At 40.4% G+C, this 50,717-nt stretch overlaps 1 protein-coding gene across 1 annotated transcript; it reads left to right on the top strand.

Annotated features, from left to right (window-relative positions):
* Positions 1-5,452: 5,452 nt before the first annotated feature.
* On the top strand, positions 5,453-39,712 carry ubl3a (ubiquitin-like 3a). The gene is made up of 5 exons (XM_023416592.2): positions 5,453-6,177; positions 31,989-32,097; positions 34,164-34,250; positions 35,883-35,960; positions 37,789-39,712. The coding sequence occupies exons 1-5, from the start codon at positions 6,151-6,153 to the stop codon at positions 37,839-37,841; spliced, it is 354 nt and encodes a 117-aa protein (XP_023272360.1). The 5' UTR covers positions 5,453-6,150; the 3' UTR covers positions 37,842-39,712.
* Positions 39,713-50,717: the final 11,005 nt, after the last annotated feature.

The raw sequence follows: 50,717 nt of genomic DNA, 5'->3' as shown, positions 1-50,717 counted from the left end.
CATCAAATAGTTACTGAGATAGACAGAGAGAGAGAGAGAGAGAGAGAGAGAGAGAAGGAGAGAGAGACCTGCTAAACGGCTTCACTCCTTGACTTACTTCAATCAGACAATACCTGATAAACATGTATATATACAGTACAGAGGCACAGCCACTGGTAGTGTTGTTTGAGTGTGAGTTTGTCAGTTGAACAGGTTGAACAGGTAAGAGGATGTAAGACGCTTGTTAATGTAGACTGAACACAACCTCTCTGGAACATATTGTACTCACACAAATTGAGGCAGGAGTAAAATGCTAAGTATCTCCCACTGACAGGTAAACAGATGAGCATCTACTCCCAGTGGCAGGTGCGCATAGATACAAAATACAAGCACAGAGCATGTACTTTATTCCTCTTTGGCAGACAGATGGCAGGAAGAGGGAGGGGGTATTTAACTATGACGAGCGTGAGTGCTGTCTTTTTCCTTGTGTACAGCCCAACAAACCACTGGTTTGAGACGCACACTCAAATACAGCAACTTGAAATCACAGATACAACTTGTATCTCAGATTTAGCCTTCAGCAAATGTTCTATCAGAGGACTCTCAGGACAAAATCCCTGTGTTTATTTACCACTGAGTATGTAAGACAGGTGGGCAGATTAGAGGAGCACCCACCTCCTCCTGATCCCCTCAACAACAGTTCGTTGTAGATAAGCTCAGGCTTAGGTTGTCTTCTGGTAAGTCTGAGCCAAATCCAACTTAGGTTTAGACTTTCGCCAATGAGAGGGACTTGATCCTGAGTAATAAAGGCAGCTCTGTGAGGATTGGTGACATTGTGCCAGAACTGTCAGTCACAGAAAATAATGGTTCATGAGAGCTGTTGGTAACAATGACAGGAGAGAGTATTTCAAATGCAGGTGACATACGGATGTGATAGATGATTCACCATTTCTGTGGTAAACTACGGAGGGTTGGAGTGATGACATTCGTCAATTGTCCCCTAACAGGTGAAGATAGATTAGGAATGTGAATAAGGATATTATTCAGTCAGTTTACTCATAACATAACAGACTCAAGACAAAAAAAAATTCTCCACAGGAGACATGGAAGTGCAATGTAGAAGTGCTAGCTACCTTAGTATTCATACCTAATTTGTTAGCATGTCAATGTAATGATAAAACATAAATAGTTTTGGCAATTTTACTACACAGCAAAGAAGTTAACCCATTTCCATACACTATAACATTATTAGATGTGTAGACAAGTGAGGTACCAACACAGTAATGATGGCTTGTTTACTTCCTGTTAGCTACAAGCCAGATTCATCTATAGGCGAAAAGTAGACTGAGATACTAGAACCATACTCTGTGTGTACTGAGCTAAATGCTAATGCTAGCGTGCTAGCATCCTAACGTGCACATCAACAAAGCTAACATGTTGATGTTTAGCATTTATAATGTTTGCCATCTTAGTTTAGCGTGGTAGCATGCTAACATTTTCTAATTAGCACTAAAAACAAAGTATAGCTGAGGCTCAAGGGGATATCATTAGTTTTGCAGGTATGTGGACATTAAAAGTATTTTTTTATAAACTAAAAATCTGACATAATGATGGCCAGATGAAACGTCAGGGGAGGCCCGAAGTTATTACAGTTCACCTCAATGAGGACATTTACATTTCACAATTTCATGACAATCAATGTCGAGACATTTCAATCAAAACATCAACCTCATGGTGATGCTGGAGGAAAAATCTGGAGATCACCAAAGTCATTAGCATTCATTATCTGGGCACCATAGAGAGAAAGACATATACACAGTCAAATGTACAGTACAATGAATCAACAATTTTCTAATAGAAAAACAACAGAATTTCACTGACTTCCAATTGAATTGGGTTGGTTACAGAAGTTTTTTATCAGATTATATCACACACATGAAACCATAACTATCTGGGTGTATGACACTAAATAAAAGTGAGATTTTGTTTAATATATGGGTGAGATAGCCAGACAACCAATGGTTCTGTCAATGATTGCTCTCAGTCAGGGACTGATGAGCATGAAGGAGCCTGTGGATGGACACTGTGATTATGTTTGGGAAATAATTGCTCACGCCTCCTTTGGGAGAGCCAAACTGGATTGTCCTCTCAGTCCGGGCTTGTGAAGCATCGGTGGCTCACAGCGTCAACCTTTGCACCACAGTCTGAGCTCAAAGTCTGCTTCAGGATCTCAGAATAGCTGATGACAAACGGTGCACGTTAACAATCTGTGAGAAGCATGGGTAGACAGCGGTAGCAAAGCAGTGGGATGTTCAAGTGTTATGCTGAGCGTCAGTGTTTATATATGGAGTAGTGGTAACCACCAAGTGCGTTGTGCATGCTGCCCTTCAAAACCAAAAAGCACCAACTGTTTTGTAGTGACACTGTCAACAGAAATAGATTGAAGTTTAGCTTCTACTCTGACAGTGTGCAAGAGGATACAGAACGCTGGTTAAACTCTAATCATGCCCTTTGACCTTTGAATCACACTGAAAATAATGTTACGTTAATGTGGTTTCCTTTTCACGATCAGTGAGCTATATGTGCTTCATGCGTATGATATCTCTGTGTGTGGTCTGAGCGAAACAGCAGGTGCTCAGATGAAAATCTAAATGAGAACATAGTCAAGAGGCTTAGAGGATTACTGAGTTGTATTGTCTTTACACAAAATGTAACATTTATATTTGATCAGCAGACCTTAAAGAGACGAGCTAAGGGACTGTAAAGGTGCCCTTTTGGTTCATATTACACAGACCTGCACTGTCGAGCAAATACAAGCAAGTGCTGAGGAGGGAAACAGGCTGTATACACACACACACACACACACACACACACACACACACACACACACTTGTACTTATTTGATCTAGGTACATTTACATTTTGGTTTTAGTTGGGAGATATGAGAAGGCCAGCAAATCAGATAATGATACACAAGCATTTTGGTTTAATGTGTCATCAGGACGGGCATTCAAACAGTCAAGGATCACTGAAAACAATCTGTTTTACATCTGGTCTCATGTAGTCATATCTATAATACATATGATAGAAGACATGCACTGTTATGTCCTGACACTCTAAGGATTTGAGTGAAATCTTAATATGATGCAAATAATCTCAACCCTTTACTGGAAAACCTTTTTTTAAATTTCAAATCACTTTTTCGTCCCACCACCATACACCGTTTATGGCATGTAAAATATTATGTCGTCATAACTCAAGAACAACACATGGTAGAAACTTTATGCTTAAACCCGGTACCCCATATGGAGTAGATGACCTGATTATATTTTGGAACATGTTTTGCATAAATGAGCATATCAACTGTCACTTTCAGTTGTATTTCATACTCGTTATAATGCTTTTTTGCACTATTCTTTGACTATATGTTTGGACCATATTCTGTATCCTGTAATCATCCTGAAAATATCCTAAATTATTATATTTATTTGTTTTCAATGGTCATTTCTTTGGCTGACCAGTGTATATCTGTTTTTGTTTAGTAATTTTTATTAAATGTTAGTGTTGTCTTTGTCATATATGTTATAACAAAAGGTTGTGTGTGATTGTTGTTGTTGTTTATATATTAAACAATAATCAATCAGTTATAAAATAATGAAGAGCTGAATTGAAAATGACAATCATTCATTCCTGCCCTACTTGGCCCACTAGCTGAAAATCATGCACTGACCTTAATTTTAAAAACAAAGCCAACAAAAACACATTCACACCTCACTGTGTTTGTGCAGACATGCTTACGCTTTTGTATGTGTGTGTGTGTGTGTGTGTGTGTGTGTCAGACTCTCTACCCCCTCTCCACTCTCCCTTTATGATGGGGAGATTAGGTAGTTAATCCTGTAGATCTCAGAGAAAAAGCCACTCCTGATGCCACAATGGATTTCACTCAGGCCACCAGAGAGAGGACAAACCTGCTGCTGATACGCATCTCGACCTCTGACGGAAACAAGGCCCACACACACACACACACACACACACACACAGAGACAGGCGCAAACACAAGGCAGAGCACTTCACCAAGGTCAGGATATTACATTACATATGTATTGGATGCATGCTATAAATAACCCCTCAACCATATTGAACTGATATTATAAAACTTTCATGTCTTTTTCAAGTCTTTATTAAAATACTTCCAATGTACTGCATGTAATATAAAAAGCCTAATACTGACTGTACATGTTTTATATATACAGGGAAACCAGCACTTTATCCCCAAAAATCTCTTGTTCTGCTTTATAAAGGCCATTATTTTATAGTTTCAGATCTGTAAGACTCTTCACTCTTGATGACAGGACACGCAATCCTGAATATTGATTGACTAATTTATTGATTAAGTCAATAGAGGATCAAGGATGAGCAGCCTTGTCTTACTGTCTTCTCTGATCACTGATTGTTTCTAATAGACCGATTGTCTCCATGACTGCAAATATATCTGTAAACAGACCCTAACCTTTGACCTTTCCAGAAGTGACAAGTAGAAAAAGGGTTTATTTTTATTGGTCAACATGGTATCAGGGTATTATTGTGTGCCAATACACAAAAAGTACAGAAAAGGCTTGATTAAATTTTCCATAGCAGCAAAACAAAGACTCAAAACATCTTGCCCTTGGCTGAGGTTTGGACAACATTAATAGCAGCAGGCTGTCAAAGATTAAATGACATATTTATGTTTTTTTTCTCCAATCACTTTTCATCTGTGTCTTTTCATGTGAAGGGTCTGATAACAAGTATTGTTTACTGTACTGCTTACATGTTACTGCATTGATAATAATGATCCAATACTGTAACAATGTAACAGTGACCGGGATCATTCTGCATAATGACTGATTTAAGTGTTTGAATCAAAAATAGTAGATTAGTAAATAAATCATGCAGAGTGGCCCTTTTCAGAAAGAAAAAAATATGTCATAATCGCTGGACAATAGTTATGTATTAATGTCTCAACATCACTAATGTAGCAGCTGGCAAAGCTGGAGCTAAGAGTAACTGTTTCATGTGCTGCCAGGTAGCTCAATCTGTAATCATATATCATCATATATTATTTGATTTGTATTTGTGAATCTGCAAAGTAACTAGTTACTAAAGCTGTCAAATAAATGTAGCAGAGTAGAAAGATTTTTTTTACCTCCACAATGTAGTAGGGTAGAACAATAAAAAAAGCATGAATACTTAAATAAAATAAGTCACAATATGTAATGGTCCTTAAATGTACTACACTCCACCACAATAAATGTAGCGTCTATTAGGAGAAAAACTTCTGACTTTACTGAGCCCCCGAATTGCTTGTAAATAAAATGTCAAAAGAAAAGAAAAATAAATTAACACTGCGCAATAAAGAATAAAGTTATTTTATTTTGAAAATGGTAACCGGAAGTCCGGTGTTGTTTTCAGTTAGCAGCTTGCCGTTAGTTTGGAGGCAGGATGACAGCTGAACGGGTCGTGAAGGTACAGCAGCGCAGTCCGGAACATTAACAACAATCATTACAAACTCCCGTCGTAAAGAGAAGCACCGACAGATTTCACCGCGTGACGCCTTTCTCCACCAACCGGCGGACGTGTTTTACTTTATCTGAGGACGGTAACCGTTAAACCTTGCGGATATTTTTTTTTTTGTTCTTTTTCAACCGAGAGAGAGAGAGAGAGAAAAATATCGGTGTCCGGATGTGCCAGTAGTGTTGGGTTTTTCGCATGGCGTAGGCACCTTTTCTAAAGCGGGATATTCTTGATGTTTGGTGGGTCGGAGGAGGCCCCCGGGTCGACAGTTTATCCCACTAACGCACACTACAGAAGTCCACATTTACCGTTTTTGTGGAGGAAAAAGATCAGCGACATGATTGTGCAATAGAGAGGAAGAAGCGCTGTACGTCTTGACTACCTCGGTGCTGACTGTGGAGAGAGAGAGAGAGAGAGAGAAGAGAGAGCAAGTCACCAGGGATAAATTGTGTATTTGTTTCCTCCTCTAAACCCCAGCAACGACGTGTTTTCAGAGCTTGTGAGAGCTGTTACAAAGGAGACGAAAAAAGGGAATATTTGTGTGTTTGCCTTGTGTGTGTGTGTGTGTGCGCGTGCTTGTGAGAGTGAACCCCTCCGAGGACCTGGTAAACCTTCGCGATGACGGGCAGCACCCCAGCGGACATGGTGAGAGGAATTACTGTTAGTTTTTCCACACTTGACCCTTTACATCCATTTATTCCCACAGGGTTTGTCCAAGATAAAACAAAGCTGATCAGAGCAGCACTTCAGAGAGTTCCTCATTCAAGGACCCTACTTCCTCTGAACTTTAAATCCTACTGGTTCCCAAAGTTGGGTTTGTGGACCTCTAGTGGTCCTTGGGAAAGAACTTATGGTTGTTTAATTTACCCGATGTGGTCCTTATGAGTGTGTTTGCAAGTTCTACCTCCACAACTATTGTACATACTAGTTTTCCCTCTGTTCCAGGCAGCCATTGCCTCCCATTGATTTCTCCACAGAATGAAACTCTAGAAAAGTCTGCGCTCATGTTTGATGTGAATCACTTCACCATTGTGCTAAGACATTTTACATCCTGAAAGATTTGGAAAGTGTGAATTGACAAAAAAGAATTTGGATTTATATTCAGTAAAGGTGAAATGATAATCAATCAGTCTAAAGAGACAAAAGAGTTGTTGTCTTCATTATTTATGAAGCCATATTGTCAGTGTGTAGCAGGTCTCAGCTTCTCAAATGTGAGGCTGTACATCATTGTAAATTGAATATTGGGATATTGCACTAATGTCAACTTCTGTGATTCTGTGATGGGCTTTTAGTATAATATCAAATATTATAAACAGTTAATCATTTTGTTGCAGCCCTAATACACACTGTGATGGATGACTCAACTCAAGCAAGTACACTAATTGATTTTCATATGTAAATCAGTGGAAGCCAGCAAACGTAATACATTCACATTGCAGAGGCAACATGGTTTATGTCATCAGCGGCGATGTTAGGTGGAAGTGATTTGTTGTGAGTAACAGCAGCGGTACAGTCTCATGGGAACATCTAAATTTAATTGTGTGTTATATTTGAATGATACCTGAATACCCAGTTTCAGGCTGTAAAGAAACTGGAGTTTAGGAGAAGATTAGCTGCTCCTTTGCTGGTGCACTAACTGGTAATTGCATTGCTGCTACAATCTCATTATGTCATGCTTACTGGTGTAGTGGTACCTTGAAAAGGAGGCTAAACCGCGACCTTCAAACTGGTCATCATCAGGTGATGTTTACCTCCCCCAAGACATTATCCCCGTATGACTTATTTAGTTGTTTTACACTTACTTCCTGACTGTTGTGTCATTATGAGCTCTCATCATAAAGGTTTGTGTCAGCCTCTCGTGGGTAAGCTATTCCACAAATTAAAAGGCGTGTAAAATGCGTTTAGTTGGGTTTACCCAGTCTTAGACATAATATTTCCCCTCTGTCTGGCAGTTATACGTCTGTCATCTTTGCCACCAGTGTGTGGTGGCTCTAAGAATACCTCCAGGTCTATGTATAGAAAGGATAAACCACGTAATATGCCCCTCCACGCGGAGATCAGCTATCCCAGCTGTGCCTCTGCTCCTGCCCGTCCGACTTCAGCTGATCCCCTGGACAGCAGGTCCATTATGTTGTCAGGATGCTGGGATAATGCTGTGAAGAAGTTAGAGGTGAGCCGGCCTCTATGTATATATGGTCCGGTCAAAGCTAAAGCATCTAAGTATAGCACATCGCAAGTTATGGATTATGGACATAATCATGAGCAGAATGGTTCATTTTCTGATCTGTTATGACTGATAGCTAAATCCTCATGAATCCTAAAGACCGTTCATAGAAGGTCTTGTGTTATGTCACCATCTGTATGGATGTGTGAGGCTTCATATGAAACGCAGGTACAGTGTTATGGCTCAGTGTACAGATGTGTTAACGACAGATTGGCTCCGATAGCTGGTTGGATTTTGGATGTGGAAGTCAATGAGACGAGTCAACTACAAAATGTAATATTTGTGAGAGAGTACTCGCGGGAAAGGGGGGAACAACAAGCCCTTTGTTTAAGTATATTCAGACCAAAATGTTAAAATAAGAACTTGTGGCATTTTTAATAACTTGACAAAGACGAGTGGAGAGCAGTGACAAAATATGTGGCGCAAGCCTAACAACCCCACAACACAGTAGAATGACCAAGGTTTAGGTTTGATAGTTAATTACCTTAATTTCTATTAGTGTCAGTGTCATTGTTATCTGCTAATTGGTCCCTGAATCACAATTATGTATACACAAGTTATATCTTTCAAAATTTCAACAAAACAATTGAAATTAATCTTTTCACTGCACTGTTTGACATTCGTCTTCATCCCCCACCAAACAAACAACTTAAAAAGCAGATTTTTTACTAGAACTAGATTCAGATTCAATAAAATGCTATTGAACCCCATCCATAATGTTGACTATAATAGTATTTTTTTGTGTATGAGAGCTGTAGCATAAGATGATCGCTCAGCCAGAGTAGTTTGGTTCAAACCTTTTTAAGTTTCTTTAAGCAACACGCTGAATCCCTGCCAGCTGGTTTATTCCTCTCCCTGATCTGTATTTCCCTGAGGGGGAAGTATCACATTATTATTGCATCACTTTATGCCTCTGGCATGAAGTTAATTTCTTCATCGGTGAAGTAATAATATTTTTTCAACTGCCAATTCTAAGATATTGTTTTGAATGGGCTTTATTCATGCCAGAGCTGCTGTCTTCAGGCTCATGTTATTACCATGCCTGCAGCAGAAACATAAAGGTCAAACTCTGCACATAAGTAAGACATTTCAGGATTTCTGCCAGGGTAAATCTTCGGAGCAATTGCCTCCCTTTGTGGCTTAGCTCTGTCTATACATCAATCTACCTCATTATGTTCCCCAAGGAAATCTGGAGAAATATAAGCTATCTGCATTTAACTCATCCTGTGTGGTTGAAATCAGCAGCAGATGCACACACACACACACACACACACACACACACACACACACACACACACACACACACACACACACACCCTTCCCAGAGTCTGTGGAAAGAGTAAGTGTATGCACACACACTTATAAAGGCTGTATAGAGTGGGAGTGAGGGTAGGAGGAGAGGAGATTGCTGGTGCCAAACATTGTGGCTGAATGAATTTGAGAGAAAGAAAAGGAGAAGGAATAGTCATGCCCCTTGAGAATGGAGGATGGGGGTTTTTTTTTTCGAAAGGAGAAAAAGAGGAGGGATAGGAAGAGTGAAGCATGGGGAGGGGGCAAATTACCTCGCCCCAGGCAGATCTCAGAAGTGCTGACAAGGTCGAAATGGTCCCTATGGCAACAGTGAGACGCTTGGATCTAAAGTCTGGATGCCTGTGTGAGTGTGTGGAGGGACTGAATCGAGGTGCACTGCAGGTATGTGTGTGAATGTGTGTGCAGTGTGTGCATGTGCGTGTGTGTGTGTGTGTGTTTGTATCAACGGACAGATGAGAGAGTGGTACAGGAGCAGGAGAAGAATAAAGCACCTCAGTTCAGATAAGCCCCGCTCAATGAATATACTCCAGACATGACTGAGAGTCGCACAGAGCAGAGAGTGAATTTCAAACATCACTGCTTTCGATATGTCCCAGCACAGCAGACAGGACAGGGAGATCCAGGTACACACACACACGCACGCACGCACGCACGCACGCACGCACGCACGCACGCACACACACACACACACACACACACACACACACACACACACATATATACATGCATACAGAGAGAAGTACTTGATGGTCCCACTTCCTAATAAGGGTTGCAGTTGTATTTAATGTGCAACATAATAGTACTAAATAAAAACATATAAATTAGAAAAATGTGACTTATAAAGTGATAAACAGCCACTGGTCTGGTTCCTATCAGTGACTGGAAAGGCAGACAGGAGTGACTGCTGCTGGGGTTTGAACTAATGTTACCACCAGAGGCTTGTTTGCGAGCTTGGCTGTTAGTGCTGGTGCTGTCAGTTTGGGAGGGCACACTTTGTCTTTCCATGCACTTGTGGGATTGTGGGCTACCATTTCAAAAGGTGGAGAGGGTTTGTTGTGTTTGCCGTCTTCTCCTGCACAGGTTGCAGGCGTGTCTTGCAACAGAAATTGCTTTGCTTTTTATCCAGCTTAAGAAATCCAAGCCATTTAATTTCATCATCACCATTGCTGCTTCGTCTGTTCACCACAATTTCCTTATCTTGTGCAGATGTCTGGCTCTTCTCACGTTTGCTCACAGTTGCGTTATTGTATTAGCAGCTATAAAATCAGAGTAGCTTTACAAGGTTGTTATAAGTTGAAGTATTTCTGATATTCCAGAAGTTAAGTGGTGATAAACCTGGGCACAACCTGGCATCCATAAGCCAATAGTTACATCTTGCCTTATTAGAAAGTAATAACAACATGACTGTGTGGCTTCTCCCTCTGGTCGGAAGTGTTTACTAATGGCCTACAGACACACATTTGATCTTGACATGATATGAAGAATTAAACACCGTTACCACATATACACACTCATACACACTCAGTGGGTTGTATTCAAACACCCCGTCATTTGTGCAGTGGTGAGTACGTGTTAATTTGCGTTGGAGGTGGCAATCACAGCCTTGACTCAACCACACCAGGAGGTACGATAGAATGTATTAACCCTTAAGGTGAAATTGTTCATCTGTAACGATCAGTAGTTTTGCATTGAGTGGAATTTGAAAGTTTGAAAAGAACCTTTGTAGAACAGATTCGACAAACTTCTTACTCAACATAAGTTTCTACTGACAGGTGTGTTGGATTATAAACTCTTGACTGAGGCAGACACCTGATCACTTGTGCTCACTTTATTTACAATATTTCAGTCTTTAGACCTTCATCATTCATTTAAACAGACAGCCCCTGCACCACATAAGCTCTTAAAGTCAGTGTGGCCTTCTCTTATTGCCTGGAAGTGCTGCTGTTGTCCTTTGATGGAAACATTGTTAAAGTTAGTGCAAGTGGCTGCCAGTGTGTCGGCGTCTTCCTTCACTTGTCACAATAAGTATTGTGGGTTTGTAGGTTTATGTAGAGCTGTGTCTAATAGATTATTTTAATTTTCCATTAATCTGCTGATCATTTTCTTTATTAATCATGTGGTCGTTAAATCATAAAAAAAATGTCTGTTGCTGAATTTTTGGCATTTTTGCTTAAAAAAATATGACTTAACAATCGACTATCAAAATTGTTGCTCATTAGTTTCCTGTAAATCAACTAATCGATTAATGAAGTAGTCGTTTCAGCTTTATGGTTACTATCTCTAAGTAAACTCTATTCAGAATAGTATTCTTTTGTTTTACTGTAACATTGTGTCGCTAAACGCTAGTTATCGCTGCTGTTCTGTGTGTGGCTAATTAATATTTTAGTGCTTTGAAAGCAGTTTATAGTTCACTCCCACATTGTTCAAGAGACCCCCTTTGGACACACAGAAACACAGACATACACACCCACAAAGACACACACAAAGGTGTCAAAGGTTAGGGTCAGAGGTCAGCGGTGTGTTGGTCACGGATGAAAGAACAATGGGTGGGGAATCCTTGCTGCTGAAAACAGCAGCTCCCTGCCCCTCTCTTCCCACTCGAGCTTAGCTCAGCATGTATGACACCGAGTAGCTGGAGGCCGAGAGAGGTCCGCGGGCGTTCTTCAGCCTCAGGCAGGAGGAAGCCGCTCACGGGGCTTTGATTGGCACGTTCACAGGGAGAGAGAGAGAGAGAGAGAGAGAGAGAACACTATTGAGTCCTGACAGTGCCAGTTGGATGAGGCATGTCAATGAATACGTGTGTGTGTTACCGATGCCATGTGTCGCAAGTCTGAGTCACAGATCAGGATTACATCATTCCGCCCGGGTGCAGGAGTTGATATATTGACTCTGACACTGTCACATGTAGGACTCGGAGCGCCACGGTTAGTTCTGACAGGAGTTCTGAAGGTGCTGGAGAGCTGTGCTCAGTTCGTGTTACTTTTTTCAAGCATTTCAGGAAACTGATGACTCAAAGTTGGAAACACTGATAGATCAATACAGCAGCTAAAATACCTGTTCTACTTAAGATGAATGATGTGGTTTTAATAATGCGTGTGGTTGTATTACTGTACACATGTTGGTTTTCTATTTATTGCTATGAATGTAAAATGAATTGTATACAGCTTTGCAGACAGTGTGGTGGTGTGTCTGTTCTCTGTGAGACTGTGTCATGTTTTCTGTAAGAAGGATTGAACTTTTTTTAATTTGTATTGACAGCTGCTGATATTAGCAATGCTTTTGTCAATGTGTATGTCCAGCTGTCCTCTGTGACTGTGTAGAGTTAATTCAATCCTATCGATGCATGTCTGCAACACCAACAGGAAGTCCTATTGTGAGCCCCTCATCCATTGATTGCTTATGTAACTGTTTGTTTGCTTATGTTTGGCTTTGTGTTCTTCAATGTGACATGTGTCTGTGCACGTGCATCCCTATGTCTGTGAATATCTGCTGTGCAGATCTAGTTGCACATACCTGTCAACATTCCTGCTTTCCCTTTTCCATCCTTGATGTCTGCTCCAGCTGACAAGTTATTCATAATATGCTCTATAGCTGCATGTTCCGTCTATGGGAGTCCTGCAGTATAATGAGCTTATTGAATATATATTGCTGTTGTTGATGGATAACATCTAAAAAAATGTTTTCATCTTTTACCTTTCTTAAAGTTTCTCAACCTACTTTTCCATGCAATGTATGCTCTGCTTGTGTCAGGGTTGTAATCACTGTAGAGTCAGGCTTCTTCTGCTGTGTTCGTACACAGTTTAACCTGGTTTCTTTCGCTGCTCTGTGCATGTGCCACAAAGGTAACACAGTAAAACGAAGGAAAATGGCGTGGGTGAAGAATGTGTGGCACCAGTAGCAGTTGCGAGGGCAAAAAAAAAACCCTTCATGTTACAGCTGGCATGTTATCCTGATGTTCAGATTAGATAGGAGTGCTGGTTGGTTTTAAGTTAGCTCAAAGCAATAACAATAATCCTTAACAAAGCCATGAAATCTTTAAGAAAAATCATGTTTTCCTGTATTCTGGAGGTCACCGCACATGCTTCCAGACACTGAATCCACTAAACAACTCATTTAAACTTTGGTTATTGGACGGATTTAGATGTCTCACTCAAACTGTTACCTTAACTTGGATGTTTGCTCGGGGTAATCAAGTTAAAACCAGAGCTAAGAGGTTTTTGTTGACGGTAGCACTCCTGACGATCCAGGCAAGAGACACATTTCACAAAGCAAACTTTAATAACCACCAAGATTAGATCTTCAGGATGAGGCAATGGCTATTAGATTTCCTCACGCATCAGGCTTCAAAGTAAGACCCTATCTCTTCTGTTGTCAGTTTGCATTTCTGATCAACCCAGCTAGAAGTCTGAACGGTTCTGTGAGTAATCCAGAGGGTTTCGAAGAAAAAGTGTCTGTGTGTGTATGTTGGGATAAGCGCTTATTCTGGGGGAAATTCCCCCTCCTTTCAGCAGTCAGTTCAGCAGTCATTGTTGGCAGGTATGGCTTTGCTCAGGCTGAGGAATGTGTTGAACTACTTCACCGTTATGGGGGCTCCCATGGTCCCAGTTCAAGGGGAAACTTCTGGTCTACACTATTGATACTGGTCCTGATCTCTCTTGACAGTGAATAGGCATTTTATTGTGTGCTGTATGTCATTGAATATCGGAATCGGAGCAGTGGTAGCGACACATGTACCCCACATTCGCAGCAGTAGTCTCTGTAGTACATGCTGGATACTGAACACCTCAGTACAGAAGTAAAGTAAGGATACACCTCAGCTTTTATGCCAAGTGTTACAGTCAGGGCATGACATAAATCAGTGGGTGTGAATGTGAGTAAGATGTGAGCTCTCAGATGGCGCTAACACGACAAAGAAATCCTAACTCGACTCCTGTATGCCTGCAGCCACTTTTGAGGTATGTGTTTGTGTGTGTGTATATTTTGTCAAGTATTTATGCATGCACAGATTTGTACAGAGAAACCAGCTAAAGCACAACCTGTTCTTCCTGTTGAGAGTGACGTGTTTGCTGTTGGCTTCGCCAGTGGAGTAACACCCACTCTGGTTCACTTTTGCTCCAGATACCAGCACAAACTAAGCTGCATCTAAAGGCCATTGTTTGCATGCAATGGTGTTGTGCGTCTAGGCTTTGGCACTCTGCCATTTGGTCCCTGGTGTTCCTTGCTTAGGTCTGACTAGCCAGCAGAAAGATGGAAATTTTTTGACTTTGTTTTATTCATTCATTTTCCTAAAAATTTCCTAATAGAAAAAAGAAGATCCCCAGACATGAAGCTGTTGAAAGCCTTCTCCACAATTGGAGGAACATAATTTAGGTGGTGAAATACTAAATCCAAATACAAAGTCCTTTTTGCCTTAAAACACATTACCCCACATACCCAGACATGATATTAAAGATATGTCTGCAGTGTCCGCAGTTCAACTTTTTGATATTAAAAAAAAAAAAAAAAGGAGAAGATGAGTTACAGCCTCCTGGTGCTAATGAAATTCAGGGGATGCTGTGGTCTGACTGAATTGAGAAACTCAAAGGAGGAAGAGAAACTCGAGTTGTGAAAGTAGAGACATGAAATGTAGGGAATAGGATGATGAGCCAAACAAAAGCTTCTCTTGCTGCACTTTATTTAGAGAAGTCGGTTTTCTAAAAGGAAAAGCGAGAACTTGCTGCTTTGTTAAATTCCTCTATCACCTGAGGCAGTTGTGTGGAGTGAAATGTTAGCTTCATCAAATATTCTACCCACATGCCAATCTGTAATGTCAACTAATGTGAATTATAATTGCAAACGGAGGCTCGCTCAGTCAGTAGCTTATGTGGTCCTTTCAGATAATACGTTTCTAATGGAAACTCTGCACAAATAACATGCTCAATCAATGCGCTCAGCGCATGTACAGTATCCATTTCAGTTTTACACCAGGGCATTAATTGCTCTGACAAACTCAGGCCTCTTGATACAGTCTCTTATTCTGCATTCAAGGGATGTTACAGGAAAGGGAACTTTCCATAAAGCAATGTGACTGCAGTTTTCCTTTCTGTGTAATTTCAATAGATGTAAAACAAAAGCACTAGAGCAAAAAAAAAAACCAAACACTGTATTTCATTGTAAGTCTAAATGTTGAGTAGAAGAAAGACAGTGTATGTGTGTACGCGCATGCGTGTGTGGGGGAATAGTAGAGGATGGGGAGTGGGGGTTGGGGTGGGTGGTGGTGGTGGTGTTTGACTAGCTCAATAAAAGGAGCCTTTCAGCTGCACTGGAAACAATTTCCAGCTGAGGGGACATTTATATTAAAGCTTTGCCTTGCCAGCACAGACTGTACGTGTGTGTGTGAGTGTGTGTGAGTGTGAGTGTGTGTAAGTGAGTGCGTCAGAGCAGCTAGCAAGAGTCAACTGTCCCTCTTCCTGATACATTTTGGGACAGGCTGCCATTTCTAAATCAGTGCTTAAATCTGTCCTGATATTCGAACGTCCTGTGCCAGTGCAGTCAGACAGACAATACTTACTGAGGGAATTAGAGGGTCAGTGTTGAGACTCTTCGGGTCTCAGACAGGGCAGGCATGAGCCATAGAGCAGTCATCCAAAGGTCAAGCCTCATCGACTGGATGTTCCAACAGAATCAGCTGGCCTCCGGTCCTCACTCTCATGCCTTTAACCCAGACTTTTACTCTGCTGTGGCTGTCAATTAACTTTTTTTTTTTTACGCTTTCAGAATGTAAATGGTCCGACAAGCTTTTTGTACTTGAACCCAACTCGGCGTGGTTTCCGGAGCAACATGACAAACTCATGCTATTGTAGCTGATAGGGGCAGCAGCGAATAATTGTTTTCATGATCAATTAATCTCTTTAGTTTTGTAATACAACATAGAACACACAGCAGTTTCCTCATTTTCCTGCTTTGTCTATTTTTTAAGGAAGAATTCCAAATCAAAATAGAGAATGGGTGGAAAACCCTTCCGGAACCAGCACTTCCTTAGCAACTTTATCAACAGCAACGGGTGCTAGGTAACCATCTCAGAAACTTGTGTCATATCTAGCAAGCAGTATTACTAAAGCCTTAATCCCCAGCTGGTAAACCAAGCCAGCTTCAGTACTGAGGCCTTCAGTGGTCACAGTATAGACAGCAGTAGGTCGGCTCTTTTTTTTTTTTTTTTCATATTTCACCTTTTTCATGGACTTAGTCTTTGAATTTGTGAGCTGTAATTGCAAGTTTGAAAGAAATTTAGCAGGAAGTGTTTCTTGCTTGTTGTTGAAAAGCTTGTTGGTGTATCAGTGGACACAGTAAGAATGAGACGGATGGTAAAGATACAAATTTGCCTTTTTTTGGCTTCACTGGTTTTAAGATAGAGCGATATGAGGCTGGGGTCACCGAAGAGTTAAAGACAGAGTTCCAAGATGAGGAAGTGTGTGTGTGTGTGTGTGTGTGTGTGTGTGTGTGTGTGTGTGTGTGTGAGAGAGAGTGGAGAGAGCATGGAGAGAGGGTATATTTGGCCTTCATGCTGTCTTGCACAAATTTGTCATTGCATGTTGGATGCTATGGAGCACTCTGACTATGAATATCTCTAATGATCCCAGCAGGGGTTTTGTGTGTGTGTGTGTGCGTGCGTGTGTGTTTGTGTGTGTGTGTGTGTGTGTGTGTGTTTCATGTGTGTGTTCTTATCTGGACGAGCCAGCAGTAATGAAGCATTGGACCTTGGACTAGAATGACTGAGGGCTTTTCATCTATTTTTTTCCTCCGTTTCTTGTAATGAGGAAGCTTTGGTTTATCTTGAGGGAAGCAGCAGAACTTTGACTTTCGCAGAGGACATCAGTTATGCACTTGTAGTTGAGTTTAACTGCATATTTTTGAGAAGTGACTTCTCTGAACAAGAGATCATTTGACTTTATGTACAGTTATGAGCAAAACAGCAGCACTCACTGACTATGTATCAGTGTCAGTAATCTAGGCTAGTGGGTTTGAAAGATCGGCTGATTGTGGGTGAGTAAGGGTTGGGTGGCGTGTTTTAGCTAAGTTTAGCTGACTTCCATTTAGCTTGGCACAGAATAGCTCAGTCAGCTGATCTTAGTACAGTTGCAGTTCATAGTACAGCGTGGTTTAAGGCTGACAACAACCATTAAGGCTGAGAGATGGCAGGTACAGTAATCCTGTCTAATTTCTAATCCAAAGGTCACAGTGTTGAATAAACAGGTCTATATCTGTGAAGTTAAAGTGCGCCGTAACCTTTAAGCTACCATGCCTCCCAGGTGGATGTATGAGAAGCAAATTCTTTATTGTACTACATGGCTGTAAACATCTTCATTATGGTCATGTAACAGGCAGCTCAACATCCCCTAAACAGCACGCCTCGCCTGATTATATCATCTGTATCCGTATTCTGCCTTGGTGTGGAACAATGTTTGTGAAAGATCTTGATTGGGTCCCCAGCTGCCACCCCCCCCCTCGACTTGTGTAACCGGTTGCCTCCACTGTCTCCCCACTGAGGCTGCCTTTTTCCTGTTGTGCACAACATAAACATAACCAGTGGCTAGATCAGATCTCTAACCACACTACAATGGAAAAAAAACAAAACAAAGACAGTTGCACGTTAAATTTGTGTCTGTTTTGATAATTCAGTCATTTTCTGTACTTTAATCTTTACTTGAACATGAATGTAGATGACTTTGCCTAATGTCCATACATAGACTAAGTCCAAGATGCATTGTCTGTTGAATTAACTCTGCAACACAAAAAATTATGTATGCACCATATTGTAAAGTATAGACAAAATAGTCATTATAACTACAATGAAACACCATTAACTGCCTCAAAATGACCCTAGAGCTGAATATACAGCTTTCCAGCAAAGTCTTAACATAAAGTGAAGATATTATACAGGATTGTACGGTGTCATGTCTGTTGACTTCTAATCTGTAATGTAGCTGCTCTTTGTACTAAAATTGGCAATCTTGTAAACTTCAGTGTCTATTGCTCAGCTTTACAGGGCGTTGTGCTAGTTTTATAACTGTGAGTGATTTATGTGTGTGTTATTAGGTGTAAACTGCCGGAGGAATCTAGATGGAACTTTGCTTGAAGAACAAGTTTATGTTTGTTATGTTTAGTATTGCACATGCATGTAAACCTACATCTACCCCACTCACTGCATGCTCCCTCGTTCCCGACCAGGCCTAGAAAATGCTGTGTGTGTGTGTGTGTGTGTGTGTGTGCGTGCGTGCATGCGTGTGTGTGGTAATAATACCCCTGGTTGTTTCTGTCCTGTGCCATCTGGTAAATTCCAGCACAGAGGGCGTTTTAGCTTGCCAGCAGTCTCTATCTGTATTTCTTTCTCTCGCTCTCTCTCACACACACACATGTAGACACATTTTTTCTTCTACACACACATGGCATCACGTGAGTTATGACTGCAGGGCAGTGCTGTTTTCTGGAGGAGAAAAGGAAATGCAGTGTTGTGAATGTAACTGCTGTCTCGCAGCCATTGCTCTCTATGTCTCTCTCTCTCCCTCTCTCTCTCTCTCTCTCTCTCTCTCTCTTTCTCTTCCATCATTGTATTCTTGAAATTGCTTTATAGTATCTGAGGAAAAAGACAGAGACAGTAATAGTTTTTGGAGCCTCATTATGTGCAGCATTGTGCTGTTCTTCCTTTACGGGTTGAAAACATCTACAAAAATAAACAACTTGTCAGGAACTAAGTAACAGAATTGGATTTACCAGGCAACCATGCACTCCCGGATAATGGATTTGAAAGGTTTTCCCAACTCCCAGAGAGACATGTAGTCTGAATTTCTCTCACTCTGAACACACAGCAAAAATGAAACTGCATTTTCACCTGTGCTGCAGTGGCATTAAACACAGGATCATGAGAGATGATGTATATGTTAATGGTATGTTGGACTCCTACCTGTGTAGACAAAGAGAAAAGACAGCAAATTTCTATTGATTTTATCTGCAATTCATAATTATTTTCATTATTGATTAATCTGTTGATTATTTTTTTGATTAATACTTTAATTATTTAGTTTAACGTGTCAAAAATTTCCCTGAGCATGAAATATAGCAAAATACCAAAGATATTTAGTATGAAATAATATAAAGAATAAAGAATAAAGCAAAAAAAATTCAAATTCACACATTGGAGAAGCTGGAACCAATGAGGGATCAGCATTTCGCTTAGTAAATGTCTTCAATGATTAACCAACCATCAAAATTAGCTTCTGTTAAATGACTTTGATGAATTGACTAATCATTTCAGTGTTTTTTCACTTTGCCACAAGGCTTATTCTTAAAGCTGTGAATGTAAAAATAGATTCATCAGTATTTTAAACCTTCATTTTAGATGCACAGATAAAGAAAACAGGAAAAGCTTGTGCTTGGAAAGGACAACCTGAAAGGTTACAAATCAAGCTAATCCTGACTGCGGGGCATCCACTACACACGGCTGGGGAGACCACCTAGGAAAAAGAAGGGGGGGTGGGTGTGTAGAGACAGAGGAGGGAGGAAGGGGGGAGACAGGGGAAGGCAGAGGTCACCGCAGAGTAGGTAGTTCTCTTGGGAGGGAGGGGGAGAACAGTATGGGGATGCTTTATTTGACTCCAGGGCTTTCACATAGCGGGGGTCAGGAAAACATGGGGGAGGAAGTCACACTGGTGAAACACCCTGTGATGGAAGTGAAGGAGAGTTAGAGGAGGAGGAGGAGGCGTGAACACACAGGGCTGCTGCAGACCAAATGCTAGGATGAAGGAGGTAAAAGGACAGGAGGTCCTTTCATCAAAGCCTTCATTGGGGATCATCAACCCTCTGTGTGGTCCCATCACACCAGCAGCATGGCGACATGTGGCATGTTGGCCTGCGGGTATGTGTGTCTGCTGGTGGCTGGACAGCAACTCAGCAACTGATGTCCATTTCTGGAAACTGAACTACACAGAAAGACAACAAGGCAAACTGCAGAGCTATCTCTCAGATGAATACAGATTCAAAACTCCAATGCCACAGCAGTTTTCTTTCAGTTGCAGCTTTCTATTTAACAGTAATTTGTTTTGTTTCAAATGTAAAACAAAAATCTTTCAAATTCTGTAGTGGCTCTGTTCGTCTCCTTTTGTTAAAGACTGTTCCCTAAAGCAGCTGAAATGATATTGTGTGAACAAACTGTTTTGCTGAACAGGTGAACAGGTTTCAGATGCTTTGCCTTGTTTCCTGAAGCAGCTCTGTTTTTATTTCTGCTTCCCAGCCGGCAGTCAATTTTCCCTCCATTTACCAGACACAAAGGACCAGATGTAACCATCCATTGTGCTCCTAAATTAGGGTAGGGTACATTTTTAACACAGAGGACATCATGTAACGTCTCCACACTGTGCTGTTAAAGCACAGTAAAAATCAGGCTCGGATGTCAGAGGAAAACTTAAGGTTAGGTTACGCTGGAAAATAATAGTTTACAATATGATGTGTTGTTTGTTATGTAGTTGTTTTGAATGGCCACACTTGAAAGCGGACTGAACTGCAGCCAGTCGGAAAGTGAAGAATGAAATAAGAGAGTAGGAAATGAATGACAGACTGTTGGTTTAAGAAAGTTACAGAAATTTAAGGTACGAGGAAGGTCTTTAGCATCGAACATATTGTCCCTTTCCCAGAACTATCTTGAGAACAGTTTCAAACAGCTGTTGCTTCCCTTTCCATTCGCACTGTTTGAATCCGGAGAAGAAGGTGGATCAATCCGTATAAAGCCTCATCAGCTCCAGAGGTGCTTTCTCTAGCTGTCACCTCTGACTTCTAGGTCAACCAGGCAAGTTTCACTACCTGTATCACTTTGTTTCTTTTCTTAGTTTTTGCTCAACCATTAATGACAACCACAGTTGCATATTTATTTCACTGTTTAGCACCTTGTCGTCTCTTGCCTTGCGTTTCACTGGGAGATTGGGACAGACTGTCTAGACGCTGAGAGATTAAAAGAGAATCGATTGAAGCGTACAAGAGCAATTTCACGTCTCGGCCCACGGCTTCAAAAGTAACGCCTCAGCAGCCCCACCAGCAGGCATTTTGAGTGCGCACGCAAATATTTGTGTGTTAATGCATGCGCAAACGTATGCGGATGTAAAGCTCCAATTAGTTGGTGGATAATCGTCAAAAACTACGTGGATTTCACCACCTTCATTCACATTCACGGTTCTTCTTCTCGCCGCCTCTCTCTCTCTCTGACCTTCGATGTTCCCTCTTTGAATCCTCCGGTCCCTCTCGTGCGCTCTCATTTCCTCCCTCGGTCCCTTGGGCTTGCCTACAGACGTGTCAGCGTTTCCTCTGTCCTCCTATAACATCGGACCCCGTCGTGACTGTCATGGCGTCTGTTCAGCATCAGCACTTTGGTGCCGATGTGTAATACAGGCCCCTGCAGATCTTTGTTGTCTTTTTCTCTCCTCTCACTGTTTAAGCTCTCTTTCTGTTGGTCATATCCAATTTCTTTCTTCATGTTTTCTTGTGTTTTCATGTCACACTGTCTTTCCCTGTTACATGTTTGATTTCTCGCTCTCTGAATGTGTTTATTTGAGTTTCTTTTTCTCCCTGATGAGACGAGGACAGTGGAGCTTGATGTGTCTTCAACCCTTCAACTGATGCTTATAGACACCGGGAAGTATCATGAGAAAAAACAGTGTCAACAGAGTCAAACTGTCATGTTTCCATCTTTCTCTCATTTTCTTTGGACTTTTATAAAGTCTCCTTACTACCTGTGCTGACTGTCTGTAGGTGTTTATCCTGCAGAGAAACGGCTGCGAACAGTCTGGCGAACACAGGGTTCTGAGAACAGGCCAATTTGAATGATATGTCCCATGCTTGCAGCAGCATATTGAGGGTTGACGTTGTGTCATTAATCAGAGCAGCTAATTAATCGTGGGAAATTAATTTTACTTTGGGCAGAGCATGGCAGCTGCAGTCTTTATAATTAACAATAACTGGCAGAGATGTGTATATGTTTGTGTGTGTTTTGTTAAATGGCGGCTAGTGGCGTGCGGCTTCATACCCGTGGCTACGTTTTAACCCACACAGACAAACTGTAACCTCAGTCACTGCGTGGTGGTTTAGTCTGATGTGTTTTTTTTTTTGTTTTTTTTTTTAAATCTAATGGCTGATTCACCACAGGCAGTAGTGGTATGTTGTTGCACTTTAAACCAAAGTGAAGATGAACCGAAGTTTTTCATCTTCAGTATAGCGTCTTGCAACTTGGTAATGAGTGATGACTGTGTGTGTTTATATTTGTCTCAGTAATGTGCATAGATTGGTAGAGAGACAACAGCTTTATTTATTGTTTGCACTGAAGAACAGGATGCACTGTATGATGAAATTCTTAGTTTGCTTCCTTTGCTGATTTCCATGCATAAAAAAAGAGGGAAAAACAGGAACAGGATAAAAAGTAAAGAAAGAACATTAAGAATATTAATAGTATGCAATTTAGCTTAGATGCATATGAAAATGGCATGTAAAAATGTGCAGTAAAGTCAGATGTGTGAAATGTAAACGCTAAATGTGCTTCATTAATAGTAAAATTTAAAGAAAGCATTACCTTCTTTATTAGAGCTTAACAGTACAGTCATTGTCAAAAGAGGAACTTGTGGGGAGGAAGATTGTTTCAGAGCTAAACATTTAAAAGTCATGCCTATTCTGTCTCTCGCACGACAGGGTTAACATCGTGTTCTGAATGATTTTGGAGAGTTAAGTCACGTCAGGTTGATCCGCTCTGTTTTAGATGCGGAAGCCACATATGTTTAACGTTAAAGGAATAGTGTGACATTTCGATTCACTTTGCTGCTGAGACTTGGATGAAATGATTAATGCCGACTAAATATAAACTATAAATAACTGGAAACATCTAGCCTGGCTCTGTCCACGCATGTTTTAAGCACCTCTGAAGCTCTTTAACATGTTACAGCCTGTCTTTATGCTAGGCTAAGCTAACCACCTGCCCAGCAAATATGAGTGTGGTATCACTGTTCTCATTTAACTCTTGGCAAGAAAGTGAATAAGGGTGTCACCTAAAATGTCAAACTCTACTTTCTGCTGTTACAGAGTCCTATAGAGTTCTTCCATTATTGACTATCTGACTATTCTTTTCTCCACACCTGCCTCTTTATTCTCCCTTTAATGCCTCCATAGTGTAACTATGGTTTTCCTATTGTTCTGGTTTTTACTGTGGTAAAAGTGAGAAGCATCAAAAAGCGGGCAGCCAAAGATGTGAAAGCCAAGGCATGTGCTTTTGTGAAAATATTTAGATGGGCTTGAACCTCTTCACCAGGCAAGCTCACACTGCACTGTGTAGTACCATCTTCATCACACCACTCTCGCTCTGTAATGTAGCACTGTAATGTTGGATAAAGCTCCCTTTGATCCCTTTGCTTTACCAGTGGGTAATGCACAGTAGTTGGCTCCTGTTTGGCATGTTACTTCAGTTTGGCCCTGGGATGTTGGAACAGCCATTTGGAAGTGTGAAGAAGCGAGGCGTAGAGTCGAGGCAGTGGCAGGAGGCCGTCGTGCGAGGCAAACCTGCCTTAACCTTTTGTGACAGCTCTGATCACAGAGAGGAAGCGATAGTGAGAACTAGTGATCAAACGCACCTACCTGACGTCTGTCAGGAGGGAGGAATGCAGCCCTGGGCGGATGTGCGCGAGTTAAGCGAGGTGAGTTTTCAAAGACACTGGGAGGGGAAATGACAGCATGAAAGGGAGCTCTACCTGGTTCTGGAGAGAGGAGAAGCAGCTGATGGATTAAAGGGTTATCTGCATGTAAATGTGGGGAGTGATGAAGAGGGAGGACAGAAAGCAGAGAGCTGTCAGGTACAGTGCTGGCTATAGCGCTGTGGTAACAGCTGATCGTGCTCGTGACAGGAAGGAGAGGGAGCGAAAAGAGGAGCGGAGTGGATTTGGCTGTGATGAATACGTCAGCATATCAAAGGATAGGTCTTTCTGAATGACAGTACAAAAGGACAAGGGCTTGGAGAGAGATACGAGGTATGATGGGGCAATTGAGTAATGAGACATATGACTGATAGTAGTGAGAGCGGCTAAAAGAAGAAGGGAGTATTTTTGTTGTTCAGTTACTGCTGGATCCAAAACCCAGACTGCAGCAGTGAAATAATGACAGTAAACCCAAGACGTTGAGGACACTAAAGGGTCAGACACTAGAGGACATTAAAATGCAAAAATATTCAATGTCAACTAATGAGTTTTCTGTAATAATTGGGGGCTGTGAGTGGAGGGTCTCTTTACTTTGTGCAATTAATCTGCCACAGAATGTTTGATGCTATTATGAAGAAAAGAAACGTACATTTCCAAACGCTATTAGACCTGTAATGTAGCCATTAGTTGTCTGTACCACAGGAAGTTAGCAAGCGGAACCAGAAAGTGCAAAGAGGTCTGTGGTGTTGGCTCTTACAATCTCTCTTACAGTAGATACTCTCTTTAATGATTAATGGCCGTAATAGAGTCGAACAGGAAGAAGGTCTGTGCTTTATGTCCACTGAACAGGCTGCTCTGTTTGTACAGAAGCAGGGAGCCACAAGAAAGGGAAATGGCTTTTGGGATTTGATTCCAGGCAACAGGGTCACACACGTGGTTTCAGAAGTTAGTAGAGTTAACCACCAAATATTAAAGTCTCATTATCATGTTTGTACTTTACAGACATTAAACCTGCACTAACAGACTTTTTTTGGCCACTTGGGGACAGTGGAAACAAGTTGTGAAAATAACCGTGACAACAAATTATCACCAGTGGCGAACATTTACACATTCAACAGTAACGGAAGAACATTACAATTCATTTGGTTTCAGGTGTCTGTCCACCTTTTAGCTTTGTGTTTGGTCTCTACCAAATCCTGGGAGAAACATGTGGCTCTTTAGCTGCTAACTGTTTCACTATGTTCACCAGATAGTAGGCTAACCTTGTATGTCTGCTCTTTGTTGCTGAGCAGATAGCTAATTGCTGTGGCTGAGAAAGACGCTATGAGAGAGGTGGGAGCGAACCAAAACAGTGATGTCGCAGCCAGACAGCTAAACAATATTAAAACTCACTGTACAGCTGCATAAAGCCGAGGAGAGCTGCAGATTTTGATGATAACTCTCATGATCACGTCCGTTGTTAAAACAGGAAGTTTGAATGCTGGTGCATTGGTGATTGTACAGTGTTTTTTTTCCATCAAACTTTGTTGACACATGTATTGTAGTCTTTTAGTAAACGTTGTTCGCTTTGTGTCCAATCAGAGCAATAATTCAATGAGAACACGTCAAACGTCTTACATGTAAACATAGACTGTAATTTACTTTAATCTGTCATATCAATTCAATATTTTTCCTTTATTGGACAGTGGTGGCAGAGTTATAGATTCTAGGAAATGTGGGTGGAGAAAGACAGGGGTCCCACGTCCAGGAGTCAAACCCATGCCAGATCTTAACTGTGCACAAGCCGACCTCTGACCTGTAGTCAGATTAAAGGTGACATGTTGCTTAGGATGGTAAGAGTGCATAATAACATAGTATGTTCACAGTTTTGGTTTGCTTAATAATTCTGCTGACCATTTTTCTTGACAATTTTACTACAAAGGAACTTATTTCTAAATATATACCATAAATCAAATGTATCCATGGGCAAGTTATTTAAGCAACTCCAATAAAAGTTTGTGTACAACAATCACAGATCCCTGCAGCATTATCCAAAATTGGGACATTTGCAAACAGTTGCATGTATGAATTTCAACCAATATTTTCACAAAGCTTAACCTCATTTAGGGCAGTTCCCAGAGCCCTACCAGCAGAGTCTGTCCGGATACTAAATCTTGTTTCAAAAGATGATCATCTAGGGTAAAACCTAAATACCTGCATGTCTACAAGTATGACAAAAAACTGAACCAATATGTTATTCCCTTTTTTCTAAAATGCAAAATCTGAGCTAGAAGCCAACCTGCTTCGTAGTCATTAATTTACACATATGAAACTGGGACTTGATGGAGCTTTCACAGCTTTATAAAAATATCAATCAATGCCTGATTTCATTCGTGTGATTTACATTATCACAAGCCATCTGGAATTCTACAAAGGAATTAATGTAAAGACAACTCACAGGAAGACACGCTTCTTCAGTGTTGCCAAAAGGACCAAAGTACATGTAATCCTACTTAAGACCTGTCTATCTTGTTATAATATTATGGTGCATTATTATTTTGTGCACTGACTACATCAGCACAGTTTGAGACAGCTTCCACTTAATGAACATGCATAAAAACAGGACAAAACAGCACAGATGACTAACTAGCTCCCTGGTTACCAAAAGTGTTGGCATGGCAACCAGCAGAGCATGACTGTAGGCATAATCAGCTGGAGTTGGAATAAATCTTGATCAGTCAGATCGCTTTGGCTTGAGCTTCCAATTGCTTTTGTAACAGCAAAAAAAAAAGAAAAAAAAGAAGAAGACCATTTGTCTCAATATAAAAGTTAAGAGAAGCTGACCTGACATGTGGTCGATACACAGAATATACAAGTGATCTGTCCTCAACCTTTGTCCGATAGCCAATGTTTTGCATGTGGTGCGTGCCGTGTGTTACCAGCTGTGGGTAAAGTAGGTCATAACAAGGCATGGCACATTAGTCACTATAGATAAGTGCCCTATAAAGATTGTTAAGTTAATAATAAACAAAATTCAGCTAGGTCAAGGTCCTACTGTTTATTTCACCGTAAAGGTCTGTCGCATCCTTCAGCACTAGCCCATTATAGTGAGGCAGATGTTTGTACTTAGCACATTTGGTTATGTGTCTTAACATCAAAGGTATATTCAGGAATTATCTCTTTAAAGTAATTTTTTTTTTAACTTGCACACATTGTGTAAAGCTGTGGAAAGTTTTATCAAGGAGTTTGCCTTTGCTGAAACATAACTAAGTTTAAGTGAATTTCTTTGTAAAGAAATTCTGAGCTAAGACAAAGCTGAACTGTCACTGCTTTTATTTTGAAGATCCTCCTCCTTTCCAGAATGAAAATAGCCAGCTGGTAGTTTTAGCTAGAACCTTAATCTTAAGTTAGTAATGTGTCAGGCTTTGAAATGAATATTAAAGAGACCACATTTTGAGGATGGAAAATGAAAATAACAAAAACCAGTTTGAGAAGGTGCCTAAAAACTGATTGCAGTAATGTGCAACCCCCCCCCAACTCTTAGACACAGGTACTAAAAGAGACTCTGAGATTACAAATCCTTGCCTTGGGCTTTGTTTCTCGTATCACACTATTATCAGCCAGCCATTGTTATGTAACCACTCTGTTTGTGTGTATGTGTGCACACAAAGAAATCAACTCGTACGAACAACAAAAAAACCCCTCTGTTTATAATATTGTATTCAGTACGTTGAAGTCAGAATGAGGTTATTTGACAAATCAAAAGAGTTTATGTTCCTGAGCAAAATGAAGCTGCAGCTTCTGAAACATGCATTCATCTCTTTTGTTCCGTCATGTGCACTGACTCCTTCAAAACACCCGTTTCAGTGTGTTTTAATTAAAGAAAGTATTGATTCCTTGATGGAATTTGTATGCTAATTGGAGTTAATAATTGCAGTATTGCAAAATCAGGAAGAGCTTGCAAAGCTGTTTTATATACTCTGTTTTGACTAATTAAAAATGGGACAAGTGTCTCTCTGGCTGCTCTTTTTCTTCTTTTTCTTAAGGTGCAGTTTATTCACAGTTTGTCCAACAAGCCACAAATAGCCTATTACAGTAGTCTGCTGTTTTTGTAGCTGTTAATATTCATTGAAATCCGACAGACAGAAATCGGTGCCAGAAAGAAAAGTGCCTACAAGTAATTATCAATAAAATCAGCGACTGATAATTCATGTGGGATTTGTGTAGTTAAAGTGCTGTGTAGCTACATTCTTGAGTTTACGGTCAAATTTTCTCCAGATTTAATGGGCAAGTCAAAGCGGGCGGCTTCTGGATCCAGCTGGCTTGCTTTAAACAGACCGCAGTCGAGCTAATCACCCACCTCCTCTCTTAAATTCATTCATACAGTTAGGAATCCACACTGACAGCAGTGGCTAACCTTACTGCGCAGACTACATATAAAGTTGCTCTAATATATTCCCACAGGAAGGCTTCCCACTCTGTAATTTGTTGACTGCTGCAGAGGGTCTAAAGAGCAGCAATACTCTTTAATGCTCTTATAAACACAAGCACACATAAACATACATACGCACATACACACACGGACGCGCACACACACACACACACACACACACACACACACACACACACACACAATTGCCTCGAGAAAGAGTTGAGAGCGGTACTCAAGGAGGAATAATTATAGATGGTTTTGAATTTCCTCCTCTCCACCGTGTACAAACAGTGTTTAGCCAAGAGGGTCTGCTTACTTCACATGTTTACACCATAGCACTACTTGGCAGCAGGGTGACATTATTGTAGTGTGTCTGAAAGTCTGGTCTGAAGAGGAAACTTGACAAGCAGGGAGCTGCGTCACCAGTTTCGTGCACAACTCGCCTGTTTCGTTGTTTGTTTATTGTCAGAAGTAGCCAGGAATAGAAGCTGCTGCACCAGGATGTTTCAGCATTTTGATACCAGAACTCACAAATACATCCACATCCTCACATTGGGGAAGTGTAATACTCAGTAAGTCTCTTCTTGCAGCTCTCCACCTGCTCTGCAAAGTGGCGAAGCCTTCATACAGCTGATTTTTCACATGCCGTGTGTATGCATGAGTAACTGACTGTTTGTCTGCGGATATGTGTACGTCATGTATATGTATGTTTATGCATGTATGCTCTCCACATACCCGGAGCTGTTGTGTTTGTTACGGAGAGTAGGTTGTAATTGAATATACTTCCCTGTGCTGGCTGTGAAACCACATTACCAGCCTCTTTGCGGAAGAGAGTCCAGGGAGAAGGCACAGTGACCCTCAGGGGGAGGGAGGAGAGGAACAAGAGCAAGAGAGACCTTGATTCAGTTAAAATCAGAATCAGAATAAAGGGTGATGCAAGGAAATAGAAGCCTAAATTATTGGAAAAACCAAGCTTAATGTTTCATAGTAAGGTGTTGTTCCAGCACGAGCTGCACAGTTTCAAAGCTCACACAAGTCTCTGGACTGTACTGCAGGGATGAACACCATTATTTGAATAGATATTCCCTCATTTTGTGTATTGATGATGATGATGGAGGACACTGTCTCCATTGGGTTTTTCCTTTGATTTGTCACGTGTCACCAGGAAGAAAATGGGGTAAGGGGGGAGAGAAGCAGATACAGAGATTGAAAGTTGTGCAGGTTGATGATAAGCGGGCAAAGGCTGAGTTTCCCCTGTTTAATTGAGGCTGGCTCAGTGCCTGTTGTTATTCTGTCCTTGTACATTCCTCCACTGTATATATTGTGCAGCACAAGAGATTGACAGAGTGGGGGAGAGAGAGACGGAGTGAAACAGACAGAGTGAGGGAGGGGGATGCAGAGATTGCTGCAAGGAGAGGAAGACAATATGATGTGACACAATGGAAAATGGGCAGGAAGGAGGAGGTGGAGGGGGGGGGTATAAAGCTATCTTGTAGGTGTTATCAGGTTAAGCCACCCACCACTGGCTGTCGCCATGGAGACACCATGGTAACGACCAGGTGTTCAACCAGGAAGGAGAAAGACCTTGCTTGTGTAAAGGGGCTTCCTCTGCGTGCCTCTTCCTCATTATGTGCCTTCATCTGTCTCACTGAGAGTGTCAGTCTCAGGTGTTGTCTCAGGCTGTATGTGAATAAAAACAGGTAGCAGATATAATAACATACATTTTCCATACAATCTGTCTGTGTAGTTAAAACTGGCCCTCCACAAATGCAATGTAAGAATGTAAGAAGTTTACAAACACATACATGTTGTATGTATGTATGTATATATATATATATCTATATATATATTCAGATTATCACTATATGTGTTTGCATTGTTTTGTATATATGTTCAGCGTGTGTGTGTGTGTGTCTGTGTGGCTCTCCATGCTTAAACCTATAAGCTGATTTGATAACGTGCTTACAAAGATCTGTGTTTCAATCCGTTGGTGTTAGCTCTGTTACATCACTGCAGCAAGCTCTGAGTGTGAGTATGTGTGTATACGTATTCACGTGTGTGTGTGTGTTGCTCAGCAGAGTAGGTTTGGTGATGGTGGTGGTGGTGGTGGGGGTGCAGACGCTCGGCACATGGAAACACACTGGCAACAATGACGCACACGTGCTTGTGCCATGCGCAAGCACTGCAGGCCAGACACACAAATACAGTAAGCAAAGGCAAACACACACCACAGACCTTTGCTCAGGCTCTTAAAGGCACACTATACCGCTGCTGAATACACGTCATGCCAGCTGAGATATAACCCCTGATCTGCATCCTAATGGCTTTAAATGCAAAACATCTCGCTGTGCTTAGTTCACTTCTATGTTTGGCTGATTAATGGTGAGAGTAAAAGCAGACACACATTTTCATCGTTGGGTTGATGATAGTTATAATTTGGATGTCACAAATAATTGGACAGTCAGATTATGTTGATGCTCATACAGGTTGTGCTGTGTAATGATTGTAAGTGTTTGACCTTTGATCAAGTCGCTGCTCATCGCTCATTCACAGTATATTAAAAAATATTGATAATATAACAGAAAACAGCGAAGAGTCAGGAAAATAGCTGTTTGCTGTGAGAGAGAATAATCCAGTTCAGTAGGTTTTAGCACAGAGACCTCCAGCTCCCACTGAAGAGTTTACAATCTGCGTTGCCCTCATCTTCACATCCACCTCCTCATTTAAAATGAGCATTTTACAAAGCTTTCTGTATTAGACAAACTGGTTGTAATTCTGTTTTGGTCCTTGTGTGTTAGAATTTGTGTTTTTATCAGGATTTGGGGGATTTTGCCTCTTCTCTGTAGTTATTATCTCAAGGCCTGTTCCCACCTTAAAAATCATGCGATAGACCCCATAATGACCTGCTGAAGTGTCCTTGAGCAAGACGCTGGCTCCAGAGGTGCTGTTCAGTACCTGACTCTGACCTCTGACCTCTGTATAAAGGGGACAAATGAAAGAGGACTGGCCTACTGAAAATCACACCATTGGTCATTTATTATTATACTTGGCTGTTACCACTGACTACTGGGTTAAGCTGTTTGGGCCAGAGTGCACATTTTAGCAGCGTTCAATATTGCACACCAGCTAACTGTTCATGTTTTACACAGTGAGAGTCCAGGTTGGTCGTGTTGAAAGATACTCAGTCTCATTCAGGAATAATACCAATCTAAATTTACCTTGTGTCGGTAACCCAGAGGGTTTTAATGTTGTACTCCTTGCCAGGAAATTAACCCAGAAAAAGTAATACATGACAAAAAAGCAATGAAAATGTAATTGGAAAATGCAGTTAGCAGACAGCAAATAGCTGACAAAATGTGCACATGGCCTTTAATTTGTAGTTAAATGTTGGATAGGTTTTTAGTCTCATGAAGAATATCACATGATAAAGTATAGGTTTAAAGCATTGTACAGGCAAGAGAATAAAGCAAAGCCAGACGACTGGCTGGTGAGAAGGTGATAAGCTGCCGGTCAGGGAAAGAATTGGGAAACAAGGATAAAGAAACGGAGAGTGTGAGGGATGAGAGAAAAAGTGAAGAGGAAGTCGGGGAGACAGATGGGAGCTGATCCTGCGGAAAGACGCTCCTTAGGGTTCTCATATCCATCTCCTGTTGCCTATGAAATTACTTAACTTGAATCTGTGTGCTTCCTGATTCCACTTTGTTTAATGTGACACATTTGACAGTTGTTTGTGATATATCCCATTTAATGTGCCCAATAGTGTTTCTCAGTTCACAGTTCTAACGTGCCTTTCTTGTTTTTATCTGTGTTGCAGATAAACCTGCGGCTTATTTTAGTCAGCGGGAAGACGAAAGAGTTCCTCTTCTCTCCCAATGACTCGGCTGCAGACATTGCCAAACACGTCTATGACAACTGGCCGATGGGTAAGTGTCTCCATCCAGATACCGCAGTGTTCCTGGCAATGATGGAAGAAGTGACAGAAGCATGTGTAATCATATGGTTAAGATAATGAAAAAGTCATGCAGCCATTTATTCATCTTCATTATAACTGAAATAATGTAGGAGTGGAGTAAAAAGTACAATATTCCCTATGTAATGCTGTGGAGTCAAAGTAGCATGAAATGGAAATACCAACGTGAAGTATAAGCACCTTAAAAACAGTCCATCACTGATCGTGGCCAAAAACAATTAATGCAGCTTTAATGTGACAGCAGAAAGTCAACAGACTTTCAGGTCACAGTTCCTCCGTCAGTGGGAGAGTCTTTGGAGATGTGTAGTCAGTTGATGGTTTGTTGGCTAAAGAGAGCAGTGATTACTTAATCTTTTTTTTTTTATTACTCTTTTTCCAACATGGTTGTTAAATATACATTCCCCAAAGAAAGAACTTAAGATTTAAACTTGCCGTGGGGATGATTTCAAGTTATCACAATAGTGGTTATGTGAGCCAACATAACACATTTCACTCCTTGTGGATTAAGATGCACAAAACATACCTGTCTCCAAGCTGCATTATTTAAACTTGAGATCCCCGTGCTTTTGTGACTCGCATGTCTGCTTCACATTAGCTGCAAAAATGTAAACGACTATATTTTGGTATGCGGTCTTTGATATGCTCACTGGAACGTTTGCTGTTTTCCCACATTCTGCACATAGATAACTCAAACCCATATTGTGCTATTTTGTAATAAATCACATTATTGTATAAGCACAGCTGCAGTATGTTTGCAGAAGTAGTAATTGTTTAGCTGCTAATGCACTTGGAAACCAGACGATATGACTTAGCTTGGCTGTGTTTTCTAAAATGACGATAAAGGCAGCTGAGGAGCTATACTCTTGTTTCCAGAGAGCTGAGATCACATTCAAACCCACTGCTAATGACTTACATGTAGGTCTGTGTAGCAGTATAGGAATGTGCAAATCTTTGGTGGAGGGTAATTAGATCGCCCTCCTCCTGTCAGCCTGATTATCATTGCATACAGGAATGTGGGATTGCAGTGCAGCCACCTCCTTTCTGTAATACACCCACTCCCTAAGTGCTGCTACACCAGTGTTAGAATTCATTTGATACTTCCGACCTTACACCACCTTCAGATCTGCACAGACTGCAGCCTTTTCCCACGGTGCTGTGAATGTAGTCCGATTCAGCAGAAGCCCACCTTGCGTGAAAAACTATAAATTATACCGATGGACCCAGATTCTCTTCCACGAGAGGAAGTTTCCGTTCCGTCCTGTCGGTTTCTGATATGTTCCTCTCAGACATCAGATCTGAACCCTGTGAGACCCAGAGCAGGCGTTCACTCATCACCAACACCCTCTTGTTTAGCTGGAGACAAACATCTGGTCGCCAGACTCTGCTGCCGTGCAACACCACCCCTCCTCTCTCGCTGCTCTCTCATTTAATGCCGTCACTTTTGTCTTCAGCTCTTCCCAAGCCACACCTTTTCTTCTCTTGCTCTGAGTCTTTCTCACATTCTGTAGTGAATCCCACAAAGCCCACATATTATACATTCTGGATGTAATAATCTAAAATAAAGGCCATGAATGTCTTAAAATATCTTCAGTGCGGTTGTTGGTGGTCATTCTTTCCGCGATGCAATGACTGATTTCTTTTCATTATACTGTAAGTCTGAGATTGACACAACACAGGACTGGTATAGTAGCTTCTCATCATATAGCTCCGCCGAACTGAAGTCAGAGCCTCTTAACAAATAAAGAAAATTCAATAGCAGGTAGCAATTAAAAGGTTGTGACATGTTACTTAACCTTGCATGTTCTCAGTTTATATATTATAGATTATACAGTAATGATAATGATGATGGTGTTTTAATGGGAAAGTGGTTAAATGTGGAAATTTAAGACAAACTTTACGTGATATTACGGAAAAAGATAAAGAAGCGATAAACAGGATATATGAAGCTTTTCACTCCATGTTCACTTTTCTCTTTAACTCTCTCTTTCCATCTCTCTCGGCCCCTTTTTTTTCTTTCAGACTGGGAGGAAGAGCAGGTCAGCAGTCCTAACATCCTGAGGCTGATCTACCAGGGACGTTTTCTACACGGCAACGTAACACTAGGAGGTGAGAAAACACAGAAAACACACCTCCCCTCCCAAAAAACCAAAAAAAAACAAAAAACACTTATGCGCTCGTAGCCATGCACACAAAATCACAGCAGTGTGTTGCTGGAAAGTTCTTTGCTGTTCTCATCCTTTTCCTGAGCCGCAGAACAGAGGTACCTCAGTGCTCTGGACAAGCCTGCTTTGACGGAGAGAGGGAGGAGAGAGGAAATACAGAAAAAGAAGGGGAAAGAGGCTGGTCAGGAAAGGGGCAAGGCTGGCGTTGGAGTAGACCTCAGGCAGCACAAAGAAGAGACAGAAAGGGAGGGGGGCGTGAAAATGAATGCCATAAGTGAACAGAAAAAAAGAGGATGTCTTCTTTTGAGGCGGCGTTCCTCACTTCTCTCTGGCTTTTAGGCCTTTTCGTCTACTCAACCCAATTTTGATTTGACTGGTGTTTTGTGTGGTTAATGGGGTTATGGCCGTCCCTAACCCTTTTACACCCATCCCATTATCTATCTGATAATTCCCTTATCTTTGGTTTAACATGTTCGCACGCCGACACAGAATCCTCCTAAAGTCGAGGCAAAAACTCCCAGTGGCTTTGAAATGCAAACACAGACACTGCACGCGCACACACACGCGCACACCACACACACACACACATACACACAGGACTGAAATGCAGTTTTGGGGAGTAAGTATTGGAGCGAAGAGATCAGCTTTGATCAGTTTTATTTCATCAAATATCACAGCAGGACTAGTGGAACCTGTTATATCACAAAGCATAAAATAATTGGAGAAGAATGCATTTCACCCGTCTTCCTGGCAGCCGCTGATTTCCTTTCATATTGGTATAAAAACACACTGATGAACAGCTTTAGACAGGTAATCCATGCTCAGTTGTGTTTTTGTCAAAGTTACATTATTGTTGTTGGTAATGGGGTTGAAAGTAGGACACCAGTATGCTTGAAATCAATATTACAGTATCGACAAGTATATTTTCAATATTGCAATATGGCAAATACATGAAAAAATCACTGAATTTGAAAACACATTACATGTGCATTATATGTGATCAAACGCTTCCTGTGTGTAAAATGAAAATGCCAATAGTTAATTCTGATAATCATTGATTTGGGACAAAATAAATGACATATGATGGTGGCATCACCAAATATTTTCGATTCTGATTTGATTTTGATTTTCTATCGAGAGTTTGCTGAGTGATTTACACATTTCATGCAGTGGGAAACATTATGACTTTCAGCAGCAGCCAATCAGCCTGTGTGAAATAACTGCCATTGTTCAAATACTTGCTTTACATAAAGGTTTACCTTCTTGGCCATTTCAGACTCTTTCCTTACCTGCAAAGATTATTATTTTGAAATAAAATGACTTTACAGTCATATATTTTCACACCTTCAGCCACAGCTTATTATTGAAGCAGTTTAAATGTAGCTCTTTATCTACGGTTCATTACCATAACGCTTAACTCTTTCCAGTGTAGCAGAATTTGTATTCTGCTATCTCAGAGAACAGCTGAAGCGTCAGGTGACACTGATGGTGACTGACTTTGTAAAGACAGATCTACTGTCGTTCACTGAATAACCTCTAACTCTCTGTCTGTCTCTCTCATTTCTCCCCCTGCTAGCCCTCAAACTGCCCTTGGGGAAGACCACAGTGATGCATTTAGTTGCCAGAGAGACTTTGCCTGAGCCAAATTCCCAAGGTAACCAGCGTTCTGTCTCCCTTCTTTCTTTTCAGACGGCTTTCACACTCTGAACAACTTTAAACGTTGTTCTCCCAGCCATTATTTATCTCCACACATGGCTTCTGTTTTAGGAAGAGCCACTGGTGCAAATAATTGGCTCCCTTAAATGTATCCCCAAGATACAGCACATTGTGCAGAATACACAGCTAATATAAATCATATTAGGTGACAGGTCTCTTTTTTTGTGATTGTGTAGTATGAGGTGATTTTATGCAGAGACGGGGGCTGACCTCGGCTGTGGATTATTAGATCTAACAAATAGAGATCAGAGACACATCTAAGTTCGCTGGTCGCACAAAGCACACTTTAGTAGGACTAATTTGCAATGCATTCTGGGTATAATGAACGAAAGGTAAGGTTAGGTAAAATAAATAATTACCTGACTCCAGAAGAAAACCTGTGTTTCCTGGATGAGCAATTACAAGACAAAGTCCAATTGTGAACTGAAGTGAAGAAAGAGCAGAGAAAACACAAGGGGCTGCAGTGGTGGGGGCGTGTGGCGTCAGGCACCAGTGAGACATGAAGTACAATCCCCGAGGTCCTCGTTGAGTTAACAGATCCACGAGTGAAGCCAAAATGCTACACGTTGGTTTATAATAAATAAACAGGATTGTTTGTTAGTTTTTTCTTTTTTGATTGGCCGTCAATCACATCCCACTGGTATTACAGTAAAAGTTGTGCGTGATTCGACCCAAGCCTGTGTGTTTTTTTTTGCCGGACCCTCCATTCCCGACAGAGCGTCCACGTTCAGATCAATGAGACAGCGGCGCTTTTATCTTACCGCACAATGTTTATGTTAAGTTGTCCAAATTTGAAAATGCTGTGAAAACAATTTGAACTCACATTAGTGTTTCCAGATCATTCCTGTCGAGACCTCTGCTCACGGTGAAACGCCTGAACAACACCAAAGCGGCTAAATCTCTTCTTCTTCACCTTCTTTTCAGTTGGCAAACAACAAAACTGCATCACAGCCGAACAGTGGAACAGATAGAACAGCTCACCTTTTGTGACTTTTCTGCCTTTTTAAATGCATGATTACAGAATAAGTTATAAGTGGTCTTCGTAACTTTGCTGCCACATAACCCTCGCTGCGGCTCCACACCCAGCCGGCTACTCCGCCACGTCTCAGCCCACCACACCTTGATCTGCTCTCTGTGGTCACCTGCACTGTGATTTAATGTGGATGAATTCACAGTATAGTCGTTTTCATTTACATATTTTTCTCTTTTTGTTGTCAGACAGCTTAAAAAGTATGACTTTGTGATTTTAATTGTGGCCCATTAACCCTGCATGTTAACCAGCAGTCGTTCTGAAGCTGCTGAGCTGCGGTGATAAAATCACAACATCATCTGACAAAATCACTGTATCTCCAGATAAATGGCAACAACTCTGCTACATAATCAGTGGTTCATGTTCAGCTGATGAACGATCAGAGTGAAAGTCAGAGGCGACTGAAGGATGCCCTCTTAACTTAACTGGCGCACAGCCGTCCGTTTACCCTAAACACCAACTCGCTTTTTTTACACAATCTGGAGTCTGTTCCAGTTTGGAGGAGATAAAAAGCTGTTTTAGTCTGGACCCAGGGCTGAAAAGATGAGTTTACAAATTCCTTTGCTTAATGTGGACGTTCTCCATGACTGGCTTAACTCTGTAGACCAGTATGTTTGTGAAACTGACCTCAAATCACATTTAAAAGTAAAATGTTTTCAAACGATTTCTCACCGTATATATATTTGGCTGTTTACCTGCCTTGACTGTGTGTGTGTGTGTGTGTGTGTGTTCCCAGGTCAGAGGAATAGAGAGAAGACCGGGGAGAGTAACTGCTGTGTCATTCTGTAAATACACACCTCCGCTGCCGGCCCCCCCCCCACCCTTCTCATCTGTTCTCACCCTCAACGTTCTGGACCTAATGAGCTTGTCCCCTGTCCTGCAGCCTGTCCACAAAGCAGATATGCATACAAAAAACAAAACGAAACATACACACACACGCACACAAACACACACACTCTTCTCGTTTTCTTTTTCTTCCTTCTCTCATACACTCACACATTCATGGAAAGACAGCAGGCTCAGGCTGATCCAGGACTCAGAGTTGGGAGCAGGAAATTGATTAACGATAGAGTTGATTCCTTTGTTGTACTTGATTTTTTTGTCATAACTGAAAATTTGAGGGAGGAACTGGATTTGCATGGTTTTTTTTTTTTTTTTTTCTTTCTTTCTTAATGCACACCTTTTTAAGCCTTCTGCCATACACATGCACGCAGACATACACACATTGTCAAGCCATCCACAACTGGTCTGTTCAAACTCAGTCCCTAACTGGCTCCTCATTCTAGCTGGTTGTAATAGTAATGCAGTGCCCGAGTTTGTGTGTGTGGCCTTGTTTTCTCATACAGACCGCTGACAATTTTAACCACTAACAGCTCACCAACATGCGAACACACACACACACACACACACACACACACACACACACACACATGATTATGACACCCTGGCTACACATCCAACCATATGTGCTTGTGTGATCTCCCTCAGTGCAGCAGATAAAGCTTAGATGTGCCTGTTCAGAGAACTCAAACCAGGACACACGCACAAACACAAACACACACACACATACACACACACATGCACACAACTGTGTCCTTTATACTGCCCTCCTCTGCACGTGCCCTTAAATGGCACATGAGAGAAATTATTCCTTTTTATCTGCAAAGCGCTGTAGAGACCGAACACATCCTCCTCTCTCAGTCGTCACATCTTAGCCAAACAAAGCCTAAACAAGCAAACAAATAGACAAACAAACCAATGTTGGTGGTCTTGTTTTTGGTTATTTGTTTGTCCGTGACATTTGTGACTGTGTTTTGACAGTCCATGCATATTACTGACCGACCAGTGTTGTGATTAATAAAACATCATGTCAGTTTTCTTCCCTACCTGATGCAACCCCCCCTCCTCCTCAAGGAAATGCTCATTGTGCTCCGTTTTTTTTAACAGTGTTGTTTCGGATCTCTCTCTCTGACAATTGCTGTTCTAGCAGGGAAATTAACTCTGAATGGAAAAAAAGCTCCTTATTTGTCTTAATTTGCTTCTTTCTCTCTCCTTTATTCTCTCTCTGCATTAATAAGTCCATTTTGCACAACTGAAGCATGTGCTCCTTCATCAGATTAATAAAAATGTATAAAAAGTTTTATGGTTTTATTTTATATTTTTCCAATGGAAGTAATGTTCCAAACTAAGGTAACGTGTAGAATATATTTAATATGAATCTTATATAGAACATGATGAATCTAGATCTTGTTGATATACAGTATATTGGTGTTTAGTCTATGATTGTGTATACGGTTAGCTTCTAGCCAGTTCACAGTCACTCGCTGACAATGTCTCGTGCTTAACAGCAGCAAAACCACCCTAATCATCGACAGACTGTACTTTTATTTTCTTTCTTCTGTGCTCTTTTATTATTATATTTTTTTCATTTGTTTATAATTTAATGTAATCCTTTTTCTTTGTGGTTTTTTGCTTTAAAAGAATCGCTTTGTAACAGCACTAGGTCTTAAAAAAAATATTGTTTATATTGATCAGGGTTCAAATCTGTACAGAGATAAACGTTTTCAAACCAATTGTAAATAGCACTAATGCTCCCTCTCCCTCCTCCAAACTTCAAAATGGAATACATCTGTAAACTAAATAAAGGTTATTGAAGTGCACTGCCTTCTGTCATGACTCCCTGCGCTTAGATCATAAAATTCCTGAAACAGTGTAACTTGGGTTTGACAGCGTTGACTGTTGACACAAGGCAATGATATTTAACAGTGTTTCGACAGACTGTTAAATCAGATGGGTATTTATGGCTGACTCAGCTGAAGTTCCCCTTTGTGACGACTACGTGACAGTGGATAGTGAATATATTTATGGAGAAATTGTACTTGATAAATGACTTGTCCTTTGGGGAAAATGTCAGCAGATGAGGTTTGGAGAAACCTTGGTTTAAGTTAGAAATTATACACGTTAAAACTACAGCTACAGTAAATCAGTAAATCAGCTGACTCATTTCATTTGAAGTTATGAGTTAAGTAGCTGGATTCTTTGTAAAAATGTAAAAATACTCCACAAGTAAAACTCCTGCATTCAGAATTTTACCTAAATGAAGGTACAGTGTGGTCAAGTAAAATGGACCAAAAGTAGTCACTATGCAGAATTAATGTTTTTAGAGTGTTATATTATCATATATATTACATTAATTTTATTCATTATCATTACTGATGAATTGATGCATTGTACGTGGTTAACTTAATGTCCCTTAACCACTTAATGTCCCTTTTGGTCTGTATATCACAAAACATGGTTGCTTCATTCTCCTTTTACAGGAACTAATAGCTGCGGTAGTCATAATAGTAAAATGTAACAAAGTACGTACTGAAATACTACATCATCGTTCCTATGGTACTTGTACTTAACTTGAGTATTTCCATTTCATGCTATTTTATACTTACACTCCACGACATGTCAGATGGACATATTGTACTTTTTACTCCACTACATTTATACTTTTATCCAAAGTGATTTACAAGTGAGGGGCAACACTAAATTTGGTGCAGTAGGAGACCTTGGTGTAAGTACTGAGCACTTCACTCAATATTCAAGCTGATGAAGGCTTAATGCAATGAAAAAATAAAAAAATGAATTGCATCATTTTCCGTGGCAACCATGTGATGCTGTCGAGTCACTTGTACAGTTTGCATAACAGCCAGTAGGCCAAAGTGCAGCAGGAAAAACAGTGTTGAACACAGAGTACAGCCCAGCCTGCTGATCTGAGAGCAGTTTTGCAGACGTTATGATTTCTAAACAAGATGCTACCTTACTGTGGGAGTAGTTTTAGGTATATATATTACTCATGTATATATATTGGAGTGATTGACAGCACAGCATGAGAGGGCTAAGAAAATATTTCACTAGAAGGTGATGACTGTACTTGTGTTGCCTTCACTGAACCCCTGTGTAGCTTTTTCCTCTCCTCCTCCCTGCAGTCATGCTGTGTTCAACACACAGTGACTGTAATCTGGGCCAGATATTCAACATGAATACAACTATTCCTCTGTTATTTACACACACATACACAGAAAGAGTCTGGGTGCAGGCAGAGAGGATTGTGGTTACAGTAGCACCACTCAGGACGGCACAGTCTTTTTATTTGTGTGACATTAAACCACTCAGTGCTGCTGCTGCCTGGCCTGTGAACAATACACCAGTCTCCTCATACAGGCAAATTATTGTTTCAAAAGCAGTGTAAGTTTGAATGAGTAAACACTTTGCAGCATCATTTAAATATATCTGACATTTACAACAGTGACATAAGTAAACAGCTCGACTACATCTACAAACATGAATGAAACTGATGTGATTTCCTGTATTTGACACAAACATCTGACTACAACAAAAGAGTGTAAAATGGACAATACTGGCAGGGTGGGGATGTATAGGGAACCCCTTTTCTGGAAGCTACACAGTCATTACTCAAGTTTGGATGGATTATATGGCAAAAACATAATTATGGGGTAACATTCACCAAGTGAAACAACATGGCAAGAGATGATTTTCTTTGCTCAGTGTGTAACCTATTACAGTAAGACATGAGGATGTTGCCATCTTCTGGCAAATTGCCTGTATAGCATCAATATAACAGTCAGTGTTGTAAATGTGTGCAGTAATTAGTTTGATACTATATGAGATGGATTATATTGGTGCTGTTTTTTTTTTTAGTAAAAATGTTATTATCTACATTCAAAACTACTTGATATTATTACATTTGTCCTGTACCCCCAAGAACACTGATTTTCCATTTGTATTTTATTATAGCTTGGGAGTAAATCTATGATGCTGTTGTTTTAAAATGTCTCTGTGTAGGATCACAGACATGAATTACATTTAAAATCAGAATGTAAATATAATCTGTCTGGTTCTTCACTTGTTTGTTCATAAAAGTGTTTCAAATGCTCAAACAAATTGGCTTCAGTAGTAGGAGATGTCTCTACCGTCTGTACCGCTAACACCGGGCAAGCTGGGCAGTATCCATGGAGACGTCATGCGGAGTGCCGTTAAACTGACGTAAAACGGCTCACGTTCACGTTCATCATTCGAAACTGAATCGTTCAGTTCAGCGTTCACTAAAAAATATGAAGCGGTTCAATAAACGGCGTTCAACACTGATCATAGTAAAAAAAATCTGTACATTGGATTCACTCTCGACTCAGTGTGTAAAGGAAAAGAGTTGTTTGAAAACTAAAAGGTCATGTGTATGGATTCCTTCTTCTACCCTTTTGCTTTTGTGTCTCTTTCTTGCAACAATTAAACATTTGTCTGTTTTGGTTTTGACAGGCTGTATCAGAAATGTCTGCAGCTTCTCTGTGTGTGTGTGTGTTTTGATTGACAATCGGATTGAAATGTCGTCTGTTTCTTACAGTACGTTCCCATCAGAGCACCAAATTGTTCAGATAGTAAAATGTTTCAAATTATGTTGATGCTGTCTGTGTCCCAAAACTCCCAAACCTTCAGCTTCTTCCTACTGTGTTACACATCATAACAGTTCAGTCTGAAACTACAGGACTTAGAAGCATTTGTTTACGTTTTAATGCAGGAAATGGACAGTGGATGCAGAATGGCTTTTTATTTTGGAATTAAAGCACTATTGGTTCACATACAGGTAGAGTGAAAGTAGTATATATATAGTAGCATATATAGTAGCATATATTACCATATACACACATAAGTAATTTCATTTTTATGCTCATCAAAACAATAGTAGAGGGTGATGGATGACTTGTCAGTTTGACATGGTGACAGCAACAATTTGGCCATGCTTTGTCGGCATGACACCCTTTCTTTTCTGCAGCCAGCGTCTGAATATTTGCTTGATTTCCTTGGTTCTCAGACAGTAGATGAACGGGTTGATGACTGGAGGGAAAAGACTGTAGAAGATGGTGGTAGCTATTCGCTTGTCGGGGGTCATTGTCAGGTTAGGAATGAAAGGTGTGACGTAGACAAAGAAACGTGGTATGTAGTAGATAGAAATGATACAGCCTTGGGTGGCACAGGTAGAGAAGGTCTTCATTCTCCCCTGAGGAGAACAGCAGCTTGGGGTTAAAATGAGTTATGAATAATAAAATAGAAAGATAGAAAATACATGTCACATTTAGGAAAGTAGTAGTTGCTGCACAAAAAGATAAAATGCTATAATCCTAGCAAAGTCTGTGACCTTGTGAATTTTAGGATGGAGCACTTGGTGCATTGTAATCTTAATTATGAAAGTATCTGGCCTAATCTGACACACATACAAGATTTAAGAATACACCATTATCGAAGGATAAAAACAGCTGAGCCTCACCTGTCCTTTGGCCATGCGCAATACTGAGATGACGATGCAAATGTAAGAGAAGATGATGAATGCTAAAGGAACATAAAGAATGAACATCGCTGAAGCAAAGGCAAGACTGTATTGTCGACTGGTGTCCACACACACTAGAGATTTGAGCGACATGGTGTCACAGAAGGCGTGTATGATTTTGTTGGGTCCACAAAACGGCATCAAGGTAAAGCTGATGGTACTAATGCCAGGGAAGATGTGAGCTATCCCCCAGCAGAAGAGAGTCAAGCCTGCCATGGTTTGGTTCGTCATCATTGTCGGGTATCTGAGGAGAGAAAGAGAGGCAGAAAGAGAGGGAATGATGGACAGGAGAAGAGTGGGGGGAAAGAAAAGAGAGATGAGACTAATCAACCTTATTTTTTTCACCTGAGAGGAAAACAGATGGCCAGATATCTGTCCAGGGCCATGGTCAATAAAATCAGAGAATTCAAGGAGCCAAAATAGTGGATCATGTGCATTTGGAAGAAGCAAGTGTGAAAGCCAAGACTCCCATCATTCCACCAGTAGCGAGCAATTAGTTTGGGTAAAGCCACTGTGGCAAAACCTACAGGAAAAAGAGAAAAGTGAGAGAGGTCAAGGCAAAGCAGATCACACGAGACAGTTCTTCTGTTTTCCTGGAAGAAAAAATGAAAAGACATAACATAAAAGATCACATTAATTTTCAAACCTAGGCGATCCAGGTTGCCTCTACTGTTATAAAGTTCAACGACAGTAAATTGCACAGTTACTAAGAGCATCAATGTTTCTTTCACTGTTTCAAAGAGCCAAGTGATAACTATTAGGAGTAATTTTTATTTTTTATAAAAGCAGTATAACACCTAATACACCAGATCCTGAGAGCAGAAGACAGGGGGCAGGTGAGACAAATGATATCCTATTTACCTATGTCTGAGAGGGCCAGGCTGACCATGACGATGTACATGGGCTCATGGAGACTGCGCTCCAAAGTAAACATCACTACCAGCAGGAGGTTGCCCACCGCTGTGGTCACATAGAGGAAGAAGAAGAACCACGCCACTAGGACAAAGTACTCCGGCTGGAGACTTGGGAAGCCCACAATAACAAACTCTGACACACGTGTGTAGTTCTCATCCACCTGAAACATACTGAAGGCAGAGTCAGGCAGACAGTATTAGCAGTACAGTTACGGCACATGACTGAGAGGGACATAGACTTTGGGATGTATCAGTGCTTACCTTACTGAATGGCCCTCACAGTAGGATGAACGCAAGCAGCAGCTCTCAGTTTTATAAAGATTTTGTGACAGGCAGGAAGTATGTTTATACAACTTTGTCCCAATGGAGACAAAAAAAAAGCACACTCTGGTTGTCTAATTAACTTTTCCATGACAAATGTACCGTCGAAAGATAAAATAAAGCCTTGTATTCTCTTACTTTTAAACTGAATGAAGTGGATCCAAAACCTGACTAATTGCTCAATGACACAAAGTCAGCATGTTATAATGGATATGAATATCAATGCAGTGTGTTCATTACATTTCCCGTGGCGCCACAAATCATGTAATATAATGGTAGAATAATATATAAAAAATGCACTGTAAGCTCTACTTTACCTACTTTAGATTTAGCCTCCCCCAAAAATTAAACATAGGATTATATTTGGTGTGTTGAGGTTAGAATGAGATATTGGTTTAATTTAACTATATCAGGCACAATATGGAAATGTTTCCTGTAGATTTGGATAGATCTTAAAAAAACAAAACAAAGCAAACCAACAAAAACAGCAGGAGAGCAGGATTTATATACTGAATGCAGCAGAAAATACACATAGATATGCAGACTTACAGTACAGAGAGGAGAAATTATAATATGAAATATAATATAATATCAAATAAATATAATATCAAACATGGGTTTATTATGTGTTTTAATGTGAAGGGGGCTAGAGGGCGTTTAATTTGAAACGGTTACAGGAAAGTATTAACCGTCACTCTTTACTTTCTTAAATAATAATAGGTTGGTGGGTACCATTTAAGCGCTAGAGTAAAATGACATGATGTTGCACATGCTTGTACAGTAGGTGGCGGTATGCACCATAAAGTTGTTTGCGATCCGCCAGTAAACTCAGAGAAGTAGACGAAGAAGAAGAAGTAGGTATTAAGCGCTTGAGCTAGCAACTGAAAACAGGGCTTGACACTAAAATACTGTTCTCTTTCAACATTCGTTTCGGTATCTCACTATGGGACACGCGCTGCCCCCCAAAAGTTATTTTACACTACACCAGTCTTGACTGGTAGACAGACGTAACATCGGCTTCCTAGAGGAGGGACTTCCTCCTACTATAAAACCCTGACGTCACGTTACCGCCTCTCGCTTCCAGAAGCATTGTCTCAGACTACTGAGCACCTGTCTGTATATTCTACTCATTGTCGTTTAATAAAGTTTTGTGAAAAAAAAAAAGCATTCTCTCAGACGGCAGGTGTAGCTAACGGGCTAGCCACTCGGTTGTTGAACGCTACCCGGCGCTGCACTGCTAACAGCACAGTAGCTGGACTGTCACCAAACAGCAGTTGCCACAACTAGTCACCATACTAGCTGTATAGAGGATCTTTGGTATTAACCGCATGAGCTAGCAACTGAAAACAAGACTAAAATACTGGTATGGTCAATATATAAAACAGAAGGAATTTGAAATATTGTGATTTTGGCTCTAAATAAAGTCTGTCACCTCCTGCACTAGAGGTAAGTGAAGGCCCCAGTCACTATTTAAGGAAATACAGTAGGTGAAAACTGATGAAATAAGTGACGAAAAGGGAAAGATATTTAGTCGCTTAAAGCTTCCTCTCTGAGTGATAATTTTACAAGTAAATAAAACGGAAATAACAGCACAACCTTTGTCTTTAAATTATGTGATTGGCGATTTTTTCTGATGATGTCACGGTTAGGAGACGAAATACCCTGATATGAACAATGTGGGCCACAGAAGATGGCCAGGCCGAACTAAAATGACAGTTGGTAACGTTAACGGTCAGAGAACAACGTCTACCGTTGGACAGGAAGTATTCAAAAACGGTGGACAAAAAAATACCCCTCACCAAACAATTTTGGAGTATATTCTCATGCAAGCCATAAAGGTGAGGTTTTTACTTAATTTGAAGTGTTTTCAAACTAATATATGTTTAAGTTCTTCAAGAGGAACATACAAGAGAACATTGTATTCGAAGATACAGCACTGAAGCTAGCTAGCGTCCTATTCACAACGTATGACTTGCAGATTATTGGGAATTAATTAACAATATTGATCCACTTATTGTTGTGAAAGGGTGTTAGGCATCCCAGTAATACTGCTATAATACTTCAACACTAAAACCCAGCATAGCAAGGTCTAAAAAGTTGAGTTCAGTGCTTTTCCTAGATTCAGTTGCAACCTTAATTGTATCTGTTTCTATTAATGTAAATGCAAGTTAGATTGTTTTTAAAAAAAAAAAAGACAGACATATTTTATATTTTAAACGTAAAATGTTAGTTTCCTTACAACCATGCAAGCTAAGTAAGAAGTAAGAGCAAAGTAAGAAGAAGGAAGAAGTTGAAGCCTTGTTTCCATGGTAACAATCAGTGACACCTGCTGACCAGTGGCACCAAAAGGCAAGAACATGGCTCATAAATTGGTTTGATAATAATGTATGAAGCCCTGCCACGTTAGGAAACCACAGCATCTCATCTCTGCTACAGGTCTGCACTGTGTTAAGATTTTATGCCACTAGAGGTTTTTTGTATTATTACAGTCTTTGCTGAATTAGTTTTCCAAACAAAATGTCCTGTAACTGTGGGATTCTGCTTGAAGGAAAATATTTTCTGCTGGACTGAACAGAGCTGAGTGGTTTGGTTTTTCGTGGACAGCCATGTTTTTTTTTTTAGTTTTTAAAAAAGAATTTGACTCAAACTCTTAATTTACTCAAAATTCATGGCAAATGAGTCATATTTAAGATAGTCAAGAACTAGACAGCTTTGTGCCATGGATGAATTTAAATGTCCATATGAAGTCTAATATCAATTTGATCTAAGCCAAAGTCAAAATCTATTTTTGTGTAAAATGGTCTCTGGTCTACATGCAAGACCCCTATACATGGACTTTAGCTTGGAAACATATATATATATTATCTTGATTTGATTTGAATGTGTCGTGTCCCTAGAGCTTCAATAATCTCTTGAGGAAGTTCTGATACAGTTTTAGTCACAGCAAATTAAATTAATAAGACATGAATGATTTATGTATCGCAGGAATTTACTAAGCAGGAGTTGGGTTAAGTTAATCTCTGTCGTGCTAATTATTTAGAATATAGCAAAAAAAATGAGAGACAAACATAAATAATTATATACCTCCAAATTAGTTAAATATTTTTCTGTCATGTGTAAAGCAGAACAGACTTGAAATGCTCTGCTAGTTAATTAGTAATTTAATGAGACCTATTGTTGCACATCTTGACATGAAGTTGACAAATCATAAACCATTCCTTTCAGGTGTCAATACATTTGAGAGGCCTGGAAATGAGAAAAGTGGGCTTGTGAGTACAGCATCATTGGTTCGAAATTCCTGACCAGCTGGGAAAATCTTGCAAGGTAATGTGGATATGTAACCTTTCTCTCCTTGCATAACTTTCATTAAACTGCCCTTCATCAATGATTGACTCAACAAAGGGTGGCACAATTGTTAGGCTCTTACTTCAGTGTACTTGTGTCGTTAGGACACTGAAATGCAATTTTTGATAAAATAAAAATAACTGCATCAATTTGGAAACATCTTGTATGAGAAGATTGAAACAAGAGTGTAATTGCTGTCAGGAGTTGGTTGAGACTTAGCTGAAGTTTTGTAAAATAGCGCAATGTGTGTCGGCCAGTTAGTCTTGTTTGTTAGTCCTGGAGCTCGGTGCTCAGCGAAGATTAGGTGATGGCAAGTGAAGTATTCACATAATATTGGTGCTGCAATTTGCCTGTGCAGTTGAGTTCCACCTCTTCAGTTCTGTCAATATAACATTATTAACCATAGTTATTACGAAAAGTGATGTTTGGTATTTGTGAATTGATTGAGAATTGTAGAATATGAGAATTTAATTCTTATGTGAACCCTTACTTTACCCATTATGCACAATTCCAGTTCATGGCATAGACTGTATGGTTGATGGTCAGAATTCAGCTGAGTTGTTGACACCTGGGAAATAGAATATAGTTTATTTACTAATTCGCTCCATTGCTGAAAAGAGTTTTCCTCTGATGATTCAGATTAGTTTCACAAATAAGTAATACAGGAGCTCAACTAACTTCATGAGGCAATGTCTTCCACCTTACCTAACATTACCCCACCACTCTCTCTTGACTGTCCCCTGCAGTCTGGGACAAAGTGATACCTAACTGTTCTGGATGTGTCATCATCCTGCAAAAGCAGTGTCGACAAACAACTCATTAACAGCCTCATTAGGGAGACTTGTTTCAGTTTTCAACGCGGGACTAAAGTATAGTTCAGTTGTGAACTTCTTACTCAAGAGGACTGCAAAAAGCAAACGGAGAGAAGTAGTCAGAAGAAGCCTGAAGTACAAAGCGACAAAAAAAGATTGATCCTTCTGAATTTATGGACATTCAGTATTTATAATGTAAAAAGCAGATTAGATCCATTAACAGTGTAGCGTACATACCTGGCATAGGGTCAGCTCCAGAAGACTGGAGAGCATAAGCAAAATCTCCAGTTTGTAACAATAAGACTCTGCCTATTGATATTTGATTGTTTGTGTATTCTTATATAGGAAAAGTAACAACGAAAGGACTGATTATCACTAAGGTGTGAATCCTGGCCTCTCTGTGTCATGCATGAACACACACACACACACACACACACACACACACACACACACACACACACAAGAAATTATTCCTTTTTATCTGCAAAGCCTCTCTCAGTCGTCACCTCTTAGATGTAAATACTAAGCACTTCACTCAATATTCAAGCTGATGAAGTCTTAATGCAGTATAATTTTTCTGCGGCAACCATGTGATGCTGTCGAGTCACTTGTCCAGTTTGCATAACAGCCAGTAGGCCAAAGTTGCAGCAGGAAAAACAGTGTTGAAAACAGAGTACAGTCCAACCTGCTGATCTGAGAGCAGTTTTGCAAACATGTTATAACTCCTAAACAAGATGCTACATTACTGTGGGAGTATTTTTAGGTATATATATTACTCATGTATATATATATTGGAGTGATTGACAGCACAGCATGAGAGGGCTAAGAAAATATTTCACTAGAAGGTGATGACTGTACTTGTGTTGCCTTCACTGAACCCCTGTGTAGCTTTTTCCTCTCCTCCTCCCTGCAGTCATGCTGTGTTCAACACACAGTGATTGTAATGTGGGCCAGATATTCAACATGAATACAACTATTCCTCTGTTATTTACACACACATACACAGAAAGAGTCTGGGTGCAGGCAGAGAGGATTGTGGTTACAGTAGCACCACTCAGGACGGCACAGTCTTTTTATTTGTGTGACATTAAACCACTCAGTTCTGCTGCTGCCTGGCCTCTGAACAATATACCAGTCTCCTCATACAGGCAAATTATTGTTTCAAAAGCAGTGTAAGTTTGAATGAGTAAACACTTTGCAGCATCATTTAAATATATCTGACATTTACAACAGTGACATCATTATCAACATTTAAAACTACTTGATATTATTACATTTGTCCTGTACCCCCAAGAACACTGATTTTCCATTTTTATTTTATTATAGCTTGGGAGTAAATCTATGATGCTGTTGTTTTAAAGTGTCTCTGTGTAAATGTTTTTTATGAGCTCTTGTCTAATATTATTCTATCGTGTGTTTTGAAGTCTTCCTATGGATACAGTGGATGCAGAATGGCTTTTTATTCTGGAATTAAAGCACTATTGGTTCACATACAGATAGAGTGAAAGTAGGATATATATATTTATATAGTATATATATATTATAGTAGCATATATTACCATATACACATGAGTAATTTCATTTCATGCTCATCAAAACAACAGTACAGGGTGATGGATGATTTGTCAGTTTGACATGGTGACAGCAACAATTTGGCCATGCTTTGTCGGCATGACACCCTTTCTTTTCTGCAGCCAGCGTCTGAATATTTGCTTGATCTCCTTGGTTCTCAGACAGTAGATGAACGGGTTGATGACTGGAGGGAAAAGACTGTAGAAGACGGTGGTAGCTATACTCTTGTCGGGAGTCATTGTCAGGTTAGGAATGAAAGGTGTGACGTAGACAAAGAAACGTGGTATGTAGTAGATAGAAATGATAC

The sequence above is a fragment of the Seriola lalandi genome, unplaced genomic scaffold (genome assembly GCF_002814215.2).
Source record: "Seriola lalandi dorsalis isolate HSWRI2012SDOR001 ecotype SW California unplaced genomic scaffold, Sedor1 jcf7180002054567, whole genome shotgun sequence".
Lineage (NCBI taxonomy): Eukaryota > Metazoa > Chordata > Actinopteri > Carangiformes > Carangidae > Seriola > Seriola lalandi.
This window is presented reverse-complemented; position numbering and strand designations above follow the sequence as displayed.

Excerpts from the sequence above, each read along its gene's own strand:
- ubl3a (XM_023416592.2), top strand. The coding sequence starts at position 6,151 with ATGACGGGCAGCACCCCAGCGGACATG. Across the intron at positions 32,098-34,163 it reads CTATGACAACTGGCCGATGG|ACTGGGAGGAAGAGCAGGTC; the intron begins GTAAGTGTCTCC and ends TTTTTCTTTCAG. Across the intron at positions 34,251-35,882 it reads CGGCAACGTAACACTAGGAG|CCCTCAAACTGCCCTTGGGG; the intron begins GTGAGAAAACAC and ends TCCCCCTGCTAG.